We start from the raw sequence: 72,089 nt of genomic DNA, 5'->3' as shown, positions 1-72,089 counted from the left end.
TGTGACTATTCATATTCACTGAATCGCTTATTTTTGCTAAGTTCAAATATGCCCTTAAATCCCAAGGCTGTACATTGAATTTCAAGTTCTGTGTTTGTGAGGAATTTCCACATGCAGATCTCATGTCTGTAAGGAAGGTTGGCTGATTAATTCCCTCTATATCAGTTTTCCTTCCATGAAATCTGTGTCCACAAAGGCCTGAGAAAAGGATGGGCAAGAAGAGGTAAAGGCTTCTACTGAGATTGTCTGGAAAAGGATAGATCCCCAAAGTCAGACGTCTGCCAAAAAGCAACTGCAGTTACATGCGTTGACCTCTGCAGATTGCACCAAGAGAGGGTAGAGCATGAGTTTCTCAGGTGCTGATGGCACGGCACTTCAGCGTATCAGGCATCACAGATTTAAAAATTAAATAGAACATGGTAGATCCAGTAGGTTATAATTTTGTCTGAGTTGTTAACAATCCTTTACATTTTAATTGCCCATAATTTCCTTAAAAGTCCTGCAAAAAGAACATTTAAAACTTTGAGTTATTGAAGAAAGTATCTAAATGGAAAGTAAACTTTCAGCCAAAGATGTTTTTGGCAAAAGATCAGAACTATTGACCTTTTCCATAAGTTAAATGATTTATTTAATAATAAAACATTTTAACAAAAAACTGTGTAGCAAAACTCGACATCAAATTCTATTCTGATTTTCAGCACCATCATGAACCTCCATCTAAGTATTCATGGTGACTGGGTTGCTTATGGGTAAAAAATTGAGAATAAACTGATTCTCTCTTGTTACCGAAATGGAAGTTGATATCAGGTGAGGTGTTAGCACCTGTGTGCATGTGCCTGAGACAGAGAGGGAGAGAAAGAAGTTCACATTCGGTAGTTTTATGGAAAGTCCCAAGGAATAAACCAAGAAATATTTCACAATCTGCCACAGTAGATCAGAGATCTTGTCAAGACTTGAACAAAATCATCCCCTAGCTCACTTCTGGAAGATATTTAATCATTGTGAGTAGCAGGGTGGCAAAGGTAGCGTTTCTTTTTTACCACCACATCCTCTGACTCAGCTCAGAGCAGGACACACTGCTTGGCAGTCGCTACCTGTCCACCAGCCCGCACAGCAGCTTTGTGACAATCAGACGTGTGTCAGCTTGTCTCACCCACTTTCTCTTCTCTCCCCAAAAGAATCAGTCTCAGTTGATTTGACTTGATTTCTTTGTCACTAGAAAAAAAAAAAAAAAGCAGTGTGTACGCTCAGGTGAGAGTGCGAGGCTGGTGCAGCAACATCCAAGTGCGATGGTGAGGAACACTTAATCCCACTCCCAACAGCGCCGCCTCCCTCATGCTGCACCCCTCTGCCCCCGTAACGCTACAGTTACTGTACCTTGGGCAGCTCTGACGAATGAAGGATTTAATTACAGTCATCTGAAGGGGCAGTGGAGGTGAAAGGCGTGGGAGGTGAGGAGATGTGGGGATTTGCACCCATGTGATGCTCGGTGGGCTGTTGGCCCTGAGGCTGAAGGACAAGCCATTGACAGTGCTGGGATGCTGGTGCCACATGTGGGGAGGATCGTACCCCAAAGAATAAATGCCTTAATGATAAATGGTTTTCTGGATGTGCGGAGAATGTTTTTGGCTTGAAATGTCTTCCCAACAGAAAGCGTTTTGGCATGAAATTTCATGCAATGCAAAGCTGCTCTTGAAGTCCTGCAGCACACACAGGTCCATCGGAGCAAATCCAGGTTTGCTCCCTTTCCAAGACGGGTTTTCCAGCCCCAGCAATTCAGCATATTGTACAAATAAGAATTTTATTTACGTGGAAATAAAAAAACATATTTTAAACAATCTCTATCTGTCACAACAGGAAACGTTGAATTTCACGTCTTGCGGGCAGAGAGGTGACACACAACACACCTGGTCTCTGACTCATTTAATTTCTTACTGTTACTTTGTGGTTTATGCTGGAATTGCTTAGCCACGAAGCCTTCAAATTCACTGAGGATCATCTGTGGATTTTCTAAGACTATGTCTGCATTAGCAAGTAGGACGGACTAAGAGGAGCAGAGCCATGGACCAGGAGAATTTTTGCTGAGGACTTGACATCCACAGTAAATGCATTGCATGGATGGAGCGTTTTGGTTTGGGTTTTGGTTTGGGTTTTTTTCTCTTTTTAATTCTTGCCATCCACAGTTTGGCCCTAGGGATTGATTTCCCAGTAGTGCCTGGAATGGATTAGGGGAACATGAATTCCAGATGTTTCCTCCAAAGGGACACTAATTCAAGCATCCTTAAGATGGCACCACAGCGCAAAGCAGTCTACTTCCAAAGTGAGCTTCTGAACTGAAACACACATTTAGGTCTTCGCAATGGTTTTAATTAATGAATCTGTAATCTCCATTCAGATTTAGGAAGAAAATCACAGTTAGCAGTGCTAAGAGGGAAAAAAAAAAAGACTCGGTATTCCTTGAGTATTTGTATTCTCTCAGCTCACACCAGATGAGGCATTAATGTTACTAAGGATATCAGACAAATAGGGAATAAATAAGGTTTGCTCTGCCTTGATCTCCAATGGTGTTGATTTATGAGGTTTATCAACCCTCTAGTCGCATATAAAGCTAATGTAAGAAACTTCCTATCTTGTTGAGAAAGGGATGGGCCTATTTCTCTTTCTGTGAATCTCACCTGAACTCGGAGGGAGTGGAAGAAAAGGAGTGAGGGGGAGGACTAAGAAAAGAAAAATAAACAAGAAATTAAGCATGGGATAAGATCAGCACTACTATTCATTTGTCCTAAGTGTGTGAGATAAATTAAAGAATAGAGATTTCTATCTGGGCAAAATGTGCATCCAGTACCCTTCTTCCCCTCCACTGAAGTAGGAAATATGTAGTTTATGACCAGCTGGGACAATCTCTACTGAATGGCTTTGAGGCAATAAATCACAGAAGCTGGTTTGTCCACATTTCTTTCTTTTCTTCGGACTGTTTGGCTAAATCTCCCACGGAGAAAGTTACGCCATGCAGGGGATTCAGCAAAATGCATGAAAAATGTACTCAGGTCACCTACAAATTCTTCAGCTCTGGCCAAGGTCCAGTTGTGGCTTTAATACAAGACAATGTCTTACTGCTCTCCTTCCCCAAATCCTATGAGGGCAGCTGTTTAAACATTTATCATTAAATGTTTCAAAGAGCTCACTGTAGTACAATGATGCCATTTGAGCCCTCAGTTTTGTTTCCGGGACATACAGAACACATGCGGGTTTGGGTGGGGTCACCCCATAGTCTGCTTGATTTGCTCACATCCATGCTAAATACCTCACTAATATGTCTTTTTCCATATGTTCCCGATTCTTCCCAAACTGGTAGAGCAAATCCAAAGCTGTGGCAAAGACTCAGCATATTGGGAAAAGGCCTCCGTACAGCTGCATCAAGGAGAACAAGAGCCAGAAGAGAGCTGGCTTGCTTTCTCATGGTGCTTCCAACTGTTTCTCGTGTCCTCTCTCCAGTTCATTTCCCAGTTTCATTCAGCCTGTCCCCATCTAAGGATGCTATGGATGCTACAAGCCTATGAGACTGAGGAGGACAGAGAAACTTCCTGAAAGAGAAATGCATTGAGTTACTAAAGACAGAGAAACTACTCCTGTCTCCGGCAGTCCCTAAGCAGCAAATAGTTGGATTTGGAAGAGTCATATGTCCTTGCCAAGTTCTTATGTTTTCCTGTGGATTGCTTTTGTCATTTCTAGAGTCAGCACACCAGGATAGATGGACCTTTGGGCTGAGGTGGTACGGCCATCCTTGCGTTCACAGGAGACCACTTATGTGAGGAACCACGGTCCTTCTCCTGTGTATAGACAGGCTCCAAAAGGGATAACAGTCAGCTCATTTCACAGCAGGATACCAACAGCCACTGTTTGAATGACCTTCCAGCCTGAACCAGGCATGAGTCAATGAACTAAAAATGTAAAACTCGGATTGACACTTTCAGAGGTCCACTGGGGCTGTGGATCTCCTCTGTGTTCTGGAAATTTGGTTTCAGGAAAGGTTTGATCCCCCCTGAGAAGGTGGATTACTGAATGCCAGCGTGGGTTTCATGGCGTGTGTTTGAAGGCTCCCAGGTTGCCTGTGCTGTGCTGTTCCAGGGCAACAGGACACAACAGCACGGCCAGCCAGTCTGCACCCAGCGCTAATCTGTGCCTCTGTTTGCCTTTCAACAGCCAAATTTCTTCAGCCTGGGTGGCTGAAATGAAGCAGCAAATGCTATACTTAATGACCTATTTAATGGCCCATTTTCCAGAAGTGAGGAGAATTTACAATTATCCCCGAGATCAGTATGAGCTTAGCAATCAAAAAGTCCAGACTAAGCAGTCAGATGCTTCATTTTAAATGGGTAAAAGTAAAAAAAAAAAATGCAGTGTTAGACCCTTGTCCTTCCTGCAGTGAGGTCAAATGTAGATACAATCAAAATAAAATACATCCTCCCATTGACTTTCGTGGGACTCTCAGTATGAGCTGGGAGAGTGGATCTTTCCTAAGAGCAGAGTAGCTCCAGCTAGCAGCTCAGGAGCTGCTGTATGCTCTGGCCCCGCTCTGCATCGTGTAGGCTGCCCAGAGATAGTCCATCAGTCTCTGCTGAGAGTGCAAATTTGAGCTAGGTGCCTGCTGGTGCAAATCCACGGTCCCGTTGACTGGCAAGTCCTGGCCTTTCTGACCTCCTCTGGGTTACCATAGACCTCCCTGACCATTACGTGCACCCTTCAGGGATTTCAAGGTAATAAAAGATCTCAGTTAAACAGCTCTAGGTGGGACATTTGCACAACTCAAAAAAGCAATTATCATTTCTGCGCAGCAAAGAGTTGGGTGCGCTGACTTGCCTGAGGTGCTATTTATAAGCTGAATCTCCATCTCAGGGTAAAGCCCTATGGACTGAAAAGTCTTTCCCGTGCAGGAAAATATATGCTGGCACTCTGGAAAGGGAAACCCTGTGCCTCATATGAGATCCCTTGTCAGCCCAGTGCAGCCCCTTTCCATCTGAAGCTCAATCCACCTCTGTGGCACCATGTACACCTGCCAACAGCCAAACCATTTCTGTCACGTAAATTGGCCCATAGTGACCTCCATTCCCCATGTGAGTAGGACTTAGCAAGTGGCAGATAGATTATGGGTTGATGGAGACTGACTGCAGACATTCATTTGAATCCTGGTGCTCAAAAATTTCTAGCAGAGTTGGTTGAAAAATGGGTTTTCAGGTCTGTGAAGGACAGTAGACTTTAAGTGCTTCACCCAACATTAAACACTTCAAATTTAAAGTTTCTTTTGGTCAGCAGATCTTGAAGTCCACCATTTATTTTGAAAACATTGAAAATTTCTGCTCTTAGTTTTGGGAGCCTTAATATTCACAAAGATTTTGATGATCGGGAAGTTCAGCAGCACAGCTCTCAGGTTTAGAGAGTCAGGGCTTCTTGCTGCCTAAGCGCATTTTCACGCACATGTGAAAATAGCTTAATTTTAGGACAGTATCAACCAAATATACTCCTACACGTGTGATACTTAAAGTTTCAGTGGCATCTTTTATTATCCTGGCTTAGGTGGGTTCTCAATATGTTGAAGACACAACCATGCCAAGAAAAATATTGTATTGCCCTGGAGTTGTCATCTCCGGGTTTCACTCTCCCAGTATCCTCCTCTGCCGTTTCAGTCGACTTTTCCCTGGTTAGCTTCACGCTAACTTCAAGGGGTGGTTCCTGATCTGCCATGCAGGATTAATGACTTAGAGAATGTCCAAACCACTGCATACATTAAGGATTTTTGTCCCAGAAAAGAAACAAATAGGTGAGAACATGGCAGAGCTACTTTAACTCAGAAAGGGCTTGCTGAGGTTGAGAAGGTGGCTTCAGCCTGCTGCCTCTAATATCAACACAGGGGTAACTCGGTGTAAAGCAACCAGGCAGCATCTTCAAGAGAGATAAAAGGAGGTACTTTTTTTCCCCCCACACAGTGCCCAGGTAAACTCTGGACCTTCTGTGCAAGAGCCCTGTAGATCCCTAGGGGCTACTGGGAGGCAAAGAGCAATCAGAGAAATTAAAAAAAAAAACAAACCAACAACAAACTAACATGTTTTCTACAAAGGTCCCAGCTCTGCCTCTTGAATTATCTGAGCTGCAGGCCACAGTTGGCAGGGAGGATATTCTGGGGAAAACAGCTCAGTGTATTTTTCCCCTTGGCATCTCCTATTAGTGACCAGATGTAGGGCTGGATGGTCACTGGGCTACAAGGACCCTTGCCCTGACCTTATAAGATGCTCTTATATCAGCAAAACAGGAACAAAGATGCCAAAACTCTGTTCCAATACCAGAAATACACAAGAATTGCTGTCACTGGGCAAATTTGACTACGTCCCAAATCAGGTAAACCTCAGACAACCCAGTAGTTCCCCGAGCCAAGTTCAGCAGTCAGGCTGGGACTGTCTAGCTCTGTCCCTGCAGACAGGACCCCACACCAGAACCTCACCAGCCAAAGGCAAGAGCCAGAAAACCTCCCTTTGGGCTGCAGGATTGCCTTACAGAGACCTGCTTTGCCCTCTAGCGACTATTAAGCATAAAACAGGGAATCTTGCACTATCTATTCCGATTAATAAAAGAGTCAGGTCCTGCTACATCTGCTGGCTGGTAGACAAGCAGTGGGGTTGTTCTGACTTTCTTTGGCCTAATTGATACTATCCCTCTCCCAAGGCAGCCTGGTCACCCTTCTGTCTGGGAGACATGAGGGATGGAGCAAGGGAAAGAGATGCTATTCTAAAAAGTTGAGAACAGACACCCTAAATTGGGGAATGAATGTCCGAGTGAATAGTAAAGGAAAATCCTCCGGGGCTGATGCTATTTCTAGTCCGCACACGCCTTGGAACTCAAAAGAGGCTATTTGGGGGAAAAAGGAATGGATGAATAATGGAAGCAAAAATAGTCACTCCACATTCCTTTCCAAACCCTTGTTGCCTACAAACCCTTTGGAAACAACTGACGATTCATCAGAACATGAGCTCATATTTTGTGATCTATGGGGCCATAGACTTTGTGAACTATGGTCTGTGTAAGTGGCTATTAAAAGAGCTCTTAGTTGGAAAAATAATAACACTGATCTTTGTTTAAACAGCAGCAAGGGAAGAGAGGGACTCGAGTAGATATCTACATAGCTGTGGTAGCTGAGCTGTAGGGAAAGCAAGCTCTTTGAAAACACTGTCTAGAAACAAACTCTTTTCCTTTAAACATAAGAATAAATACTACTGGTTGAGATTTTGAAAGTGCTAGACCGTCTTTGCTTTTTTGGATTATCTGTAGCAAAAGTCTCTCTAAATTAGCAGATGTAGTTAGATTCCTTAGTATCACGGAAATGGAAAGAAATCAAGTTTCCATTTGGAAAACTTCATAAGAATTCTCGTGATCAGAAAATAGGGTTAGGATCATGTGATGAAAAAAATACTTTTTTGTGTGGTTTTATATATAAATTAGCAATTTTACAGAAACTTATACTCAATCTAGAGGCTTTGTTCAGTAATTATTGGTATTTTCTCAAATACTCAGACAAGAACATTTAAAAAGGCACTTCGAATACTAACATTCTCTAAACGAAAAACCCCTTGGTTTAGTGGCCATAAACGCTTTTTAATGGAAAACTTAAGCCCAGAAATAGTCATGAATTTTGTACAAAGATTAACAGGGATATTCCAGGCAGGCTAGAAGCCATTCTCTCACACCACTCACTAGATTCAGTAAAAAATCGAAGTCTATTTCCACTAATTAATGGATAAAAGAAGAGAGGCTGCATTAGATTACTTGCTCAGCTGTCTATTTCAAAGCATATTTTTCATTTGAGTATTACAGCACCTAAAATTGCACTTAAAAACTTGGTCTTAATTAGGATTTTCTGCAAATCAGTGTCATCCACTGTGATACTGTTGGTAGAGAAGTGTGTGGCTCTGCTTGTCAAATCCCTGAGACCTACTGCAGAAGGATTTGGAAGAAATCAGGAAAGATTCACACAAAGTCTATAACCGTGTTTGAAACTGCGGTCTGGCTGTCGGCTCCGTATCCATGCTGGATACCCAGAACCTCACATCAGCATCTGTTTTTTTAAGTGTGCTCCTTTTCTGTGATTTTCTAGCCAGAATTTACTTTCACAGATTGTTTCCTTCTGGGCTTTTCAAGGCTACAGCTGGCCAAACTCTGCTGAGCGATGTTTGTGCTGGGCTCTGCCACAGATTCGGTGGCTTGATTGATGCCAGATAAGGAGCAGGCTCATCTGATTTTTAACTGTATGACTCCAAGAATAATTATTATTTGCAGTGCTCACTTCCAAAAATGGGTTGTTTCTACAAAGTTTGTTCTCTTGTCTAAGAGCTCCTGGCCCCCAGCAGCCACTGGATGGCATTAAGTGAGGCGAGTCAGCAGGGGCTCAGTCTGAGCACGGCCCTGCTCTTGCTAAGGTAGTTTTAAAAAACAGGTGACTACACCCAGAAGTTATCTGCATGACATGGGCTGCTCTTAGATGGGCTAATTCTTTTTACCTGCATTCACTGTCAACTACAATGCACGCAGATGCCTATCCAGGCTTGGCTTTACCATTCCCAAGGACTATAAACTAATGCAGACAGTACTTCAGAAAAAAAAAAAAAAAAAAAAAAAAAAAAATCAGATCAGCCTGTCAGCCTGAAAATACTGATTGGCTAAAACAATTATTCTGAGGCTTTTAAAAATTTGTTCCTGTTTTTGACCCTTTAGAGACATCAGAGTGACTGTTCTGTAACCCATAACCAAGTGTTCAAGATCTTGCTTCTGATAATAACCAAGTGCTTCACAGGAAGGAAAACCACAACAGCAGATGTTTGATAGTCTCTTGCACGTTAGTTTGTTATTGCACATTAGTTTGCTACTGACCTTAATAGCTCATAACTGATTTAGAACTGGAAAACTAGAACCGAATCACTTGATTTTCCATGGATCGTGTTCCTTTAGCTCTTCTTGACAGCTGCAAGAGGTAGAAAAGCATCAGGAAAAGAAATTTGGTGTTCTTTTCTGAACAGCGGCAGCCAATAAACATCCCACAAAACAACTCAGGAATGCCAGGAAATGACAGAATGGGTTAATCAGATGCAGTTCTTCTCTGAGTTTTCATATATATATCTAAATGAACCGTTTTCATGCCCATTTCATGTAGTGATGTGCCCTCAGTGGCAAACACATGGGTATTGCTGGGCAGTTCCAGCTCTGCAGAGCAGGCTTGGACACACCTAAGACAGCACGAGGCTTCTCTGGCTCCTTGGTGGGAACCCTGAGGATGCCATTCTCCTCAACCTGGGGAACACAAATAACACACAGACACAGGTTTGGTTAAACACTGGTCAAATCTACCCAAGGCAGATCCAACCAGCACTGAAATTAGCAAACATATGAGAGGGCACAAAGTCCCTCCAGAGTTGTCCACCTGCACCCAAGTGCTGATGATAAAGTCCCACAGTCCCTTGAAGTTTTTTCCAAGAGCAGACAGGCATTATCAGCACGTACATTCCAAGTGATTCTTCATCTCTAAAGGTTTCTTTGTGTCTCTTTTCCTATGAAGAGTCCTGAGAAAGCAGGACTTTGGCCTGGCCATCTACAAGAAGGGAGGTGGAGGTGCAAGGGAAAGAGGAAAAGGCTGTGACAAAAGTTGCTACCGGCCCATTACTTAGTGGGGAAAAATGCGTGCCAAAGCTGAAGTACTCAAAATTGATCTTGTTGTATTTTTCACAAACAAGTAAATTCTAACCAAGCAATTAAGATGGTTAATTGTATTAAGGGAACAGGTTACTCTGAAGAAGCACAATGAAAGAATGATTTAGAGAAATATTCAGACTTAAAAAAAAACCCCAATCCATGTACTCAAGCTGGCAAGGGCTGGTGAAATTCCCCCTAGAATGCTTAAAGAATTAGCTGAACTGAACCTCTGAACCATTAGCGATTGTGTTTGAGGAGGCAAAGATGACAGCAGAGGTCCCAAAGGAGTGGAAAAGGGCAAGTGCAATACTTATCTCAAAGAGAGGGCAGAGAGGGGCTCCGGGGACTAGCGTTTCCAGAAGCCAGGACATGCAAGTGATTACTGAGTCATTAGTACCAAATGGATAATGAAGTGATAAGGACCTGCCTCCAGGGATTTGATGAGAACAAGTGCGTCAAACCAATCTGAATTCCTTGAGAAGGTGAGTGACCTGATGGAGAAAGGGAAAACAGATGTGTGCAATCCTGGCTTGAGAGCAGCGAGGATGTCAATGCTCTTCCCTCTGCCACCTCATAGCTGACTGAGGAATTATGCTCCAACCACCGCTGACTCACGGGCACCGGTACTGAGCAGCTGGGCAGGGAAGTGCTAATACTCCTGCCATTCCTCTAATATATTTGCATCCCACCAGTGTCATTATATCAAGAGTATTCTTCTCCTTTCTCACCTGCATAAGCTCACTTCTCATGTTCTCACCATAACAGGTGAGGCTGGAAGTTTTAGTACAGACCTTTAAAGATGAGCACCTGTGAGGCCACTGCAGACCATAAATGTAATCAGAAGAGCTATATGAAGGTTGAGTTAGGCCAGAACAAAAGGATGGGTCTCCCTTGCACTGAATTTTGAGTCATTTTTGTTCTTCAAACCTAGACATAGATAAAAAAACCACGTTTTATAAAATCCCCATAGCTTTACTAGGGTTTGAGCCAAAAAGCCACCTAGGCTAGATACACATTCTAGTAGTGAAGTGCGTTGTGAGCCAGATCCGATTTCTGTGCCCAGTGTCAGCCGAGGGGTAAGTCTCCTTCCCCTCCCATAGGCTATGGTGATGTTTTCTACAACACGTAGAGAGAGAAAATAATTGTCATCATCTTGAACTACATTCCATCCGGGGAGATCTTCTTTGCCTATCCCCAATTTTTTCAGGGAAAGGTACCATGCCTCAGAGTGGTGCAGCATTTTCTGATCCTCTTTACCAGAGCTCTCTTTGAATCGGGAGGCATTAGAAAGCAGCTTGGTAGAGCCTGCTTGACAAGATTTGACATCTAAATTGAATGTCCAGGCCTCAGATTCCTAGGATTTGATTGAAAAGCCGGTAGGATTGCCTCTTGGTAACTTGCGAGCTGTAAAACTGGCTGTGTGCTCCTCCAGATAAGGGCTTCTTTGTGCGGCGTTGTGTAACGGCTGCCACAGGGTTGATGTGGGCCAGGCCATAAATAACTTCTGCATAAATATTTTTAGCAAATACTTTCTGCTCTCTTGAGATACACTGGACAGCTTGAAGTGTGTGTATCTGCGTGTGAAGTAGGTGGGGGGAAGCTCGAAGAGCTCCCATCCTGAGCACAGAGCAAATATCACAGCACTCCTGATACGCACGTTAACGCAATAGGAGCTGACGTCTCCATCCAGGAGTGTCCAGAGCAAGCAAGACATCTCAAAAGAGCTGCCTTATCAGAGTGGCAAGGTGTGTAGTCCTGTGGTAGAAACGGGAATGAACCCAGTGCCCGTGAGAGGTGGATGCCAGCAGAAGTGCTCCAAGGAAGATGATCCACAGCCAAACCCCGCGTTTTGGCCCTCTGTAGGCCCCCTGCCAGCCATCTACTGACCTTTGTGGTGTCTGCTTAATGCAGAGGGAAGTGCAAACTGCTGGTTGCCTTTCGTATGAGAATAACCTGCCTTTTAGGCTGTGCCTGAAGGCCGCCGTCTGACTCCATCTACAGAAAACACCATTAATCTCCGCAGATGATTGTCCAGCCCTGGAAACTTAGCAAGGGTTAACAGGGAAACGCAGTTGCTAGAAGGCTCCAGTTACAAGGAAAAAAGTGAACCCTTCACCCTTGTATATGAAGCCATATACTAGGAGCCCAAACACCTCTAAAAAAAAAAAAAAAATACAGAGCAGGACAAACTAAACTACTCGCGTTCCCCGCTCCCCCCTCCACAGGCACCTCAAGAAGGTGTGACAACTCCCAGTGTGTTCCTCAGCCTGTCCGAGCTACAGCCCATGGCACAGTGGGAGAGGTACAAACTAGTTACGGATTTCAGTTGTATTTATCATTGCTGATTATCTGACTACTGTGCAGACCAAGTCATGAGCACAGTGTCAGGCTTTTTCAAGATTCTACGCATGCCTCTTCAAAACTTAATGGGCCAGCAGAGAAAGAGCAGTAAATAGTTAGGGGAGAAAAATCAGGTAGAAGAAATGTGCTTTGGGTTGATCCAGACTGACGTGCCCAGAATAGGCTGTGCATTGCAACAGCTGTCTAGAGGAGCTTTGTGAAAAGGGCTAACTTCACAAAAACACAAAGAGGGAGAGAGTACTAAAGGCTATTAAGCTCACTAGTTAAAACATCCCTTTGGCATGTAATGGAACATGAGGATACACAGGAGAGAGCAGTCTTGTCTGGTCAGCTCTAGAAGTACTGGGAATCTGGGCCCCCAAAACCCAAAGGGGCTCATTTTGAAAGCAGCAGGGAAGCACCAGCACACTTGCCTTCAGTTTTTCCATAAAGACAATGCAGAAGCTGTATTTCAACAGAACAAGCTAAGCTTCACAGATGCAAAATTTACCTCTCTGCTCTACAGCAGAGTCTCTGTGTAACCAGGAACAATTATGTAGAGTAAGGTATCTGGAAGTACTCAGATATCCACCAAGTGTTTTTTCTTAAGGGAGATAATAAGTCATACTTTACCACTGTAATCTGTAGGAAAAGGAATCTCTGGTGACCTTCACTTCCACCTCCTGCTTCCAAAGCCAGCACACGGTGATATACCTCAACCCAGCCCTGCTTCTCAGGCATTTTTGTGAGGGCTTGCTTGCCTAGCTATATCCCTCAGACACAGCTGATGCAATTAATAAGCATTGACTGATTAATTAACAGGGTAACCCCTAAGGGAGTTGCTGGTGGCAGTAAAGGAGTTCCTGCAGGTGGAACTTGTGGCAAGGATTCTCCCTGCCACCTGCTAACAATGTCACTTAATTATTTGATCCTTTCTGTCTTTCAAAAATGAAGGAAAATATTAGGGTAACTACCGTCTAGTGTTAATCCTGTCTGCTCAGCTTTTGCAGCCAGGGATGAGAGGTAGCAAGAGCTTCTAGCTATCCCTGGTTATAAGGGGAGGGAGGTTACAGCATAAGGTATTTAAAAAGAAAGGCCAAATGCCAACCTGAGAGGAAAGCAATGAAAATCAAATAATGCAGCAGTTACTCCAATTGAGCTATAAAGGTGACAGCAGCTAATGGGGAGCACTGCTAAGGTGCCAGCCAGGCAGCCGTGAATTCCCAACAATAGCCCTAGAGCTTGCTTTTGGGCAAGTTGCTCTTCTTATTCTAGTGTTTCTGTAAAAGGATTGGCTAAACAGAGAATAATGAAGGTTACCTTTAGTCTGTGAAGTGAGTGGCCACAGTTTCACTTTGTAGTGCTATAATGGAGAGCTGCTACTTGCCTGCCAAATGCTGTATTTAAAAAACCCCACACCTAACTCTACCATAAATAAAAGTACAACTGAAAACGCCAGGATGAATACATTTTTTTAATTGGAATGATGTGATCTATTTTCTCTGCCATATCTTTCCTTGTTCCATCTCCTTTCATAACATCACCTACTAGAGACTAAATATAAGCTACCCACCAAACCGAAACAGCCGGTGACAGGAGGTGACACCCTGCAGGCTGCTCGGATCTGGCTGCTCCGGCATTGCGCTGGTAACTGGCAGACAGACGTCTGCACGCAGATTTGGAACACGTTTGCTGATGAAGTCACTGCTCAAAAGCATCTGTTGTGTTGACCTCTTTGCTGTACGCGGGGCCAAACCGGGAAGAGTTAGTGTACCTTCAGGAAGTTTACTGTCAGGCTACGTATGCCAGCTGGGGCTGCACAAAATGAGCGTAGAACGTCTTTAGAGCAGAAGGTGTCTCCTGACATCTGTGTAGCACCTGGCACACGCTTCCTTACCTGTGGAGGATGGAGAGAAAGACCGTGCTAGAGACTGAATTGTCCAGCTACTGCTGTAGCAGCGGTACAAGGGCAGGAGGCAAGCTGCTATATTTCAGTGAGGAAGAAGTGAGAGAAAGAAAGCGAGCAGGTAGGCTGGAGTACAGCCAGACAGTGCATCCCACCCACCTGCTAAGCCTGTCTCCCTCTAATAGTCAGGCTGGTGCGCAACAGCAGCTGGAAATATTTGGACGCTGCTTGTGTGCATGGCAATGCTTATCAGGAAGCTTCAGATACAGACAGGCGAGAAAGACGGGTAGGTCTTCCCACCGAGGAGGGTGGGAAGCTAAATCATCCTGATCTAGTTTACAAAGCCTCGGGTCACCCCCGGGCATAAAATCCATGTAAGAGGAGTTGCAAGCAGTTGAGCCGGACTGAGCAAAGTGTTAGATTTGGAGTGAGCTCTGGGCACCTTCCCAGGGATGTCTGTGAGCAGGAGCTTAGCAGGAGTGAGAGGGGACGTGTGGGAGAGGCCTGGCTCGCTGGGAAGGACAACGCAAGACGGTGGTGCAAAGTGTCCCCAGGGAAAAGGGTAACGCAGCCCGGTTACTTTTCTGGTGTCTATTTCCATGCGCCCCAAAAGAACCGATAATAAAATACTTAAAATTAGAGTGATATGAGTGGATTCTGCTGACACTATCAGCATTTATTAAACTGTGTCCTTGAAGACCTCAAGGGAAGAGGGAGCCAGGCAAGCAGAAAACTAACACAGTGGGGCTAGAGCCCACATGGGGTCTGACGGTTATTTGAGAAGCTGGGTAGTAGGTGTTGATGTAGCCCAGATGCCCTCACCTTTCTCCATTCAGGTCCGGCTTTGTGCCAAATGCTGGGCAAAAGTAGACCAACTGAGCATTTACCGTTGCTTTGGGGGAACCAGGACTGGCAGGAATGTGCTGCTAGAGTGCATGAAACCAGCCAAAATAGACACAAATATTAGGGGACAATAGCAAGATTTTCATGTGCGCAACTCTGAAAGCTATATAGACAGCTTGAAATGCTGTCTGACTCCATCAGGATGTTAAATACAGGTAAATGAACATGTGCCAGTGAAGCTGGTACCGAACGGGAGCAAGCAGCTGCTCTCTCGTGCGTCGCCACATGCGGAGGAGATGCTCCTGAGGCAGAGATGTGAAACAAAATGATAGAAGTTACTCTTGCCTGCCTCCAGAAAGGAGCATGCAATTAAAATGTAAGCATGAATGGATCAGAATTTTCTTTCACTGACAACAGTGTGCATTGAAAGAGCGCGAACAGAGCAGAAGGCATGGATTACTGTCTTCAGAGACATCTCCATTTGCATTGGCAATATATAGGAGAAAAGAGGTACTAAGGCATCCACAGCCAAGTTCTTGGACCTGATACACAAACATGAGTGAGATTTGAGGAGCTGATACGATCTGGTATGCAAACATGTTGATTTTTTTCAGCTAGCTGTAAGGATACAGTTGGAGGCTTTTCAATTGCTAGAGGGTTGGTTGAGGAGCTCATGGCATCATTGACTTAATTCTTTAATGAATCTTAGAAGACTGGGAAACTGCAAATACTAAAAACTGAGAATTCTGGGCCAATACGCAGAAAAGAGCAAGTTTGATAACCAATGCCAATCTGATGCTGTGTTTATAATGGAAGGTGGTTTTCAAAGGAAAATGCTGTTTTCATTTAAGTTGAAATGTTTTAAAAGGGACTAGTCTTAACAAAACATGCTGTAAGCAAAACAGAATTGAAATACCGACATGTTTTTGACACTCTTGGTATAGCACATTTTGAGCTTTATTTAAAAAACTTTTCAAAACATGTTTATTTTAAGGAAAATAGAAATTAAAATGGGAATCAAATATTTTCTGTTTGTTATAGATACAGATAGCTAAGAAAATTTCATGGAAAATTTTGATGTCATCTTGTGCTGTTTGTGCTCTGTTTGATGACAGCAGACGAGACAAAAAAAAAAAAATCAAACCCAAAACAATGTGATTTCCTGTGAACGGGAAACTCAAGTTCTTTGTGAATCTGTGTGGGTCACTGCAGGCTCATTCCCAGACTAGTCAATATGGAATCACCCACATATGGAATCTCAAGGTGTGAGTGTAATTAATTAGTAGCAAATGATGATGGCTTTATGGGAGCAGATATTCCCAAATGACCTTTTTCCATCACTAGTGTTCCCAGCTTGGCTGGTAACTGTGGGTACATAGGTGTGGTAGTGTTTTGTAAGCATCACCCCGTGCACATTAACAGCAGGTTTTTGGTTCTTCATCCATTAACCTATAGATCTCAAAAGATGAGAACTTGTTGTCATTGAGCATGTTTCTAATGGGAGTCAGTGTCCTCATGGCTGATCTGGAGATAAATAAAATATTATTTGCTAATAACCGTGGCAGATGGCACAAAGATTGCCTGTCATCACTATTTCCCGCTTCACCAAGCATGCAACGTGAGCTGGATTGCCTGATGAACTGGCCCCAAGCAGATACAGTGCAGCATAACAAAAAATTCAGCTAAGATTGTGCCAGTGGAGTGCTGGGGGGCACTTCAGCCATAGCACCTCCATGGAAAAGGTGTTGGAGCGGATGAGGAATGAAGTCTGGTTTCCCACTGAGATGTGGTGGCATGAAGGAAAGAGTCAGTGGGAAGCAGTGAATAACCGTGGGTCAGGGACTTCACCTCCTCGCCCAGCCCAGGCAACGGGAGAGACCTCTCTGCCACCGGCGGTCTGAAAATGACTAAACAACAGCGAAAAGGAAGAAAACCTTTTGGAAAACTTGAGAACAAAACTATCACGGGCAATGGATTGCCAGATGACTTAGCAAGAGTGTGCAAACACCCCCAAACACAGAAAAATCCCTGAGAATTCTCTTTGCCGCAGCAGGGGAAGGTAGAAGAAGCAGCAGCCTGCCTGGAAGCAAACACCAGGCGCAACAACAATCAGGCATGATATTAAGGGTGAGGCTGATTATTCACTTGAACAAATACTGATGAGTTGGAAAACTCTTTGATGTTTTCAAGCCAAATGACTTTGTGGCAGATATGTTTTAGTAAAGTAAAAATCATTAGCCCGGTTACAGGCATATCAGCGTAAATGTTGTGTCCCCTGTGACCGGCCGTTACCGTGACTGGTATTATGAAGTATTAAAGTCATATTCTTCTACAAACCATTCTGCAACATTTATGTGTCTCATTAACATCTTTACAAAAGGGGCCTGAGTGGTGCATTTATTATCTCTTTTTAAGCCGCAGCCTCTCCACAGCATGACCAGTAATGGTAGGTAGCATTGTATCTTGTTGACACCCACGTCAACAAGAGGCAAACCTTGCTGCTTTCACAGGGATTTGGGCAGGCAGCTATGGGGTCATTCATTAGTGTTTCTCCCCACTCTTTCCAGGGTGTTTTAACTCATGCATTTCCAGAACAGCACCATATGTTCCTGGGTGCCAGATGGGGCCGAGCACCTGGGTGGTGAGCAGGGAGCACCTACGTCCCCCAGGCTGCAGCTCTGTGCTACCCCTCTTGTGTACCCCCGTACGGTCTCCCCTCGCCTGCTTGATGTGGCTCTGGGTTATACCCTTACACTGGTATGTCACACTGGGAAGACACCACCCCAGAGGTGGTGCTGCCCTTGACAGAGATTTGTGGTAGACCAACAGTAGGAGAAAAAAAAAAATAAATATAGAGCAAGGATTAAGGGTTTGAAGCATTTTTTCCCTATTTCTGGCATCTGTCAGTTCCTTTATGGTCTTGTCATCATTTGGGAAAAATGTCTGCTATAAATACACTTAGATCAGATGCTCTGAGATCAGCATCTAGCGTAATAAATGAGAACAAAATTCTTGTTGATGTTAAAAGAATTTGTATAAGTTATTGCAGATTAGTGATTCAACCAACATTTCAGAGGGAAGGAACAGCCCATTATTGACATGTCCAGAGGAACTTGCCAGGGACAGACCTCCTGGGTACCAGAGCTTTGCAGTCACCGAAGTGAAGACAGGTTGATGTTGAGATGGCCTAAGTGGCTTTTTTCCAGATTAAAAACCTCTATGTAACAGCAGAAACATTGAACTAATGGCTCTGCACATTCTGACCTGGTAGCGTTCCACCACTGCATGCCACTAGTAGGATAAACAAGGTTATATGAATGTTTTTATATTAGGATATGGTGGAAATTCTTCATATATACTAACTCTACTCCCCTCTGAATAGTTCTCTTGAGAGGACTGGGTGGGTGAAGGGGATGGTAATATTGTGCTGACTGTTAACTTTGGAGATGATTCTTGTATACAACTGACAAATACATGTGTACCAGAGCAGAGAGTAGTGACTACAGTCCATCTGTACCAGTCAGTGTCAGATAGGACATAAATCGGTTTTAACTGATTTTCAGAGAGCAGAATTCAAACCCTGTGCAAAGAATTGGATCTGGTCTTAAAGCAGGACCTTGTGCTGATGCTTGGGGCTATTTCCAAGCAACATGCTTAGGATGTTGCTTGGAAATACCCCCAAATACAACTGAAATTGGTTCTAGGGTTCAGTCCCTGTGACCTTGCTGAGACACCCCATCCAGCACATCATGCCTTAGGCTCTGGGAGCCTGGGCGCGGGGGACAAAGGCTCTGCACACATGGAAATCCACCATGTCTCAATATTTGTTACAAGAGCAACCAAAACCCTAGGTCAGTGTGGTGGGTAGTAAAATGGCACTAGCTCTGTGGAAGCAACAGAAGAAGCAATGGTCCTTACCAATTTGCATTTGTTTTTTTCATGAAGAGATGACAGTTTGCCCAAAAAGGCTGGACTTGGCCATTTTGTATGTCTGCTACCAGCTCCAGCTGTTGCTTCCTGCAGCTTTGGATTGCTGCAGTCGACCGAGACAACACCATGGTCAAATAAGGGCAAAGTCTGTAAATAAAAGCTGTTTAAATGCCAACAAATAACAAATATGCTGACTCTGGAGGTCGACTGATTGCAAATTATTTGTATTTTGTTGCTTGTGTTTTCAGCTGTATGGAACTCATTGACAGTACCGTCCCACATCTGGCTGTAAGCAACTGGAACCGTTTAACCATTTAATGGCATTTTGATTGCTTCTCACAAAGCATTCTGCAATTTATCAGCTTGCTCTCCAAATATCTCATTCCTGCTCCTCCTCTTTGATCACTTAAAATGGCCATGTACGGACAAAACTTTTCTGAGCCATTTGCAATGCGTCTGCTTGGAATCACAGAGAAATTTACGCCTGGAGAGTTCTCTAGAGTCTGAATTTCTAATTCCTATGAGCTGGTGGGGTTTTTTTTCCCCTTATTTTATTTAGTTTAGCTCAGCACCATGTGTTTTGGTTTCTAGTTTCTGGGTCTGTTGCAGCAGGGCTGTTGGGATTCAGCTCACAGAGACCTGTAACGGGAGAGCCATCAGCTGTGCTTGATCTCGGAAGGGAAGGATTGAAAAAGTGGGGGCAATACCAGGGAAGAGGGGCGGCTGAGGCAAAGAAAGCGACGTGTGAATTATAACTGGGCTTCAGCACTGTTAAAATGGGCGAGACGTGGCCCTTTCCTCCCTCCCAGGCTGCACCTGAGGACATGAGGTACGGGTCTGTCCTGGGGGCCACTGACCCTGTACCCCAAGGGCTTAGTTCATATTTCCAAGGCAGAAGAAAAATAATTAATTGCCGACCTGAGAGGCAACAATTAGACTGACCAGAGTGGTAAAGCACCAGTGGGTTGGGTTTTTTTTGTCTCAGGGAAAAAAACCCAAATGCAGTGTACTACCCGGTCTGGCGTGTCTCAGCTGAAAGCGAGCGGCCAAGTCCCAGGATTAGCGCCCTTCCTCGGTGGGGAGAGAAGTCGTTAGGCGAAACGAAATGAGGCAAATGAAGTTTTCATTGTAGATGAAGAGTGGGAAACACTGCTGACAGCCGGCTCAACGGGCTGATGAAACAGCAGCCCCAGGGAGACCGTTCAGAGGCTCTTTTGGTTATTTAATGAAGTGTGGTTGAGTTTTGACCCCTCAGCTTCGGCGCCTGAGGTTTTCTGTGAGGGTTTTAGGTCTTGCTGCTATCCCCGAGCGCATTGAGTACTCGGAGAATTTTTTTAATCATATTTCCCTCGATTTGTAATCATTTTCTTTCTTGCTGCGCCAAAGGCCGTGCAACTGACAGAACAAATTCATCATATGGTGCAGCTGGGAGAGGGACCAAGCCCGGGAGCCCACTGGAAGCACTGGGAACAGGAGGGGATCTCAGCCAGCTTGGGCAAACCACGTCCCCAGGCACTGCCTGGTGAACAAGGCTCCAGCATTTACTAGTTCCCACGGCACTTGTAACAACAGCAGGTTAAAGAAATCAGTTTTATTTAGAGAGAAGGGACTTGTCTTAAAACTTTTGACCAAGTTCTTTTAAACCACAGTGGATAACGCACCGCACCGTACTGCACGGCGCATTCCTGCACCGGCGGGGGCTCCCATTGCCCTTGTTAGCAAAGTTTTATCCTTTGCAAAATGCAGGCTTGCTTCCCCTTCTCCAGAGGTTCCTACCAGGAGCACGGCTTCTCCCCCCTCCCGCCCTCCCTCCCGGCCCCCGGCTGGGGATTTGCCCTCCCGCACCCAACCCCAGCAGCAGCCCTGCGGCAAACCACCACAACTGGGGGAAAGCAATGCCAGAGAAACACATTTTCGGCTCCACTTTGCAATTTAAATTAAGGAGAAGGAGCCGGGCAGACATCCCTCCAAGCCGCTGCTCTGTGCGCATGGCTGCAGGTCCCTGGCTCACACCACCGGCACCGGCGGTACCGCCGCAGTCCTCCGCGATGGCCTGGGACCGGTGGTGAACGACACAGTGCCAGCCTGCGATATGATAAAAATATCTTAGCTGAGGCTGCAGCGGGTCTGTATTGTCGGCCCAGCACCTGCGGTGCCGTCAGCCTCTTGGCTAGAGGGCGTAGAAGTCGTTGTTGTTCGACAGGTCGCTGTAATGGCAGAGGGCGAGAGCGGGAGCCTGTGCCGGCGGGGGCTCGGCTCGACTTCTGCCCTGAGCCCCCTGCGCTGCGAGCCTGCCCGAGCCCGGCTTGCAGAGGTGAGCGTCCCACCTGGGCTCAGGCACAGCCCGATGCTTGCGCTTGAGTCTGCTGCCGCCATTGCAATAGGTCCCACAACACCGGCACGTCAAGAAGTGCTTGGCGCGGTGTTTGGCCTTTGACTCGGGGGCCGGGGCCGTCCCTCCAGGAGCGAGAGTCCCCGCCGCGGCGCCCCGTGGGTCGGGCTGCCCTTTCAATCGGCTCCTTCTCCTCTGGACAGGGTCCAGGCTGATGTCCGACTGGGAGGAGCAGCTCTCGTTCCAGCCGGAGCCGGCGCTCAGGCTGCGCAGCGGCAGGGCGAGCCGCAACGCTTTCCAGAACTGGGAGCTGGCGCGCTTGGACTTCTCCCCCTTCCAGGTGACAAAGGAGACGGACTTCTTCAGCTGGAGGATGCTGGGGTGGGTGCACTGCAGCGGCCTGTACTCCACCACGATGAGCTTGGTGGCAATGGCGTTCTGGCACATGATGCCCAGCTTGAACTCCAGGAGGCTGATGCTCTTCTCCGTCAAGTAGTCGGGACTCAGGACCACAATCATCCTGCGGCTCCTCTGGATGAAGTCAAACACGGCTTCAGTGGTATCTAAGAGTGCAAGAGCAGAGGAATTGGGGTGCACAAGGGAGAGAAAAGCTGAAGGAAGCGGTTTGGTGGCATACCGGCACAGATCCCCCCTGCCCGCAGAGGGAAACCTGGCACAAGCCTTCCACTTGCCCATGCTCCTGCTGGCAGGGACTGCAGGAGCAATAGCAGCATTTTTGCTTTGCAGTGGGTTTTTGAGAAGGCTGAAGTGGTAACCGAGAAGCCAGGATGGCAGGATAAACCAGGACCATACCCTGTCTTCTGCACTGCACGGCATCACTCCTGCCCAGGGAACTGCAGGCATTGATAAAGGGCAGGTCTTGTTCGGGAACCACCGGCCCACAGCTCTGGCAGCCCTTCGCATGGGGGGAACGAAGTGAAGCAATCGCATCGTGCCGTAGCTCCCACTGCCGAGGCCAAGACCCACCTCCCTCCCTCTCATGCTCTCTCATCTAGAAATGGAAGCCTCCAAACCTAGAAAGCAAAAACATCAGCCTTAAACCTCTCCATCAGTTCCTCTAGCCACGATGGGGGGTGAAAAGACTGCCCTTCAAAGCATTTCTTGGGATTAATTGCACTTTGTAAGGCTCAGCAAGATGCTCAGCTGGAACGGTGCCAGGCAAGGGCAGCATCTCTTTTATTATTAATGCTGAAAAGCAGCAAACCTGAAGGGTGTCCTTGAACTTCTATCTGTGGCTTGGGATGCAGTAAGCATATTGAAGGTGTCATGGCTAATGGGTGAGCAGTGGAAAGGATGGGAAATAATAGGGTTGTGGCACTTAGCAAATTAACCCAAGCTGATTAATAGAACTGTAAAAACTTTTAAAAAAACCCCACCCGCTTACTGAGTCCTGGTGCCTGAGATGGGAGGACGGACCTGAGGACAAGGCGGTGTTCAAGCAGGACAGGGAGCATTGGAGTAAGAGCTCTTGCACCCTCAGAGACAAAAACCTCTCTGTAGGTACGTCTTGTAAAGAGCTGTTCTGGGGAGAAGAGCTACCTGCTGCTTCCATTGCCTTTCACACTGCTAAAGCCTTGATTCCTCAGGCTGAAGACTCCCCTGCCTCCCTGCCAGTGGAACCATGGTCTTTTATATAAATAAATATACTGTACCTTCCCTGCAATGGCAACGCCCCTTATTCTTCCAGCACTTGACTGTCTCTTTCCTTATCTCACAGCAGAAGGCGCACCATGTTGCACCTGGGTGCACCTTATTTTAATATTGTACAGAGCAATACCTTTTTTTTTTTTTTTTTTTTTTTCACAAAGATACATGACTAGCTGTAAAACTCATTGTGACTAGATTATTTGGAGACCAAGAACTTGCAATAGGAAAATGGATTGAACAATAATATCCTAATGGAGAAAGTAAGGCACTGTTTGGTTCTTTAACATAATACTGGAATTTAAATCAAAGTATTTGCGGTATTTTTTTCTTGTGTACAAGGTTTGGGGGGAATTTTCCCCCATGACACACACTGAATCATTGAAACCAAAAGTAGATGATAAAGTCAGTTCTGTCAGAATTGCCACTTAATGCCATGAAAAGTTCTTACCACCCTGTTTCAAAGGCACAAAGAATTGGCAGCAATCTCCCAATTTACAGAGTCCAGACCTCATTCAAACCTTTCTATTACTGATCGAGATCTATTTTGAAATCAGCCAAGCTTCAACATTTTGTGTAAGAAAAAGCTCCTTTGCTGGTTTGAAAGGTCTTTCTTTTTGAAACTGGAATCACAGCATCACAGCGAAACGTAGGCAGGAGCAGCCCCTGGGAGGTCACCTATTCTACCTGCCTGCTCAAAAAGCACAGGTTCAATTAACGCGAGTGATTCCAATACTGCTGAAATGAAATGTTTTGATTGAGCTGACAGTGACAGTTTTCTTTTACCGATTTTAATTTACAACACTTTTTTGAGACTCGACATTTTTTTGGCAGGGAAAAAGCTCAAATTCCCAAAGACAGATTTTATTTCTGAGAATGGAACGCATTTAGACTTGGCCATCCAGGATATCTTGGGATGTTCAGCTTACAATGTAATCCCAGGGCACGAAAAATCCTGAGTGGCCACTTCACAGGATGGTCCGTCCCAGTGACAACAGCACAGGATGGGACAGGCAGCAATAACGCTGTGAGGGTTTGGGTACCACCGCAGCTGGGAATTTGATGCTCTTGGATATCTGCTTTATACTAAAAAAACTTCCATCTCTACTACATGGTTACAAAGGACCCTGCATATTTTTGCTGGTTTACTTGTGTCTCCCCTAATGCACCTTAGAGCTGTAACAGAGCATTACAAGAGCCATACATTTGTCTCAGCCCAATAAAAGCGGGGGAGGGAGGCATAGATCCCATACCCCGTAGACCCTAAATCCATAGATGGTCACAAGTATTCCTTTTGCTGGTGGTCTGGAAGCGCTAGGCTCTCTCCCAACTTACCTGCTAGCATACAACCAAGGGGCAAAGCCAAGAAAGTGGCTTGGATGAGAGAATAGGAAGCTGAATGAACCTTTTCTACCCAACTATCTGGAAGGTGATGGGCAAAGCAGCCCAACACCGAGTTTGATATCTGTGGTTAGGGCAGATTTCCAAGATTTCTGTTCAACATTCTGGCTTGGTCTCTCAACCAAAGGGATGTTGGTTCCTTCCCATCTTTTTATCTTGTGATTGCCAAGTAAGCACTCTTCGGGTCAGAGACTTTTTGTGTGTACATGTCCACTGCTGAGTGACACGTGAATGCTGTGCGTCACTGTGTTTCTGCTTCCTTGGCCCTGGTACCTCAGGATCTCTGCAGGAACACCATGAAACAGCCAGGAAAATACCCCCCTCTAAGGAGGTATCCCCAAATGATCTCGATGCTTGGACTACACACAATCATCTTTCTTTAACGGCCTTTAGCAGACATAATGGGGAGGAAAATGATACTTATGAGAAATGCACAAGGACTGAAATGCAAAAGTGAAAATGTTTTATTGAAAAGCAAAATAAAATAATACTGACACTTCAGAGACCAAAGAACACAAAGGTAAAAACATACAGAAAAGAGAAGGGAAAACTCTGGAACAGCCGTACAACATCAAACGGCACAGGGTGGAGGGAAGATATTTTTTTCCAATTTGTGCCACGCTGTTTCCCCATGAAATAACAACGAGGAACTCTGTATGAGCTGCATATTGATAAATGTTAGGTTAGAACACAGAAACTCAAACGAACCAACTGAACTAGACAGATGCTGTGACAGAACCCCATAACAGAAACCACACGAGGCGGAGGATGAAAGGGCAGGCGCATTTGAGGTGCTTTGCAGATCTGCATTACAGCTGGAACTGGGGTTATCCCCTGGCTGGGCAGCTCCCAGCAAAGCCCAGGGGAAAGTTCCTGGGGGAGCAGAGCCTTCTCCAGCGCTATTCCTTCCACACCGCTCCCTCTGGACGTCTCGGGCCCCTTCAGACCATCGCACCTTTTGCCTTGCGGGTGCTATGCTGAAGTCTCTCAGCAATCCTGTTCTGGGGTTGCACTGCCACCAAGGGCCACTGCAATGTATGCCAGAGAAAGTGCGGGGGTCCGGTGTTTATTTGGAAAACTCTTTGAATAAAATCAGCAAAACAAATGAGGTGGATTTAACTTCATAAAAATAATCAGACTAGCTGAAACATCAGCAGAAGTTCCCTTGGTACTTCAGCCGAAAGTGAGACGTGATGTGGTAAGGTCTGGGATGTTAATTGAATTTATGCGTATTTTTGAGTCAATTTTTTAAAAATTAAATTGGAATCTAACACAGCTCTGCTTTGGCTTCAGGGCCTTCCCTCTGTCTGCAGATCTGGCAGCCGATTACAGGGATGCTGAAAACAAACAAAAGGTGAAGCTGGGCAAAATGACACGGTTGCAATGGCTTCACAAAGCTGAGCGTGGTTTTGGGTGCTATCTCACACAAATGAGGCTTTCTGGAGCGTGGGAAGCGACTCTGCTCCTCCACAGACAACCACAGTAGAAGAGCTCGCAACACCAAAGCTTTTAAGCTCCTCTGAGCAGATGAGGAGCTCCACCGCCTTCAGTGAAGCTGACTGCAATTGTACCTGCCGAAAGCAGAGCTTAGTCGGGGCAGGGGGTGGAGGATGAAGAGGAAGGTGAGAAAGAAGCTCTCTTTGTTCCATGTTTGTACAGTACCTGCCCAATGGCATGGGTGCCTGCAGCTCCCCGCTGCCCTGGAATAACATTATTAATCATAAGATGCTGAGAGCAAGGGGCTTTGCCGACGCCAGGATCCAGCCCCACGCCTCTAAGGCTGAGCTGTTTACTGGGATGCCCTGGAATCTCCCTGCTCAGCCGGGTCAATAGTGCCTAGACTCCAAATTGTAGTGCTTTTTTAATGCCATGATGAATGGCTACGCTTCACCCGCTGGACACCAACCGAGTGAAAGCATGAGTCAGACCTGACTCAGGAGCAACCATTATCCACAAAAAAATAAGCGTGCACTTAGTGTACGTAATACTGAATTTCACAATTAAGTGGGCAGGCCCTTGCATTGGGAGCTACAGGAGTACGGAGACACCCCCACAGCCCCCAGTTTTATGTGAAAACACTGTGAACGACAGTACCAGTCAATGCCTGGGTCCTACTGTGCTTTGGTCTGTCCTACAAGGGAAGGGACACTCCCCTCCATGGTCTGAAAAGCCTGCCCGCCCGGGGCCAACTCACCGCCTCCTCTCCTATGCCTCCTCCCTCCCGTTGAAGCAAGGACTGGTACGCAGTGGGTTTTTTTGTATTTCCATTTTGTGCAAAGGTTGCAGAAGCTGAGATACATCCTCTGTTCTGCAACTCCAGGCTGAAACACGGCAGGTGGAGACTTGCTTTGTAAAGCCAAGGGTAGTTTAAACCTGAGCCCTGCATTAGGAATGGTGATGATGTTCATACCCAGGCAGAGAACACCAAGTCTTCACAGAATCATGGAATAGTTTGGGTTGGAAGGGACCTTTAAAGGCCACCTAGTCCAACCCCCCTGCAATGAGCAGGGACATCTTCAACTAGATCAGGTTGCACAGAGCCCTGTTCAACCTGATCTTGAATGTTTCCAGGGATGGGGCATCTACCACCTCTCTGGGCAACCTGGGCCAGTGTTTCACCACCCTCATCATAAAAAAATTTCTCCCTTTAATCTAGTCTGAATCTACCCTCTTTTAGTTTAAAACCATTACCCATTGTCTTATTGCAGCAGGCACTACTAAAAAGTCCGTCCCCGTCTTTCTTATAAGCCCCCTTTAAGCATTGAAAGGCCACAATAAGGTATCCCCAGAGCCTTCTCTTCTCCAGGCTGAACAATCCCAACTCTCACAGCCTGTCCTCGTAGTCTTACCCACCTGGACAGAGCTAAGAGCTTTTAATACGTACAAGTTAGTTTGTAGGGTCTCCTGGGGAGTTGGACATATACCCAGTGTCATCCCAGAGGTCTCGGCAGCACCTTGCACGATGCTTTCCCCCAGCCAGCAACACAGACACAGTAGGTGGGTTCAGCAGTAAATTGGGGTTCCTTGCAGTGCTTGTGAAGTCCCTGAGTTTACTCAACAAAGAAGCATCTCTCAGACATGCTCCGTGGCCTGTACTAATGAGAGATTTCCCCTGGCTTATGAGCATTACAGCCCTGAAGGATCTGGGTTACTTGGGAGACTACAGAGTTCCAGGCACTGACCACTTATTAATTAGTAGAAATGCTACAATACAATATCACCTAGCAGAACTTTCTTCCTAAAAAAAAAAAAAAAAAAGAAAAAAAAAAAAAAGCTTTTGTAACAGCCATTTCACATTGCCAAGCCATCTGAATACACTTGCTCCAACAGAAATGTGGGGAGCATAGATGAGCATGACCTCAAGAGTCTACGCTCCCCCCACTGAAGCAGAAATCTGTGATCCCACAGTGATCAGGACTATATAGCTGGGACACATATGAAAGGCTCTATACTGGAGTCACGTTTCAAACTTCTCCCCAGCTTCTGCAACAGGGACCAATGACCAGGAAGAAGAAAGGTGCTTTAGAGAGGAAAGAAGCTCTGTCCTGGATGCTAATGAATGTCCCATAGGAACTGGATCTAGGAGTACTGGCCTATACAAATATCATGCTATCACCAGGTGCTGGCTGCATCCCACCTGAATAGCCCAAATTTAGACCTTGAGCCCAGGGCTTGTGTGGTTGGTAACAAGGACGTGCATTTGCAGAGAGGAGGTGTATGCATCTTTGGTCTCTCTACTGCCAGGGCAGCAGAAAAGCTGCAGGGAGGCACGACTGAAATGCTTGGGACACAGTCCTTCACGGCAAAAACTCCGAGTTCCTTCCCACTCCCTGGCCTAACATGTGGATTTTCGTGGTTTGTTTTGTTTTGTTTTCTGATGGTATCAAGCATTTTTCAGGAATACGTATGAGCCCATCAAGGCTCAAACTCCTGCTGATTTTTTTCACTGGCATTTCCACCTGTAGCTGCTTCCAGAACCTGCCCTTTGGGAACTTGGATTTCTCGCCTTTCCATTTAATGACGGTCAAGGCCGCCTTGGCCTGCTTCAGCTCCTTCACTTTGCTCTTCTTGATGGCTTTGTACTGCACTAGAATGACTTTGATGTTGCCCTTGGAGGCCATATTCTCTAGACCAGCCTTGAGCTCCAGCAGGGCCTGTGTTCCCTGCAAGACGTAGTTAGGGCTCAGGACAACAAGTAGACGTCGGCTTTTCTGGATGAAGCTCAGGGTTTCATCTGTGACAACTGGGAGAAAGAAACATCGAGGTGGTTAGTGATGGCTGAGAACATGCTGCTGAGCTGGTAGCGTGACACCAGGTGTCTCTTGAAGGGGACAATCAAAACCCTTGGAGGTCCTCTCTAGAGACTATACGGGCGCTTCCCAACCCTGCAAGCAATTCCAGGTAGGGCCTCCTACACCATGCCTGGTACCCACTGCCCCATACAGTGACATCTTCTACTCCCAGCCCCAGGCTGCCTGCAGATGTGTTTCCTCCTCCCCACACTATGTGGAGATGCCTGAGGTAGCTACATCCAAAAGGAACTGTACTACGTGGCAGCAACACCACCCAATGCTATGAGGATGCCATGTGGCCAAGAGGGCTGCTCTGGGAGGCTCAGATTTAGCTTCCTTCTACTGAGAGCAGAAAAAGAGGCTCTCTGGAGCAAAGCAGGAAAACTGCCAGCTGGACAGCACATGACCTCAAGGAAAAGACCCAGCCTGAGGAGGCGTGGGGAACCCCGAATGCCTACGCTTACATCCTTCTCCGGCAGATGTCCAGATTGACTCTGGGTAATCCCTTCACTCCTCTTGCCTCAGTTTCCCCACACCAAACACACACAGTGAATATCTACACCCTCATGGAGTGTCCTCATGGATTCATCTGCTTTGGAAATACTACCATCCTAACTCCTGTTACTCATCCAGCTGTTCCTGTCATCGATGAAAGCGGATTTGAGCATTTCTAGAAGTGACAAGTAAACTGCTCTGAGGACTTTTAATGAAGTGTCCCAAAAGTGACACCCTTTGAGCTGGAGACATGTCATAGTAACTGTGGAACCTCTTTGATTTTCTAACATCTGCAGGTAGACTGTCCTTAGGCACCTTTCTGTAATTAATGTGAAAATTCCTTATAAGTGTGAATCCCAGTGCTTGCACTCTCTGCTGCAGGATCTCCCATACTTCATTGACAAGGGAACGCTCTTGACTGGTCAGAAAATACAACGGAGAATAAAATAACGCTGACAGGCAACTTCATTTAGCTGTCAAGCACGTTTGATTAGTTTCTGTCAGAAAACTCGCCGGATAATCCATCTCCCGCTGCTTCTTCATCAAGGACAACGTAACTCTCTACCAGTGACACAGATGCACGCTCTGGAGGCATGACACCAGCTGCCAAAAAGCTATTGCCTGGCCTGCCGCACTTCCCCAAGAAGGAGATTAGTCAAATCCCAGCTAAGAAGCAACAGGGACGTGCAACGAGGCAGTGCAACGAGGAGCCACCCCAGCAGCGCTCCAGAGGGCTGGCGCTGGATTGAGGCCGGTACCGACTGCCACGGTGAGCAGGGATAGGAGCGCTCCGCGGGTGAGGGCCAAGGGCAGGGAGCCCAGGAGAGCTGCGCTGGGAGGAAAATGAGACCCTCCAAAGGGAAAAGGGCAAGGATGGCAAGAAGCGGCAGAGGGAAGAGGAGCGAGACGCACATCTTGAGGAACAACTGGTGAGAACAGCTCAGAGCAAACCTACTCTGAGCCTGGCACTGGCATCAAGCAAATAGAGCCTTCAGGGTGCCCTGCAGTGTCATCCAGGCTCTCTCTAGAAGGAACAGCACCAGGATTGCAGCTGTCACCCTGTCCCCTCAGGCACACGTATTTATTTGCCCTCAAACTTAGAGGTGCTGTGGCCTGGCAACGATCTAGGAGATGAAGATGACAGATCCCAGACTAATTCTGCTCCCTCTGTCACGCAGCGGAGCTGGGACTCCAGCAGTCCCTCCTGTCCTACCCAAAAGGGACCCCAATGGACAGGCTCTGTCATCAGTGGGGTCCTGACCCAAACCCCATGAATTCAAAGCAGGGCAGTCTGCACCGGCAAAAGTTCAGGCTTTGAACTTTTAGTAGGCATCAGGGATTGTACAGCCAACTCGGCCCCCAGGAGACTGGAAATTGAGAGTAGTGGCTAATTTGTGCCCTTCCTGTGGCACCTGTGTGACTATGCATATCTGGAGAGTTTCACAAACTCCCATTCTTGGTGATTCCCTGCATCCTTCCAGCAAACACTGTGTCCAGAATCTAGTATGATTTAGCTTGAAACTTTGAAAAAACTCTACATCTTGGTGAAGAGATGAGTCTCACTACCTGCAACAAAGTACTCTTAATCATAGCAACTTAATTGTATGCCATGTTAGACGCAGACTCTCTAATTAATGAGGGTGAGTGCAAGGCCTTCTGGGAGGGCACATTATCTGCTCACTGATGTTGGCATGGTGGTCTCCACACCTCTCTGAAGCAGACACTCCTGGATTTTACAGGCACTCACCATTACCTTCTGTGAGCCACCAGTCTGGTCCAGTATCACACTCCCCCTGCCTCTTTTCTTTCTAGCCTTGATTTTATCCCACCCCCCCCCCCCTTTTTTTTTTTTTTTTTAAGGTAGCTCAGAGGGTTTGCATGAAGGTCAGCAGTCTGGTTCCCCCACGCTGACAGATGAGTCACTCCTTCACATCACTCCTGGGGAGGGCAACTGAAAGGACCAACCAACACCACTTGCCCACAGCAGCTGCTTTGGTGGCCTGGAGCATCTGTGACATTGTCACACGAAGCAAAAACATAAGATACCAACAAGAGATTATTAATGGAGATAGGGAAAAAGCCCAAAGGATTAAAGTTAATCTGGATAGGCCAGTACCTACCCTACTCAAAGAACAACAAAGAGAGGACGCGTGGGGAGCACAGCCCCCAGTGAAATACTCACTTCCCCCAGGGAGGCTGTCTCTGTCGAAAATACACAGCTTGTACCCAAACTCATTCTCCAGGACTCCCCGCAGCGTCAGCAGCACAAATTCCTCCTCCTCCGCATTGCGCGCGTAGGACACGTACACATCGTACTCCTTCCCGTCTGCGCATTGGGAGCACAGAGAAACACAAATGGCAGAAGAGACGCTCGTGATACTGCACATGCTGAGCCTTTGATTTGCTTCCCGGGAAAAGCAGCAGCGAAGGCTTGCTTTGAGCCCAGGCACCGCAGGTTAAGGACACATCCATTTCCATAGTTACAGGACAGCAGCGCTGCCTCTTTGACTACTCAGCCTGAACGTGAAGGTACTCAGACACTGCCGGGTTGCTGAAGGCACGAGACCACAGCAAGATGGCCAACCCGTTCTGTCTAGGGTCCTTTTGTCTTTTGACATCTCTGACATCGTTTCCTCTCATTGCTGTCTATCTCCATGAGCGGTCCCCACCAGACAGAGACTTGCACCCTGCCTACGCCCTCCGAGAGCCGCCGCACCCCCGTGGCAGGTTCACACCACAAGCTGCGAGGGCTCAAACACCCTCCTCATCCTACAGAGGGAGAAATCGCAGCTCAAAGTCCCCAGAGATGAACTCCGAGTAACACAAGGAAGCTGTGGAAGAACAGAGGACAGAAGGGCGATTTCCAGATCCATCCTTTTGGATGCCTTCCCGCATTTTAAAGCGAATCACCCTGGATTTGTGAATCCTTATATAAAAACTCCTATAAGAAAATGAAGGGTCTGGCCTGTAGCAGGATACAATAAATACAAGCCCTTTAACTCCTTACCTAGAATGGTTTCATCTGTTCCAAAATGAGCTCGATAGAAGAGGACCATTTCAAGCCAATAAACATGATAGACGATGATCAGCACCACAACGAGCAGGATGGTTGCTCCCAGTCCACAGGCCAGCTCCACAGTGTACTTCGGTGCTACAACTGGGTTCAAAAAGAAAGAGGAGGTCTGGTTTACAGAACAGGTTGGGCCTTCAGCTAAGCAGGAATAAGCTTGTGTCAAACACCACAGAGGAACAGCCAAGAGCCAAGACGGCCTTTCAGAGGACAGTGACCAAGCCAAGGCTCTTCTGGCAGGACTGGCCACCCTGGATTCCTCATTCTGGGTTACTAGGTCTGGTTGGGCTGGCAGCACAAGACAAAGCACAGGCTGGACTTCTGTCTCTGAGCAAGACCCTGGGAGTAGCCAGATGGCAGAATGACTTGCTGATGGAAACCACCTGCACAATCCAAAGCCAGCTCATGAACATGACTCAGGATCGTGGGTTTGTGCCCCACAGCCCAAATTACAACACATCAGTATATGCAAACTCTTGAGGCAACACAACAGGACGCACTCCTACTAGAGCCAGCCAAAGCTCACCTGCAAAATAAAGGCAATGGCCACCATTTTCCCTCCCCATCAAACATACACAGTTCTTGTGGCTTGTCCCAGACTAATGGCAAGGATAGAACTAGGCATTGTTTTCTGATTGTCTTCTACCAGCAAAGAAGAATCAGAGTTCATTACAGAAAAGCTGAAATGCTTGCAAACAAATAGGACAACCTGTGGACACCAAGCCAGAACATCACAGGCCCCCCTCCGACTCATACAGTGTCTGTCACATCACTGCTGCTTCTTTGTACTAAGGACAGAAAATAACACTTTTAACTGTATCCCTGGGCAACTCAGTTATTATGGCGATTCAGGTGGCAGCTGACACGCACACTGGCAAACTGCACGATAAAAGAACAGCAGTGAGTGGAAAGATCACCAGTTTCCAAGTTTTAATAAGTTTCTAATAAAACTGAATTACAAAAAAGAATGGAAGGAATTTAACAACTTTCATTAAGTGATGAGCAGCAGAAGTACATGAGGATAGGGAAACCATCCAGAAGAAGCAGGAAACATATATAGCCTAATGTAATGAAAGAGTTGGAGCCAACATACATAGCTACTGGCTAAAAACTGGAAGACAAGTGCTGAGGGGTCAGGTTCCAGCATCCTTGATGTTCCTATGCGCAGTGAGATGGTCTGCAGCGAGCCTAGCTTAAGGCTGCTCTGCCAGCAGTGGTTGGGGATGGTTCTTGGATTTCGCAGCAGAGCAGAGCAGAAAGGAGGGGTGGTGAGTAACCAGCTCTGCTCAGAGCAAACCCACTCAACTGCCCAGGAGCAGACAGGGGAGGAAGAATGAGGATAGGACAGGTCCATCCACTAGAAAACAGCATTTAGGCACCGCTGGCTGTATAGAGAAAGAATCTGAAGGTTTTAAATTCACCTCTGCTACACTTACACACATTATCATCCCAGGAGAATTACTTATGTAGGATGAACACACTGGCAGATGGTCGCAGCCTTCCTCGCTTGTGTGTTTGGTCTATCGTTCCTTCCTAATGATCCAGAAAAGGTTCATCTCAAAGGAATGGGAGTAAAAGGAAGGAGGACAAGTACCAAGAAGGAAGAGAAAGAGCTTTTCCAGTAAAGACTTCTGTGAGCCATGCTAATAGGACAGAGCGGGGAGAAGGAGGTGTCTGGAATGAGCTACACAAAGCAGGGCAGCATCCCTGATGGGAAAGGGCAAGTCTGACCTACAGCAAGCAGGTGTGGAAGCTCTAGATGAGGTTGATAAGGAGGCGGAAATATACAGCTTAACCAGGAAACCTCAGATACCTATAGTGAATGCTCAGTTCTTACTACTGAGAAGTGAATCTGGCAAACAAGAACAAAATCTTTGACGAAAGACAGATGTAGGGAAAAGATCCCCACTGAACAGAGCTGGATCAGCCCATACCATCCACGCTGAGATGGCTGTGTCTAGACTGGAGCATCGTCACAGCAAGGAGCAAAACCACAGAGTCGTGGTCAGACTGCCTCACCCCCTGAGCAATGTCAGCGAGTGCACTCTGCCTTCTGAAGGATGCCAACTGATAGCTGTTGCGTCACACAAAACCCTCACGCAATCAAGTAACCCGAAATCATTTCAAGCAGCCTGTCCTCTCAGGTCTGCCTCAATTGTGCTACATGGATGGGATGAGAACAACAGGTCTACCCACCCCTCTCTCCCTCCCCCCCCCCCAAGCACTTGACCGTGGTAGGGTATGTGTGACACACGTCCTTTGCTCCCTGCTTCCAAGAAGTGTTGCAGTATGACAGCAATAATACAGCAGTGCGTACAGAACAGCATGTGTTGGGGAAAAAGGTCTGATGGAATTATTTGTTCCCCTACTGCTTTGCAGGGCAAGGCTCAAGGCAGGACCGACAGTCCCTCTCTGAGCATGCCTCATTTCTCACCCATGCTCTGCAAGTATTTTACCTTTCATGCGCACTATGGCCTGGCTATGGTCCTCGCCTTTGGTGTTTCTGGCATAGCAAGTGTAATTCCGTTTCAAGTCCTCTGGTGTGGCTTTCGCAACTGTTAGAGTCCTTATGACAGTTTTGTCTTCAAAATCTCTAATAATTTCACTGTAAGAGAAAAAATAGAGCATTACATATGTGAAACTCCACCAAGTTGTTACTGACAAATATTCCTTTCCCTGATATAACCCAATCGTTTTCCTAAAAAAAAAAAAAAAAAAAAAAGAACAAAATACCTAAACTGATACTTATAAATTGGTACACACTTCAGTTTTTAATACAGCTGCAGCTGTTCCTTTATCTGATTTTCCTTAATATTTATTTTGCCACTGATAATTTTCTCATTGCAGCTGTGTCACATTGTATTTTAGAGACAAAGAAAGTTCTTGCCTACAAAGCAACAAGATCTCATGAACTCAGGATTCAGAGCCCACGTCACACACGTCACATTCCCTGTGCAATCCTGGATGAGTCACTTTGTCTCTCTGTGCCCAAATTGATCATCTGCAAAACAGGGATAATAGTATTTCCTTTTGTCTTTCCTTTTTCTACGTAGGTTTGCAAACCGATTGGGACAGTGACTGCCTTCCACATGTAATTCATCACCGAGCAAACGGGACTCTGAACCTCATTTGGGTTCTTCGTGTAACTGAATCTCTATTCCTCCTAATCAATACAACGTATAATACTACGTTTCCATTTTCAGCCTCTGTTTTTTGGAACATTTTTATCACTTACGCTATTTAGGAACATTCCTCTAAATAAAATTGTGTTTGCCCTTGTTTCACAAGTCCCACAATACCACCAGCTGTTGGCACCACTACCAGGACCTGAACAAGTGATGATGTGAGCTAATAAACAAAGCTCCCTCAAATCCTTCTCTAAGATGAGATACTGTCCAGGTCTGGAGACCTCCTCCCTGGAGCTCCTGGTGCTCATCACAACACGGTGCAAACACAGGGCTTTCTGATTAACAGGGCAGTGGGGGACTCCACACTCCCTTGCAAGGGAAAACGGGGATGTCGCATGTCCGTACCCACACCCCCCTGCAGGACCCAAGAGAAGGTTAGATACAAATGAAGGTTCACGTTACTATGTTACCTTTGTGTGACTTTTATCTTGGGGTCCATGACATCGTCTGTGTTTTTCCCATCTATGGTCCACCACACCTCAGTCCGGGAGTCCTTCAGGAACGTGAAGAAGACCTCACAGGGCAGAATAAGGTCGTCTCCTGGGAAGAAAGGACCACGGTGAGGTATTGCAAAGCAGGAACAGCATCACCCTGACTTCTGTGTTTTCCAGCGATCCCACCAGCCTGACCTCTGCCTCCCTTTGGGAGGGGATGAGGCCGGCATCTATCTTCAGACATCTGATAACACCCCGGACAAGCTGATTTATGACAGAAAAATAAACAGGAAAAAATATCCCGCCTTCTCAAATGTGTTACAAACTCCTTGGCTGCACCAAGAGACCACCCAGAAGGAGATGCTCCCTACCAACCGCTTTCTCGGAAAGCCGGACGGTGTTAATCATCCCCACTGCACAGGGGACAGATGCCATAAAGCAAAGGATCCAGTTCCACAAAAGCATTTTGGTGTGGGAACACTTGTTCAGGCATTTAACTTCCTTCAAGATCAGACTCGGGAGCATGAATATCGTTGTGATCAGCCCATAAGTGATTTTATCTTATAGAGTGACTATGGAAGAAGCCTGACCTTCTGAGCCAAAAAAGCTGTGCTTTAAAGTGAAGACTCTGCTGCTAATCATCATCATTGGCATCACATTTATTACAGCACTGTAATGGGACGTGATCCATTCAATATAGAGAATTGCTCCAAGGAGCCATCAGTCTAAACAGATGGGGTGGGGGAAGGAGTGTGGTACCCCATTACACAATGCTGTGAGGCCAGCAAAAGGAGAGCTGTCATTAATTAGGAAGTAATCAGCCAAAAAGGGAGAGGAGATGAGCAAGAAGTGGCCGGAAGGCTGAAGCCACAGAAAGGCTGAATGAGGGAGGGTTGGAGCAAACCTCAGCCAGGGACAGGGCTGGGATAAGGTCCTACAGGAATTTCTCTAAGCACCTGAGGGTCCCCGTTTCATCTGCTTCTGCAGCTTCAGTCCTGCATCTCCGTGCCCGAACACTTATCTTTATTTTTGCTTGCAAAAATTAACTTTCAGAGCTGTGCTCTCCCATTCTGGCATGGAGAAGTGGCACCCCGCGCCGTCTGCCAGGCGACCTGTGGCAGCTCGTGTGCTCTGCGAGGGAAAGCACCGGGGACGCAGTGGAAGGGGAGAGCTCCTGTGCCTGGCTGGGTCTCCCCGTCCCGGCAGGAGGGCTGCCAGGGCAGCGAGCCGTGCGATTTACCTGCTTCCACTTCATAGACCACTTTCTCATTTGGAGAGGTGAACTGTGGCGGCAAGGCCTTGTTTGGAGATCCTGCAGGAGAGAACAGAGAGGCCCCCACGGGGACCCGGACTTCATGAGAACCTGGGGTCCTTGCAGCCTCGCTTATGATGCGCTCATGCCCCGCTGCACACGCCCCAGTATAACTGGGGATACAATCCTGCTGCAGAGTCCTGTACAAATAGAAATCTAATCCCAGTCCCCAAACTCAGGGCCAGATCCAGATTTTGAGGCTCCTCCAAAGTTTAGGTAAATACAGATACGAGTTTTTTGGCCTCTCGCATCAGGAGAGGTCCACCTCCCTCATCTCCTCAACATCTCCCACAAGGCACAACCTGTACCAGTTTCTTTTTATTGCTGCTTCTAAAAAAAAAAAAAAAACAAAAAAAAAAAACAAAATAAAACATAACTTTCTGTCGCAAGCATTTAATTCAGCTCTTAAAGCAGCAGTTGCCATGGGACTCAGCATGTGCTCGACTGTTCACTAGGCTTTTAAGCTCTGTCCAGAATTCCCTGCCAGGTAGGCTGAGCCCTTGTGCCTGGGACGGACCAGTCCAAGCACTGGGCTGGGTAACTTGAGACTGTCAATCGGCCAGGCAGGGCTCCACCTCAGCCCACAAGGTTTTGAGATTGCAGGAAGACCGAGGCAAGTCGGCTATAATGGGACAATCCTACAAATAATGACAAGCAAAAGGCACTGGAGACAAAAACGAGCAAGAGTGCCCGGGTTATGCATTCACATGCCAGCAGAGGGTACCCCCGGCCATCTCATGGGCTGTACCTCACCAGCCTAATGCTGGTCAGCCTTGCGTTGTTTGGGGCATTTGGCGCGGTGGTGGGTGGGACCTCCAGCTCAACATGTCCTGGGTGGTGACACGAGGCTGACCCCGGCAAGCAAAAATATAGCAGGTCAGTTGGGTAATGCCGATTGAGCACAACCACAAACGGATCCTGCAACAGTCTTTTCTAGCTGTTTTCACCACTTCTGCAGATATGCACCTGCATTTTACACAATTTTAAAGTCATTCTTACCCACCACCTTCATCTTTATGGTTCTGGTGAGATTATAGGTTCTTCCGTGGTCCGTGAATGTCACAATACAAGTGTAATTCCCTTTATACGCACTGCGGACAATGCCGATGACAAGCCTGGTCCCTTGGGGGCATCGCTCACAGAAGCCACTGATCAAGTTGCAGTCCTGGAGTCAGGCAGAACAACACTTGAGTTTTGTGATTCAAAAGTAAAGATATTGGTTTAAATGCTACATCACAGACCTGTTTTTCAACTATGAACATGATACTTCAGACGGTGATGTAGGTCAGACTTAACTACCATGAACTTTGAGCACGCTGGAATACAAACTGGTATGTTCACCTTGAAAATAAGGTGATGAAGCAGACGACCCTAATAGTTTTATCCCACCTTAAATACAGACAATTTTATATAAGAGAGATCTCTGACCCAGAAGTACATTTGCAATCAAAGTGAGCACCTCAGCAGAATGAAGAATTAAAGTAAAAAGAGACAGGAAGAAAACGATGATGTAGTCACAAATGGATACTAAGACTAAAGGACGTCCCCTGTTGATGTCAGTGTGTCTAACTCTTTTGGGACTAATCAAGGTACCCTGACTGACTTCAGCTGAGGATGGGGCCCCACAATTGGCAACTGGCAAATGAGAATCTGTAGTACAGAACCCTTAATAACTCTTCTCTTTCTGTCAGGCAAGGCAGGAAACCTCTGCCAAGTACCAAGCTAGAGATCTCTTTTCAGAAAGGGGTTATGCAGATGACATCTTGATTGTCATAAAACCCAGAGATGTGCACATTTTCTAAGAGATTGTTTCTGAATGGTGCGTTTCCAAATCAGATGCATCCTAATGGGGCAGTTTAAGACAGGGGTCATATACCATTTTTAATGATTTTTACGAGGCACGGGATGACTTGCTGCCTGAAAAATTACTTCCATGGGGCTTTTTGTTTCATTCTGCTAATTGATTGTTGAGATGTGAATTTCAATGAATGGTACAAGTAAAGCATTTCAACTCCTGGAGTGAAACTGTTCCTCTTGGATACAAAAGTAAGTTTTTCCTGAAGGGTTTTAGAGTTGTTTTTTTTTCTTTTGGGGTGGGTTTTTTATTTATTTATTAATTTTTAAATCAGCAGATATATTTGTTGCCAGCTTCCTTTAATAAATTCACTCATACAGAACCTTCTATCTAGAAATCCAAAAGCACTTTATAAGCAGTTAGAGAATTCAGCCCCATAACCCTCTGGCTGCACATCCCCTGAGAATTCTTATTCTCTCTTGACTAAAGGCATCCACATAGAGAAAAACATTTAGGTCAACATTTAATAAAATTGAGCAGCAACTCTGTAGGCAAGAGCCTGAGGATGGCTGGAGACAGCCTAATTATCAGAGCAGTATGGAGGGTGGGGTAGGGATGACTCCATCTTCAGAAAAGAGGTTTGCTGAATTGTGTCAAAGAGGGCACCCATGGCTCCTGCAGAGCTCTGATGTACAACTTCATTTCTTGACCTCAAAGGATTTTGGAAAGGATGCTATTATCATTAGCAGGTGGTTTGTTTTTTGGTTGGTGTGGGGGTTTTTTTGTTGTTTTTTTTTTTTTGTTTCGTTTTGGGTTTTTTTTGTTCTTTTTTTCCTTTACAGGGACAGTGACTGGCTCCCACAGCAGGTGAAGTATACTGCCTGCAGCTGAACTGAGGTTCCTAAATCCCTGCTAGAGCATTCTCCACTTGTGCATGCTGGTCAAAAAAGTTCCAGCATTAGCTCTCAATTCCCGTCCAAGAGTATTTTTGCCCTTGAACTCAATGGAAACAAAGCTCTTAAAATTAGTACAGCTTCATTAACAGCTTCATCACTGGGGAGTGACTGAAACATAGCTCCATGATTCTCATATCAACCACTGCTTTTTCAGATATGACACCACATTCCCCCGACTGCCCAAATAAGTCCTTCTTACCAAGTACCACTTGACAGTTGGTGTTACGCTAGCAGGGTAAAACCCATCAATATCTGGACATACGATCTTCTCATTGGTGTGCTCCAAGTAGAACATCTCTTCAGTGGGTTTTATTGAATGGCTCACACAAGAGTGTTGGTCTTTTGGAACAACCTCCAAGGGAAATGCAACTTTGCTGCAGTAGGTCGTATTTCTAAGGACACAGGAGGATAGAGCTGATTAGTTGAAACTTGTTTACTCCTATAGCAGTGGAATGAAATAAAAGTCACATCTGTAATAATAAGCATCATAGTGCTGATGAGGTATATACAGCATTAGTTGACTCGTTTATAAATGGGAAGGAAAACACCATCAGAGATGGCCACGTTAGCTCAGAAAAGCCTATAAAGATGACTAAGAAGCAACATCCACTCCCCTGCTGGTAAAGTAGATAATAGGGTCAAAGACACGGTGAACAAGAGACAACATGAGGAAGATCAAAGAGAGCGCTTGTGCTCAGCGCATAACAGATGCTATGTTCATTTTGTACCACACTTAGAGACACTTCTAATTTCCTAGAAGTCTGAATCTCATGAATCTTTGCCAAATTAGCATGCAGTCAAAACATTACCCCTGCATCTGAAGCTATTTTTACTCTAGACGCACAGATCACTTCTTAATGGTGAGTGCCTGTGGATTTTGCCATGGGCTCAGCAATAATATTTTCCACGGACACTTGCAGCTAGAAAGTAGAGGCATGTTCGTTAATGTTTGCAAGGCTCCAAGCATTATTACGATGTAAATTGGCTCAGCACTGAGCGGTCTTATAATTGTAACATTCTTTTCCCATTAATGCTTATGTAAATGGTCTTTTCCCTACAGAAAGATCTGGTGCTAACAGCATAATTTTCCCGCTTCCATGAAAGGCCTTCAACTGCACTGAAGACATACAGAAGCTTCGCAGCACAACCTACCTGAGCATGCATGTATAATTCCCAGTGTCATTGAGAAGAGCAGGCCAGAACCAAAGGGTGTCTTTCTCCTTACTGATGTGATTGTCTGGGAGACGAAAATTAATGGGCTCCTCCAGATCCCGATCCTGCCCAATCCTGTACCAGATCAAGGTTAAGCCAGCAGAATGGGCTGTGCTGTAGTTGTACTTCAAGAAGGTCTCGAAAAGTGGGCATTTGATCTTGGCAGGCTCCCCATCGTAAATCTGGATCTGCTTCATGGTGTCCACACCCCAGTCATCGCAGCGTTCTGCCGCCAGGAAGAACAGACATACCTTAGCTTGCAACTCTATGGCAGAAAGACAGTTCTGCCCATGTTCCCCACAGCCCTTGGTCCTGTCCCCAGTAAAATAAGAGGCAAAACCCAGTGTTTTCAGTGGAAGCAAACTGGGCTTTTATAGGGCAGAGCATAAATACCATATTCACTTCTAGAGAACCTGCAAACCTCTACTTTCATTTGTACACCTCCTTCCAAGCTATTTACCCCCCATCAGGCCAATACGATAGGATAACATACTCCTGCATAACACCAGGCTTCTTAGAGAGCTCCAAGAAAATTCAACCCTAAAAATAACCAGTGTGGGAAGACAAAAATTTGGACGAAAACAATGCTAGAGGTGTGTGGGCATCCATGCACAGCGGTAAGGAGGATGGAAATAGAGGTGTTGGAAGAAGAGAAGAAAAAACAAACCCAACACTGCAAACATCAACCCTCCCTCAGAGCTACGCGCCATCGTCCCTGCCAGAAGCAGCTGGACCGTGGGCTCCAGGAACAAGGAGCGTCCTTCCTGTGCTGCATTCACACAACGCCTGTGTGTGCTATGATACCACAGAGTACAAATGACATGTAGCGACTGTTTATAGTGAAGTTTGGGAAGGGAGGCTGAGGGGCAGAAGAGAGAGCATGGAGGAGGTGGCAGCAGGTTCTCGTGGGGATCCCCAGGCAGCCCTCGGTTGCCTTCCCCAGGCACAGCTCAGCATGGCTCACTGCAGGCTCAGGCTGACACAGAACCCGGGCAGCAACAGAAAAAGCTTTCCAGTGCCTTTTTATTTTATTTTTTTAATTTATTCTTGTCATTCATGACTACTTTCAGGACAAACACCACAGTCAAAACTCACTTCTCTTCCGAGAGCTCCTTTCCACTCCATTCCTCCCACCCGTCAGGATGCCCCGTCACGAAGGGGCTCGGTGCGAGCGAAGCAGGGTACCAGGGTGTCAGCAAACCCGAGAGCAACGCTGCTGTCACCACATCTCCTGCCTCCCCGCGCTGACGAGGCAGAGAGTGGCGCGGCGCGGCACGGCACGCTTTCCAGCGCATCTCCTGTAGCTGCCGGGAGGCATCAGCTAGGGCAGCCTGACTTCTGCGAGCCCAAAATGAGTCGGAGAGGAGAGGGGTGCGCTGCCTGCAGCGGTCCCCGGAATCGGCATATCACAGGCACACCAGAGACGACGCTGCAAAGCCTCTCCGGTCTGCAGATATTAGAAGAACTCAGACCCAGAGGAAAAAACAGAATACAATATGCTCTTTGAGCCCAATTCTTCTGAACTGACTTCACAGGCCCAGAACAGGATTTCTGGCATTTTATCTTCCTTAAATAGACACTGGGATGAAGCTTGGCCCCAAATTCGTACTTAATTAAAAAAAAGCAAAGAGATAAACCTTGGAGAAGATGGACCCACAGTGCTTAAAGGCAGCAATGCTAACTGCTGCGGCTCAGCAAGGGTTAGTCACAGTGGGGAGGAATCTGGGCCAGGAAGAATAGAAATGTTTTCTGGTGGGTTTACGCATAAACGTAAATGCAAACTGCACTGATCCTCCTGGGGTATGCCAAACACATGCCTGTGGTATGAAAGAGTGCTACTTTTGGAGGAAGAGAGGTAATTGGGACAGGAAGAGGTGGTGAAGCTACTCAGAGTACAAGTCTTTGCTGGTAGGAACCCCAAATGGCTGGAGAGTGCCATCGTTCATCATCTAAGAAACATATAGATATTTCTTTCAAAACCGGACAGCATCACCCAGTACAGCGGCTACCACAACCAACGCCACGGCTCGTTTTGTAAGACCAAACCACTATGGGAAGGCTTATGGTATAAGGCAGCGCATAGTCACCACCATGGTCAAGGCCAACTGGAACCAGTACACTGCTTTATGCTGGTGGGGGTCAAGCTACAGGATTAGCAGGATTAGACACAGTCAAGTTTCCATAGAGTGTTAAATGAGACAAATGAGCCTGCCAGAGCCTGCCTGTTAATTCCGTGATAAAACGCTGATTACTATGGGGGGGGGGCGGGGGGGGGGGGGAGGAGGGGGTGAATTTGTTTTTCTAAAGAAAGGCTTTCCCTCTGGAAGGAGCAGACCTGGGTCTGTAAACCAGGACACCCAGGTTCTCTTCCCAGCACCTGACTTCATTGTCTCCTCTTGGGCTGCACAAAGGCAAATTGACCTTATGACTTCAAATGGCAGGACTGGAGAGGAAGAAAACTATATAAAACATTACAGTCCTGAAATTCTTGGAGTCTAAAATCAATGAAATTTGCAATCATGAACAGCTCTCGCATTTGCAACAGCTCATAAATCAGCATTGTAAAACCACTTAGCTGCTCCACCTGAATGAGTTATTGAAAATAAATACAACTATTATTTTTTTTTTTTTTTCCTTCCTAGATTACTCAAAAGCAACGTACATGCCTTGTCTTCTTGGCTGGGGAAGAGGTGACTTACTGTTCTTTAGTATAAGAGCTGTAGCTGGAGATTTTGTCTCAGAGCTGGCTAATTTGCGTGACTTCAGGAGCACTGTCACCCCAAACAGTGAGCCCTAAGGTTCCCCACGCACGTCCTGCCTTGGGGCGCCGTCGGCTCCAAGCTGAACCCCGAACGCAGGGCACCACCGCGCTGGTAACGAGCGGCTCCACCACAGACCACAGGAGCGGCCGCACAGCTCGAGATTGCAGGCTGTGCTTGCCACCCCGCTGGCAAGGACGGCTCCTGGCCACCAGGACACAGCCAGCCCAGCACGGCTCCGGGAGCAAAGCCGTGACCCATCGCTCACGGCAGAAACACCACGGGCCAGAGCGAGACCTCCTCCAGGCATAAAACACTGAGGACAGAAGTTGCGGCGCTTCACACAACTTCCCTCCTCCCCACGCCGTGTTGACGGTAGTACTGCTATTTTGACTCTTTGGGAGTGTTTTATGCCTGAGATAGGTGGGGTCTTCCTGACGTGGCACACAAGGGGGCTGCAGGGCATCCCTCACACCTTCGTGAGCATCCTCCTCCTCAGCTGTGAGGTGGCTCTTCTCCCTGTGCCAACGACATCCCTTGCCATGGCGGCACTTCTGCAGCAGACCCCAGTGGAGGGGTCCAGCCCAGACAGCCGGCTGCGCTCCCCATGCACGTGCAAAGCGGAGGGGATGCTCGCATTATTATGGCTACGATTTCATTTGCATCCAACAGCCCCCTGCAACGTTATGTGTCCCTTCTGCTACTTTAACCTTTATTGGATATTCAGAGCCTATTTGCTGCTAGTACCGGTGTGCAGCTACTTGGGTGTTGGTCTGAACTGGAGACAGCCTGAAAAAACGGCATGACTTCACACTGAACCTCACTGCCATTACGCAGCTCCCACTATGAAAAAAAAAAAAAAAAAAAGATATATATAGATATATATATATACACACACCCCCCCACATATTGATATATCCTGACTCCAGTAACAATATTTGAGGGGGCCATTGCAGAAAGAAGATGCAAGAACCCAGTTCTAATTGTGAGAAACAGCACTAACTTCCACGGTGCTGTGCCCACTTGCAGCAACTCACGCTTGCTCTCGCTGGCTAAGCCTAGGAAATTAGTTTCCTCTCTCTTGAAACGTTTCCTGCACAAAACAGCCGTTGGAGCTCAGAGCAGCTCCTGATTAAATCGAGTGGGATCAGAATTCACGCTCTGGCTTCAGAGGTTCACCGACAAATGGAAACCAGTGAAGAGATGGGGGAGCTACATGCAACTCCATGGTCCCTTCCACACTGCAGGAAATGGGGCACTACACACGTAACTGAGGGACACAATAAAACTCTCTAAAAATCCACCAGCCCACAAACGCACCTTCCTTGAAACGCCTCTGCAAAACACTTCTGAAAGAAGCCATCTTTTTTCTCATTACCGATGAGGTGTACTGCAGATGCCTCAGCTGACCCCTCTTCCTGCTGGGCGCTCCGCAATCACACAGCAGGCGCTCTGTCACCCATAATACCTACCTGTGGCAGACAACGCAGGGGTGTTAAAAAAAAAAAAAAAAGGCAAAAAATGGTCCTGTTTCCACAGCCCTGCTTGGGAAAAAAAGATGAGGATTACGCAGGCTGGAGGGAGGCTGCATGGTAGAAGGAAACACCCACCTCCAGCACTGGAAGACAGGAAGGTCAGGGTGAGGATGCTCATGTGATTCATGTGCCTTAAGATAAAGATAAGAGCAAGCTGCTGCGCTACTGCTCCTCCTTGACGCGTGCTGGGAACTTGGTGAACTGGCAAAGTTAACTCCAACCGCCTTCCTTGCTTGGACTGTATGTTGCAGTCGGTGTTCATAGGGGTATCGACTACTGATACAAGGGACAGAAACCTCTTCTGTTACAGAAAGAGTCAGATCTGTCCCATCTCTGAATCTGAATCCACAACATCCTTAAACACCGGGTATCCCAAAACAGACTCCTCCTCAGAAGCCAAACAAAGCTGAGGAAAGTGGCTTCTCCAGATGCAAAGTAGAAAATGAAAGGAGAGGAAAAAAAAACCATAGTGATGTTGCTCAGCTGCATGAAGGTGAAAACAGACATTTCTGGAAACCTTTCCCAACCTTTCACTTATTGCACTGATTTACCCCCTTGGGAACAGAGCTCTGAATGCACATACCTGAAATGCTCTTGAGATGCATCTGCAGCCCCCTTTACAAACACCCACACAGTCAAAACAGAAGTTAAATTGGTGCAATTATTCGGATTTTTCAAGAAGAGACGACCTGCTTAACCCAGGGATCAAAAAAGAAAACCAGAACAAGGCCACATCAAGAAACGCTGTCCCATTTTGTCCACAGTTTGGCATTTCTATGCGGTCCATTAAAAAAAAAAAAAAAAACAAACCAAAAACCAAAAAACACAACTCTCAGCTGCCAAAACTCTACCAGCTCCGCTCTGCCTCCACCCCTGCCTTCCCCTGGGGCTACAAACCAAGGCTTCCCCTAGTTAAAATTTCCATGAAGAAATAATAAAAAGCCATCCTTATGAGAGGCCATCTATCACGCCAGCACAAATCACACCATCATTTGCCAAACGGACATGCCCTTCTTGATCATCTCTAATTTTGGGAAGGGGCCTGCCTTGCCTGCGGACTGGGACGGTGCAGCGGCCGCAGGACACGAAGCCATGAGAGCTGCCGGCTGGATGACACGGCAGACCCCTCTTCCCCACGCCATTTCAGCAGCGTCAGACGTGGCTGCACTATCTCAACCGCCTCCTCCTTTCTTCGGCCGCCCCTGCTGCCTGAGCTCAAAGCAAAGCTGACATGAGTCAGCCTCCACCTGGGGAGCGCTGCCAGGCCAGCAGGTAGGTCGATGCAAAAAATCACCGCCAATAAGGCACAAAAAGCTGGTCACGCAAAGTGATTAAGTGAGAATTAATTATTGCTACCTTAAAAAAAAAAAAAAAAATTCCCCACCCTCTTTCAAGCTCGCATCAGCCAGCGAGAAGGATGCAGATGAAGCCGGGCTGGATGGAGGAGTGGGGCTGCGAGCGCGGGGGGTACCAGCTGTGGCCAGCAGCCACCCGTGGGTGCGCTTCCCATTTACGCCGGTGCCAGGAGGGCCCACTCTTCCTTTCATACACGCATCCTGTGCGAGACCACCCCGCGCTCCCCGGCCACGTACTCCGCTCAGCAGCTGAGCAACGCCGCAGCGCGGCAGGGCAGTGTTCCCCAAGCTGTCTGTATGCCATCTGACCGTGCATCACAGCAGAGGGAGGGTAGCACGGAACAAAACAAATGAGAACATCGTCCCTGGACTGAGAGAAGAGGCACAAACCCAAACACACTGAAATCGGTGGGAATGACAGAGAACGTGGGTTAGCCTTAGCCAAAATCAGCTAACTCTCACCATTTCTTCCCACTATCTCCGCAGCAGTGATAGTGGTCAGAGAATGCCTAAAAACCAGTCGTAGCTCAACGCTGCCTTGAAGACCCAGCCTGGAAGCTGCACAAACTCTGCAGGAATTTATAATCTGAATTCCAGCGGAAACATATCAAAAAGAGCCTGTCCTAACCTCACTGCCTTCCTCCCACAGCCTCTCCGACAGAACGGGTAAGTGGAAGTGGTCCCGGCACAAACCTCCCCGCGACCAGCGCCGATGCACAGCACGCAGCCCAGCCCCAGCCGCGCGGTTCTGCTGCGATGGCACCGGCAACGCGGTTTTTACGCTTCTCCCAAGTTTCACCATATTCATCCTACGTTGCCACTGGGCTGCAGTGCCCCCATGGAAACAGCTCCACTGAATGCTCCACATGAGGATGGAGCCTCTCTCTCCCCCCAACTGCTTTTATCATTTATATAGATAGGACAGCCAAGAAAGGAAGAAGAAAAAGGACTTTCTGTTGCAGAAGAACTCATCATTTCCAAAAGCACGTCTACATTGTGGCTGTTTAACACTAGATCCTGAAAGTCTAGTTTAAACAGGTGTGACGGTCTGCCTCTGCCAAAGTCACGAAAAATAAGCTGACTGTGTAAACTTCTGTTGATTTCAGATGAAGCAGCGAAGGCACAACATCCAAAAAACCAATGATTCTGTAATGGAGCCCATAGTTCCTGACTCAGAGTTTCCTCACCTAACCAAGCACAGCCCGTAACATGGGGAGGGGTACTCGTTGTTTGTGTCTTTTAAAACTCCTCCACAGTGAGCTCCATGCCTTCACTCTCCATCTCTGCTTAAAGCTGTGTTTACAGTACTTGGCAAAGAGTATTTTGGTTACCTCCAGCAACTGGGCCAAAAAAAAAAAAAAAAAAAAAAAAAAAATACACACACAAACCAAAAAAACAACCCCCCAAAAAAACATATTCTGTTTTCTCTAGCAAGCTTGACATGTTTTCCTGGAGGCTTTTTTTAAAATTGAGATCAAAACGATAAAGGTAGGGGTATGGACTGCTTCAGAGCCTGAAGGAGAAAAGGAGCAAACAGCTACTTTCCATCCCACTTCATTGAGGAAATCGCCGCGTGAAGCGGAGCAGAGCAGCGCGGGAGGAGGAGAGACAGAGAGAGGAAACGGAACGGCCCTGCGCAAAATCATCCGCAGGAGAGGCAGCACGCAAAGGAGGTTTACCCCATTAGCAGCACCGCAGAGCTGTGCTCGAGCTGGCAGAGGCTCTTCTGCCTACCTGGGACACCAGACTGCCACCGGCTTGCTCAGCTAAGCCCATGCAGCCTGGTTATTGCATGCAGCCTGGTTATTGCATGCAGCCTGGTTATTGCATGCAGCCTGGTTATTGCATGCAGCCTGGGTCTCTGTTGCCTGCTTTAAAATACAGTCAACAATTCTGCACTGCCCAGCGGACATCCACAGGGATGTCTGCATTAAAAAAAAAAAAAAAAAAAAAAAAAAAAAAAATAACACAACATGTTGCAGCAGTTGTCCTCGGATGAGGATGGGAACTGAAAAAAAAAAAAAAAAAAAAAAAAAAAAAAAAAAAAAAACAGACAGCAGGCAGCAAAATGCACCGTGAGGATCTACGAGCCTGGCACTCGGGTGCAATAAAGCTCAAGAGACTGAGCACACAACTGTGTGGCTGCAACAGGGGGACATGATGGATAAGTAGGGTAGGAGACAGGTCCCCGACATCCCTTGATACCCTGTTTGATACACACAGAGGAGCAGAGGTGATGGTCCAGTATCACATCGGCAACACACCCAAAATGGGCTGCTCTCCTCCGCACGTCTCTGCGCTTCAATGCCGACGGGTCCCATCACATTGACGCCTGCACAAAACTCACTCCTCACAACCTCTTTCCTCAGCTGACAAGAGGCAGACGTGACGTCTTGTCTCCTCGGCGGCAGCGACGACTCTGGCTGGTGCAGAGGGAGGCTGGCAGCGGCCGTTACACGTCTGCACCCAGGCCAGCGCTGCTCCGCGGGTCTTACCTCCGGCCACCTCAGGGCTACGCACCTTTCAACACCCTCAGCGTTGAATAACTTCATGCCCCCGAGCGCCATAAACTTCTACAACCACAGTAACTCACAGATGGGTACGGACGGTTATAAAATCGCATCCTAAATTAGGACAACAAGAAGCTGAGATTGGAAGAGTAGGAGGAAATGGGGAAATCCCAGGAGAAGATGATGGGGGAGGGATTTAGCCTCTTTAGAAAACTACAATGCAGTTTAATCTATTTTTCTTTTGACTTTACACACTAAAATAAGCTTCTCATCTTCTGGGGCTGTCTCAAATCATAAGGAAAATAAGGCCACTGGAACCCCATCAGTAGAATAAGAGCTATATAGTAATAATCCCGAGGAGCCGCGCAGGGCTTTCCATCTTCAAAGTGTGTTACAGACAGTAATTTATTAATCTGCAAATTTCCCCTGGCCATAAGTAACTACTCTGCCTCTCTGCTAAGCGCGAGAGAGACACGCAGCGCAGATCAGCACTCGGGAGAGATGGTGGAGGCGGCAGCTCTGACCTCCCGAGCCAGACCTCGGGTTCTGGCTCGCTGCGGTCAGAACTTCACTGCCCCAGTCACCACCTGAATCCAGAAGCACCGGTGATGTCTGGCGCTCTGGAGCCAACTTCAGAGGGGACAAAACCGGTGCCCGAGAGCCTCCGGTATGGGAGAGTGTAAGAGACATGCTCACAATTCAGCAAATAACAGCAAAGCCCAAAATAAAACTCCCAGGACAGAGGCTCCTGGCTGCCTTACAGCCACTGCCTGCCATGCTGGGGGGTCACCCTGGGCAGAAGCTGGTCCCAGTCCTGGGCTCACCCTACCACTCAGCCGGCCCGACAGCCCCCTAGCAGAGCTGTCGGAGGAGTTTCCTATGCAAACACGAGGATTCCTCCCACCAAAGGACTATTGATGCACAGCAGTTACCTCTTCACACTAGGTGGGTCTTTCAGATCATCAGCATGAGGCTGCTCCTCCTCCCCTGGCAACAATATTCTTCTGCTTTTCTAATTCCCCAAGACAACACTCCTAACCCTGAGCCTCTCCCCAGCCCTCGTCCTGTGAAAACTGGGAGCTCGTGGAGAACGAGAGCGCAGCCTGGTTAGCACAGAGAGAAAAATGGAATAAGGAGGACAACTACAGCTATATCTTCTAAATAAATCAGTATCTACCATAGGGCAGCTTTGTTTGGAAACAAGAAAACATTATTCTGTATTCACACTGGTTGTTACGTTCTCTGTCCGCCCGGGTTTTCATCTCTTTTCAGCCAGTGTATATTTATATGACTTCAGCAGTGCTGAGGAAATCATTGTAAGACCAAAACTGAGTTCATTGGGTTTTGCTATCCTTCTCTGGATATCAGAGCATCCGGGTTCATTAAGCATCCCACAACACAAGCGCAGAGATCTAAGGATGGCTTGGCTGAGAAAGCAGAAGACCCCGAGTACCGTTGCAAACAACATTCCAAAGGTCGGGAGTAAGGAATTCAAAGCCAGGCACTGCAGATCATGTGTATTCTCAAGACCAGAGGAGATTTGCCCACGCATACAGCACGAGTGAGCGGCAGACTCGGGCATAAATTCGGTCTCAGCCTCCAAGTCTTTTACTCTACACTACTCAGATCGCGTTTCTTTCCTCTTCCAGTTTGTGGCTGCCTTTCAGCAAACTCTTTTGTCTCAGCATCAGCCTCCATACACAGCAGGAACGGCAGAGCCCAAAGAATAGATGTTTAGAGCCATGCTGCTGTTGGCAAAATTTGGGCGGGGGGGGATAAAGCTTGGGGATTCGTCTCTCCAGTAAGACACTGGGCGAAGTACAACACCGAAGCTTTGTGACACACTGCCAGGGAGACTGTCAGCCCTACTGGCTGAACTGGATGGAAAGGCCGTCTGCATTATAGCCGGAGCAGTGCTGGTGTTTTACAGCTCAAATTTAGTAAGTGTTGGCTGCTCATCCCCTCTGGAAGCTCAGAGAGCTCAGGACTCGGCCGAGCCGGTACCCCTGGCTCGGGCAGTCCCCGGTCAGCGTTGCTGACCACGCTGCTCCCCCGGGAAGGGCGCAGAGGCAGGAAAAGTGGCAGCAAACCACAACAGGACTCCTGCCTCTGCCTCCAGCCTTCCCCAGCATCCTACCAGCCTGGGCCGGAGAGAGCGCTGGTGCCGACGATACAGCGTTACACGAGTATTATGGCAGAGCACAGAAAAAGATCCAGCTGAAATGACATCCCTACCAAGTTACACATCTTAAATACCCCAGAACCTGTGTTCCCCCGGGAGAGGTACCCATCTCCATGGCCTCGCTTGGTGTTAGGAGACCACTGCGTCCACTCCGGATAATTGCTCTCCCCACCGACACCCCCCGCTCCAAGAGGAAAAAAAAAAAAAAAAACAATCCCAAATGCTGTAACATTATCAGCGCTCTCCCACACTGCTCTGTATTTACGACTTTGCAAGGGTGAAACGAGCTCCAGTTGCATTTTGGTGCCAGTCCCAGGAAACCCCACAGTGCAACAGAGGGCTGCACAGACGGCTGCCCCTCCGTCCAAGTACAACCAGCCATCCAAGCCCGTCATGAATAACAAAAGACATTTTGACAGTCCAAAGCGGTTTATGATGTCCCTGGAACAAAAAGGGAGCTCTGAACTCAAGAGTGGGTCTGTCGCCCATGGACCTGCAGAAAATTAAATGCATGTACCACAGTGGATTTGCAGAAATGTATTTTAACTGATCGCATGTCCCACGCATCACCCTTTGACACTTATGTTCTTGAAGCACTCTACAAGGGCTCCAGCCAACCTGTACAGAAAATCTCTGCTAAAGGAGGAATATTTAAAAAGCACTAAATACCTCGCAGAAATGCACAGAGGGTTCTGCCAGATCCATTGGCAGGCGCCTGTGTGGCCCAAATGCCAGGGTGCTCGTTTCACGGCTCCCAGCCGGCAGCCCCAGCTTTTGGAGTTGCTTTAACATTTCCCGGGCAACCCTGATTCAACCGCACCTCCCTCCTATTTCTGGAGGAAAAAAAACCACCAAAAAAAAAAAACACCCACCAGAAAAAAACCCAGGATGAGTGCACGTGGGGTGTCGTAACGCTGCCTCAGCAGGAGGAGGATATTGCGTTGGAGGAGAGCAGAACAGCACGTCCAGAAGCGCAGGCAAAGCAGGGATTTTCCCAGCGAGCGGCAGCAACCCGCACCGCTGGGTCCCTCCTCCCCCCGGCACTCCTACCACCCGGCGCTTAGCGGAGGAGACCTGGGCCATATACTCTCCTTCGCTGCTTCCCCGTTGCTCACCACTTCCACCAGGTCACCGTTAGCCAAGATGGGACATCCCCTACTGAAGACGACACCCTCCTGCGAATGCCCGCAGCCCTCGGGCAAGCCAAGGAGAAAAGCCTCCCGAGCCTTCCGCCGCTGCCATGAGCCCGGCACCGAGGTGAACCTCGCCGAGGTGCGTGCTGTGAACCTGGCGCCGATAAACCCGCATGGTCCAAGAGGCGATACGAGGGCTGTTCATCCGCTCAGGGTATTATAACCGCCAGTTTGCCAGCGCTGCAGAGGGGCAAGGGCACAGGGCAGGGCTTGCTCCATCCCCCCCCCACTATCGCTGAACATTTCCCCCCCCCCCCATCCAGCCAGCGCCTGTTCTTGCCTCCCTCCCCCTTTCCACTCGCCTCCTGCAAATCATGCTGCCTCCTTCCACCCCCAAATAGGAAGTCCGGAGCCGAGACGCACACAATCTGCCTCTTCACCAGAGCCGGGCTGAACGCGTGCCAGCGGAGCTGCGAGCGTGACAACATATTTCCTGTCAGGAAAGTGACTCAGTGAGACGGGTATGAGAGAGCTCCTCTTACTCGAGAAGTTCCCCTCTCCCCTCGCGTTGCCCAGGCGTGAGTCAGAATCCCAGCGCCGGAATTTCGACCCCCTCCGCATCCAAGCGGGAATACGCAGAGCTGAGGTTCCAGCCCAGGTCCCGCGCGCAACTCGGCGCCAAGTCAGCGCCACGCGCCGAGTCCCGGCCTCACCCCTCGCGGAAGGGGAATAACAATGCCGACCGGAGCGGGCAGCTGGAATTTGCAAAGCACTTTTTGCTTTTATATATGTAAGCTTTTATATAGCGTATCGCTATTTGCTTACGCGCCCCTTTGCGCCACGCTGGTAGCCTCTACACACGAGCGTTATGCAATACCCGCCCAGAACTGACACTGCGTCGGTGCATTTTGCTAAAGTATTTTACACAGGGCTATCTCATCCAGGGATGCTGTAAATGCTGAAAAATCCCTGCAGCCAGTTTGCTTTCTCCCGGCTTCAGACCAGCTCTCCCCGTGATAAGCGGGCAGACCCGTCGCGTGCCGCGTCCTTACCAGAGCCGCTGCCGCGGGTGACCATGCACAGCCAGAGCGTACCCAGCAGGGCACCCACCACCATCTTCATCCTGCCGAGACAAAGCACACACAGACCTTCTGGTTATTTTGCAATATTTCATCACTGCAGGCATTTTTTTTTTTAACTCTGAGTACACGTGTTTATTCCTCTGCCCACCCAATGATCCTTTAAATCTGGTGCTTTTTTTTTTTTTTTTTTTTTAATATTATTATTTCGTTAAGATTCCTTCAGAAAAGCATCTGTGTGGCAGCATTGTCCTGCCTGCGGGCAGCTGCACGAGCTCTCCCAGCCTGGGAGGCGATGGCTCAGAAGACGACAGCCGAGCTCATTGACTTGAGTCACTGGAACAGTCTATGTCCATGAGCACAAGGGGTAAGGTAGACGCTTGCAGGCTAGAAATCCCAAGCTTTGACCCCAAAACACTAAGGTCCTTTGCCAAGACCTCATTCTGCCAGCACACATGCTCGTTTCTAAGAAGGAGCGCAGAAAGCACTTGCGATGGCGAGCGGTGGCTGAAGCACATTTGCACCGAACGCACGTCTGACAATTCAGCGTGACAACCATGCTGGTGCAGCCCAAATTTGCGAGGTTTGCCTGCTGGTGACCTCTGCAGGGGCCGGCTGCCAGTCCGGACTGCGTCACCCCATTCCTGCAGGCGGGACGAGGCAGGACAAGGCTCCAGCTTTCTCCAGTCAAACCCTCCTTGGAAGGGCCGCCTCACAGGGGTAAACAAGTGCCAGGCTCGTACACTTTTCGGAAATGATCTGAACAAAGGTTTATACTTTCAAAGCAGCACTGATAGGCAGAAAACAATCCCAGACTTCTCCATTCCTGCTCCAGAGCACAATTTCCTGTAATTTGAGATAAATGTACACCGCCAGAGTTTCAACTTGCTGCCCACACCCGTATCTGGCATTCGGCTCTCAGAGCTGCTCACGCACTAGAATTAAATTTCCCTGTGTTTCTCGGTTTTCCAGGATGCAACTTATAAGCTGGTAGTCACGAAAGCTGACATTTACTAGATGCTCTCATTAACGGGGCGAAGGTTGCATTTGATATTCCCGGGTGCTGTCAGATCACAAAGGGGGAAGAGATGGTTAAAAGGCTGAAACTTCATCAAAGCGTCTCAGCTCCGCCGGGCAGATGCGGTAATGAGCACAGCGATACTGTCAGGAGCGCGCTCGTGAGATGACAGGGAAACCTGCTCCATCGGGGTGGGCTAACAGGCCGGGGAGAGAAGCCACAGACCTCCCTTAAACATGTCCCTGATAAACCCGTCCATAATATAGGCGTTATGCTGAAGGGCATTGAGCATAAGCAGAGAGCGCCTAAGACTGTGCAGATCGCAGAGATTAACAAGAACGGGACGTGCGAACTGTACTACTCAAAATCCAGCAGCGGATATTGAATCCTTCCTTTTCAATGCTTGCATCTGAAAAGCCTTTGTGCGATGCTTTCCCTCGGCCGGGCTCATCTCGAAAAGACAAAGGAAATCCGGCGCAAGCCTGCTCTTCCCCGCGCGGTCCGTGCAAAGGGCTGCAGGCTGCCTCGGAAGCCATAAGGCCTTCAGAAACGGGCAAGAAGCTGGGAAGAAGGAGAGGTTTCTTCCCCGGGGTCCAGCTGAGATCGCTGGTCGTCCCCTACCTCCTTCACCCAAACCGCAACGCCAGCCGCCAACCAAATCCTTCTCTGCTGCCATCTACAACCAGCTCCCAATGTCACTTAAGACGACTCCATAGGGAGGGAACAAAATTAAGTACTCCTACCCTCTGGAAATGCTGAGGAAAGATAAAACATCTTTACGCCATCAGACTGGACAGACGGAACCAACATGCTGCACTTTTGGGGGGAAATTAGGAACTTTGGGGAATTCAGATGCGGGAAGAGAGGGAGTGTAAACAGTAGGGGGATCGTTCCCATTATAAAGGTCCCTCGTGGTTCCCTCTCCATTTGTCATTAGATAAACACACAGCGTGTCCTAACTCACCCTTATTTTCCAGTGATTCTCTCCTGCATTTTGCACAAATCAGACTGAGTTCAGCCCTGAAGCGAGCAGGAACAACTACTGACTTTGGATGAGTTTCCCTCGTTTAGAGCAAGGCCATTTATGTGGCCCGAGGCCAAAATAAACTACGAGGTTTCACCCAGTGATACGTGAACTCGGCAGCGAGCTAATATTTACATCCATTAACTATGCTCAGAGGAACATGCTCCTTTCAACTGTCTCAAAGAGCCACCAGGTCCCTGTTCCCACAAGCCAGGTATCCAAGATTTCCATGCTCTGCCTTCTAGTAGGAAAATTCTGATTTTATAGCTGGGTAGCGCGAGAAACGAGATGCCCTGCACAGCGTGATGTACTCCTGGTTCATTCCGGGCTCTCCAGAGATCTTATCGGCGGAGACAGACGGACACAGAACCTGTCAGATTACAGCAATTTCTCCATTATGGGAACGGGGCTCTGTTGACCACTGTCCTGGCTGCTCTCACAAAATACAAGGGGCCGCGGAAGGTATGCGTGTGGAATCAAGGGCTGGTCGACGGGAGTCATCACAACCTCCTGGATGCCCCGACCTCGTCAGCATTCGACAGCTGAGATGAAGAGAGAGGATTCCGCCCCTTTGGTAAAGGAATGGAGAGCTCACACACACAATGAAGACGACAAAGAGGACTGTAGGGCAGGATGGCATCTGCAGTCCAGCTCCATTCCTGTGGCATATGATTATTCCAAAAAAAAAAAAAAAAAAAAAAAAAAAATCAATTAATGTCACAGGATCTGATGGTTTGTCCCACTAACACAGCACACGGACCAATTCTTGTGCACTAGCGCTGCTAGCACTGCGATGCTTTGCTTTAAATGGCTGGAAATCTACGACATACCCCAAAAAGAGAGAGGTCATTCCCACAACAGTCCTGTGGTCACACAATGTCGTCACCTCCCCCCATTTTGGGGAGGATAACGTGATTCTGCCAGTGACACCAGGAAAAGAGCATTGCACCCAGTCTGTCGCAGAGACAGAGGATGGGTTTTGCAATGCTGTAAGAACCTGGTGCCGCAGGGACAACAACCCAGCCCGGTCTTGCCAGGCACGGAAGAGGTTTCTCAGCCTTTTCCAGCAACCTGCTGCTTTGGTCCGTGACATCAGAGAGCATGGTGCCATTTTGCCCGTATATGATACACTTCCAGTGGTGTCTGATCACCTCCTTGCACAACCTGGTAGCGCCGCAGTGAAACACCAGCATCTCTGGCCGCAGCCGAAGGAGCCAGAGCTCAGCGAGGGCAAACCCGGGGCTGCAGCGGAGGTGTTCACCCAACTGCGTCCAGACCTCACCTTTAGTACACGGGCAAATAAAATAAAAAGCAAACACTAAAGGGAGCCAGCAGTAAAACCCGTGAGCAGAAGAGCATACCAGTTCAGAAGTCACACCACAGAGCAATCGGAGCAGCCAGGAGAAGGCTGGAGAGCTCTGATACATCCTCACTGCTCCAGAAACTTCTCACGAGACCAATATACTCTGAGGTCTTCTTAATGTCTCCATAAGTTAACATTGTAATAATAATAATTCATAGAGCAGTTCACTGTGTTGCTTGAATTCTTTTTTTTTTTTTTTAAAGAAACTTACTTGAAATGTTCATTTTGTTTCAAAAAGTGTTTTCTTTTCATTCCTGAGCATTTTCTTCTTCAAACTTTCACCTTCTGTCTACTGGGGAGCAAAGAAAAGCAGGCTGAGGGGAACACCGTCATGGAGGTGTCTCCTGTTCTTAAAAGCAGAGGTGGTGGAAAGGTTTGGTTTTTCATTTGGCGCTGGCCAGAAGTGACCTCTATGTCAGCAAAACACATTAATATTTTCACATAAAACACCTTTTAATAAAACACCCTTCCCAAACAGACCTAAGCAAGGAATCGTTCACTCCTGCCTTTAGCAGCGTGGACCCCGCAAAGCCCACGCGCTCTCCAAACGACTATGAAACCCAAGACAGATGTCAAATAATTAACGAAGAGAGCTGCGCTCAAAGGAACTACTGTACACCTATTCTCAAAGACGTTGTACCAATTCTACAGAACAATGCTGCATTTTCCAAGAAAACGCCTTTGTCCCTCCTAACCACAGACACCCAGGGAGAGCTGACAGGTTTTTTTTTGCTTTCCACCGAGAAGTCATATTACAGCACACAGAACAAAAGGACCCTTCAAAACTTTGCCACTAAGTGCTCTGGCTGAAAGGGCATTTAAAATAAAGCGGTTTCAGAAAGAAGGAAAAAATAACACCGGCCAGAGCAGGTTTTACATATTATTCTCTTTCTGTAATTCTGTCCTCAGCCTCTCCGAGTCAAAAGCCATTTGACCGCGCAGGACTGGCCCCGGGAAAAGGGATGCAGATACAGGAAGGCTAGCAAAAACCAGGGGGGGGCTAGCTGAGGAAACACTTTGCTTCAACGCCTGGTGGAACCTGGGGCTGCCGGGGCTGCTGAGCAGGGCTGGCGCTCGGCAGAGGGGCACAGCTCCTCTGCTCCCACCCCGCCGGGTGCCCGCACCATCACGCAATGCAGCGGCACCGCAGAAGGCTGCTCCATGAGTTTGCGGGGTTTTCTGACGGGGGAAAAAAAAAAATAGATGTACAGTCCGAGTAAATTCAAAGAATCCAAAAGGCAGACAAAGGGCAGCCTGCAAAAGCAGCTGCAGAAAAGTAATGGCAGAAACACTAATGGAAAGTGGGAAAAGGCCCTTCAGCCCTCCAGGAAAACGCTTTTGCTTTTCAGTATGTGCAGGAGTAAGTCAGACAAAGGGGAGAATTACTGTAGCATAAACCATCTGGGTGCCACTTAGCCGGGCTTTGCGCAGCGTCTCTCCGACCCTGCCTCTCCTCCGCAGGCCATTCGGGTACCGCGCGGCACCGCCCTTTGCTGCGGCATCGCCGCGTCCACCGGTGTCCCTGCCCCAAGCGGAGCCACCCCACAGCAAGCTGGCCGCTCCCACGGACAGCCCTCTTAAGCAACCCGACGTTACACCAGAGACATGGACAACAAGACAGGTGACAGCTTTCGGAAGTCCAACCTTTTCTCCCCAGGAGGAATTAGCAGGTTCGTTAAAATTTTCCTTCCCAGACAGCTTCCAGGGACAGAACAGGGGAGGAAACCAGCAGCAATTTGATGATGAACGCCATAAGCAGCTCAGAGCATCTTCCCCGCTCCCGTGCATGCTACGCCACGCTCATCACTTCAGACGCCGGCACACTGACCAACGCTGTCCTCGGAAAAAACATTCGCACCTCTCCTCAGGGCAGGGAGCCCAATTTCTCCTGGCAGCAGCTCCCTAACAGCCAGGCACGTTTCAGCGGGATTGAGCCAGGGCTGAAGCCTGGCCGGCGGTCAGGGATACCGCGGAGCGGTCAGCGCGACCCCATCAGCACATCTAACGGTGACATCCCTTGCAGGGACCTGCGAGACCGATGCTGAAGTCCCACTTTTCCTGGGGTAGCTGCGCTCACCAGGCTACGGCGTGCCTGACAACAGAGTGGGCTGAAAGGATTTTGTTCTGAAATGTTTCTGGTCCTGATGATATAAATTGCTTTTATAACAAAGGAAACATTTAGATTTGATCAGACTGAAATTTTTTCACCAGCTAGAATCACAGCAAATATTAAACACTTGTTTCTGCAGAGGGGGGCGGATAAAAAAACCAAAACAACAACAAAAAAAACCCCACAAACTAACGGTTGTCATATGGGAAGCTGTCCCAGTGAGAGGTCTTGTGCGTCACTAGCACAAAGCATATTCTGTCTTCCTTGGCCAGAGCTGGCCACCATCACACAGGACCTGGACCTGAAAGCACTGGGTCTTGGCGCTGGGGAGCTACAGTGCTCACAGACAGCTCTCCACCCATATCTACCAAGTACCTAGAAGAGGAGAGGAAAAAAAAAAAATAAAGAAAAATCTGGAAACAATCTTGTCGGTCAGTGGCCCAGCCAGCCCTTCGCCAGCTGAGGACACGACACCAGGCATCCAAGGTGGCTCCATTGCCCGTCACCCACCGCTGCCTCTCCCCGACCTCCCGCACTGCACTGCGCATCCAGGCCAAGGGCTGCAGTCTGCTGGCTTTTTAATAATTACTTTTTACTAAATCCCCCACATGGGGATGACCAAACCCGGCAGCGTGTCACCCCGGGAGGTGGTCCCCAGCCAGTTCTCCTTGAACACAGCAGCACAAGCGGCAGGAGCAGGGCTGACCTTCAAAGAGCACCAAGAGCTGCCGTGGGCAGAGCAGGCGGCAGCCCCGGCTCCAGCTCCGAGGCTCGGGGAAAAACGGGGAGACGTTCATTAGCAGTGAGTCATTTCTGGGCGCTTCCTTGGTAGTGCAAGATTTGCCTCCGCCAGCGCCCATGGGAGGCGGAGGCGATTGCCAGGCAGGGAATGCGTGATCCGCTATTGGCATTTAGATACCATCTCCTGGCGTCCTTTTGGCTCAACAGATTTAACACTAATAATCAGAATTCAGAGGAAGAAGCTATTTCTCCCCCTCTCAAGAGAAAAAAAAAAAAAAAAAAAAAAGTGCAATCTAGACACATGGAGAGATGGGGAGCGCTTGAAAATATACCTGAAGAAAGTCAGCATCCCCTCTTTCCCTTTCCAGTCCTCCTGGGGTCCTCTCAGGGCTTGGCAAAGCACAAACGCTACAGATCTTGCACGCTGCTCTGCTGGAGCCCAGGGTGCCACTGATTATACTCCGGCAGCTGTTTAGCAGGCAGAGCACGCTGCGTTTCATACATTTAAAATAAACTAGCTCAATAATCCGTCACCTCTCCAAAATATATGCACACCTGGACAAGACAAATAAACAGCTGGGACTACCACCGAGAGATGTGTGGAGTGGAGCTGAAGAGGGGCAGGTAGAGCCACAGCTCTGAAATCAAACAGCATGGATTACAAATGCATACACGCTGGCCACCGAGCAGTTCAAACACCAATCTACAAGAGCACTTCTGTGCTCAAGCAAAAGGTATCCAGCCAAGATAGTCTATTTTTTAAGTCTGAATAGCCAGGGAATGAAAAGCTTCCAACAGAGCTTCAAAGAGAGCTGAGACCTTCCATGAAGCCAGACACAATGCTTCTATTTTGGACGGTGATGTTATAGTGAAAGGAGAGCTCTGAGAAATACCCACGTATCGCGCTACTGGAAAATAAACTGACAAACTAATCTTTGCACAGGAAAAAAAAAAAAAAAGGGGAAAAAAGAAATCCGCAACCAACATGGCACAAAGACCTGAGGAGACTTAAGGAATCTTGAGTGAGGTTCCTCCCTCGCTGGAAGAGCCCTGATTAGCTCTCATGGAGCACCTGGAGACATCTGAGAACGAGCATTTAATTTATACATTCTGCCTCCTGACCTTTTTAATGGCTCCACTGCCTTCCCTAAGAGGTTATTCCCCCGTCCCTGTGGACGTAGCAGCACATCCACATTGTGCAACAGACTGCACAGCAGCAACCCCAGGGTAGCTCAGCCCAAGTCTCCAAACCCGGAGAACACGATGCAGACTTGAGCAGGTTTATCAGCTCGGCTTACTGCCTTTCACGGGACCCGCCTGGGACTCCTGAACCCCAGAGCAGCTTTCCCAGGAGAGGCATCTCCTCGCAAGCCCAGCCGGGCATAGCCAGTGCTCTGCAGCCCCACGGCACATCCCCACCGCCATAACAGGGGCTGCACCCAGCACGGCTCAGCACCAGCTGCAACGGGCTCTCGGTCTCAAAAAACGCTCCAAGAGCTTCTTTTCTTAAGTTCAAGCCCTTGCTGCCAGCTACATACCTGCTCTTTCGCTTCACCTCCTCTCCTCATAGCCCTCTGCTCGCAGACCAGATTCCCAGGATGGCTGCTCTACGTTCAGCCAACATCTTCCCCTTCTTGTTCCCCCCAGAGAGGGAGAGCAGGCAGAAAGCCGCCGAGCACCAGCATGCTCCAGAGCACAACATCACTGTGTTTCACTCGCCTTTCCAAGGATCTCTTTCACTGTGCCATAGCCACAAAATCCCCCGGCAGACCGCAATGTCTCCAGCACCGCTGGCAGGTTGACCCATGCTGCCGCCGGTGGTGAAGACCTGATCTCCAACCCTCCCTGGGGTAGAAGAGGAGGATTTCCTCAGGTGACTCCAGGTATCCTGGAACGAGCAACATATTCGAGGGTAAAAGCAAGTCGGCTGAGTTTTTCTTTGTCAGGTTTGGGCCAGGCAGTGTTTCCACACCTGGCGCTTAGATTAATCACGTTAATTCCATTGCATTTAGCCTTATAAGCAAAAAAGCAAACAAGAATAAGATGTGAAGATGCTTCATTCCCTCTCCCCCAGCTCGGACAGGCTGCTCTGTATGTGTGCTACACGCATCAATCCATGGCGGAATCTAAAGCAATAGAAAAAGGAATGGCAAAGCCCAGGAGCCATCTGCCTCTCCCAGGGCAACACCCCACTTCCAGGCAGTTCTCCAGAGTTCCTTCCAGCTCTTCCACGGGCCTCCACTTCCCCATCCCACCCACCTGGTCTTCCTGGTGGGGACCACAGCAACTTTCTTCTGCGTGCGTGCCCCTCCCCGGTCAGCACGCTCCAGCTTCACCCTGCAAAGGGGACTAGGAAAAGCTGGGTACCGACAGAAACAAAGGAGGAAAAGAGAAACAGAACGAGACAATCCTTCCCATGCCACGTGCATCACATTTGCCCCCCGTGTCTCTAACATTTCCTTCTGCAAATATGAGGTTGCGCCATCACAGGGAACGTGCTCGGGCTCTGCCTGCGCTGACCCCGCCAGCGCAGCTCTAAATTCAACCTTCAAACAACGGCACCCTGAATGTTCAAGTCCAGGAGCCTCCTACGAGAAGGTCTGCTCTGTGACCCAGAGCACCTGCACAGTGGGAAGGCTGCGAGGGAGCTGCAGGCAGCAGTACGCTCTGATTGTCATCAATATTAATTATTTGGGGAGAATATGATTGATCTCACGAGGGCAATGGATTCATTTCTCCCGCTGAATGACAAACAAAAGGCAATATATGCGCTGCTGACATTTCCAAAGGCTACAAGGAGCAGCGACTGGAGGAAATACCGCTATGTGTTAAAACCCTGACGCAAAGGGCCAAAAAATCTGATAAGTCTCCCAAATTTTAATTTCCGAGCACCTTCAATGCCAGGAAGTGGATGCCTTCGTGTTCCCAAATGCGCGGTGCCCCTCGCCCCGGGCTGGCTCACCTCCTTGCACAGAGAGGAAGCAATCGCTGAGCATCTTTGGAAACTTGGGTTGAGGTTCCCTCCTGCTCTTTTGACATTTCTTGTCAACAACTACAGCGACACTGCACCCGGCAGACAAGGCTGGGGGGGGGGGGGGGGGGGTAAGCTTAGAAAGGGGAAAAGGTTGCCTTCCTGGGTAGCCACAACCCAGGGCTGTTCAGCAGGGCTGAAATGCCAAGGGGCAGCTGCCCTGGGCAATGGGAGGAGGACACGGTAAACCCGGAGAAAAGCATTTCCACCTCGCCGTGGCCTCAAGTTAGGGGTGTCTGGCTGCGTGCAACCTCCCAAGAAGCCGGAATTAAACAAAAAGTCTCCCTAAAGTCCACATAGCAACACGAGAGAGAACGAGGAAGGTGGAGAAAGGTAAACGCACTGAGGCTGCGGCTATTTTTGCAGGCAAATGGTTGAGGGGGAAAGACAACCCCGTCCACGGGGATGTTACTCCAGTGGGGTCCGAGTTTTGCCGTGTCTTTCAAAAGTCACCCCATCACATCAGCCCTGTCCAGCTCAACAATTTGCTAGAGCAACACGTTTTGGGATCCAGCAGCACATCTGCGCTCAATCAAAGACGTTGGGTGCCCTACAAGCCCTTCACAGCCTGCCAGCGTTATCACGCTGGGCAGCAACACACACATCCTCCTCCCATTATCCGGATCCCTCCTTATAAACAAGGGCTGGGAGTTGTCTATGCTTGAAGCAAGAGGGGGGAGGCAGCTATTTCTCAACAGAACAAATCCAATTATTTGTATTAGAGCGAATTTGTACAGCTCTTACTGTCAGAATAAGTATTTTCTACAGATCCCTGAGCTTTGAATCAACAGATTGCCGATAGATTTATGTAGGTGGGGCCCTGGATGTTACTACGGTGGGATGGAGGTGAGGTCGTTTTACTTTTGGTTCCTCGTGAGATTTGCTTTTTGCAATAGGCTAAGCTCGGAAAAAAAAAAAAAAAAAACTAGGAATTTGGGCTCCTGCCACTGCTGTTTACTATGCTCCTGCAAGGCTCCAAGATTGAAGATTTTAAAACAGTCAACTAGTTTCAGGTAGCAATAGGAGTTTCTGGGTAATCTACGCGAAACCTACAGAGGCATCACCAGTTGTAGCACATGAAAAATCGTAGTGCCTCCCTGGTAATCGGGCACCAGAGAGCTTATAAAGGGCTGTCCCCCAAACTGAGCGCATTTGTAGAGGTTTCTGAAATCCGTGCCTCCGTTTCCCCAGCCGCTTTTAGAGCCGCCTCTCCCCACCTCACGCCACAGCTGTGCATCTCAATGTCTCTAAAGTGCTCAGAGATGCTGAGATGAAAGATACCGTATGAGTGCAAAGTATAGATTAATTCCCTGAGCTCAGCAGTCACTGGAGCTGATGGGGCTAAATGTACCACGTACCCACCATGGAAAACTTGGGTTTTGAGCCTGTCTTAAATAGTAACTACTTAAAAAGCAGTTCCCTTGGAACAAGTCATTTTGGGGCTGATTGGCTGGGCACGTGAAGCCCCAGCAGGCAGGAAACACAGAAACGCAATACACTACTATGAAAAATAGATGCTTTTCCAGAATAAGGTCTCAAACCCGTTCCTATAGAATTTGGTAGCGGGATTTCAACTCATTTCAGTAGGAATATGACTGAGCTGTTCAGGTTTTAGCAACCAGCAAATTAAGAACATTGCCAAACATAATTTGAAAAGCTATTTCCCTTTCTGTTTGTTTTTTAAATGATTAAAAATCCAGTTTAAATATTGCAAGGAAAACTTTAAATTGAGCAAGACAAGTTTTGGCTTCCTTCCGAGTAGAAGGCAAACCCCAAAACGCTACTGAAAAATCTAACAGATGGGAGTTATTTTTCACTCTTTAAAGATTTCATTCCCTTGCATTGAGATTAACCGTAATTAGCTCTTTATTTACATCTAGGACAAAAGGTAAAATGATAGAGAAAGGCAACTATAACCACAAATCACAGGCACAAAAAGGAAAAAAAAAAAAGCAAAAAAAGGCAAAAAATCCCTCTGAGAAGAAAATGTCATGTCTTTCTTGCCAAGCAGCATAATTGTTATAAATACATAGTTAAAGAGCTCCAGAGCATCCTGTCAGCACTAAGGATAAACATTTAGGTCACAGTTTTGCAAGCTTGTACACACAAGTTGATCAACTATATAAGAATCATCCTCTGAACATCCAAAAATATCACATCCCTATGAGTGGACAGGATCAGACCTAAGAGAGTCGAGATATTCCGTTACACTTATTCCAGTCATGCAAGGGATTAAGCAAAACTGGGAGAAAAAAAACAAAACACAAAAAAACCCACACAACAGCTTTTCTAGTTAAAGACATAAAGAGGTATTAAAACTTCCTTTTTCTTTTTTAAAGTCCTCTTCTAATTCCAGTAACACCTCGGCTTAGGAAAGCTGAAGAGGCTTCTGAAGTATTTGTGCAAGTGAGTGATTCATGTTGTATCTCTGCCTTTCAGTTGCACAACAAAACCGCCCGAGGAGCCTGACGCCAAGCTCACAATCAGCCTTTTCCCCTGGTACTTCCAGGCTGCAACGCAGAGCTCCCAGCTTGTGCCCGGGGCCCCCGCTCTTGGGGGGGGGACGGGGACGGGACTGCCAAGGTGATGGCTCTCTGGCACCTTCCTGGTGTTCCCAGGAGAAGGAGCCACCTACCATCCTCTGGATTCACGGCAATCTCTTATTCTCTGCTCCAAACAGAGCTTTTAACTGTCTCTTTTTGTTTACACATGTAAATCTAAAAAGACTCCCTAAGAATCAACGTTTTTCATATAAATATTTAGGGAGTTGGCTCCCTTCCAACACGAGATATTCTCTGATTCTATGAAATCTGGAACTGGTACATAACAAAAGAGAGAGAGATAATAGAAGGAAAGAAAGAAGGAAGGAAAGCAAGCAGGTCCAGCCCCGATCCCAGGGATCATGACTGCACTCACCACAAAAGTAAAAGTTAAAATTCTCTGCATTTTACCCACACACGAAAGTGAAGCTCTCGCTCTCTTACTCTTTCCTTCTCTTTTCCAAACACTCTCCAAAACTTCTATCTTTAGCCAGTTATCCTTGCTGTAATTTTCTTAAAATTGTAATTGGATAATCATCCGGACTCAGGAGAAACCTGTGTCAGAGGAATTCCTGGGGATACAGTCCCCATTTGATGAAACAGAGTTGCTAAATTAACAAAGGACTGACTGAAGGTATGATTCTTCACTTGTAGTAGAAATCCTGTTTTACCAGCAAGTATTTTTAAGGAACCCTATAACAAAAGATGCATACTTGTACATTCCTGTTCCTGTATTTTATTTTCTGTCACATAAGACTCTGAATTTATGAATATCATAATCTGTGCGTGTGTCTCCTTGGGACCTCTGAGGTTGAAGGTTGCAAGCGCACTGGCTAAGGTTGAAATTCCCAAGAGCGTAGGCACCATTTGAAATAATTTCCCCAAATCGATTTCCTTTTTGCTCTCTCTCCAAGCGCACATGTGGTTCAGTCGCACGTGAAAGCCCTACACGTAATAAAACTGTGGCTGAGAAACATGAGATTAGCCTTCCGCTTTGCAAAAACACTGGGGGTCGCGGGGGGAGAAATCCTAAAATACCTCCCAAAAGAAGAAGGTGTTTCATACCAGTTCAGAGCGGTGACCAAATCTCAGCCATTCATTCCGCTGATGGCAGAGCGGAACAAAGCGGTTACAAACCGCGGAGGGAAAGAACCCCACCTGAGCGCGGGCCCCCCGAGTCCCACCTAGGCTGCAGAGCTGACGCCAGAGAGGGGGAGTCAGCTCAAGCGTGGCAAACGTGACAGCCAGCTTTGCCTTCCTTCTACTCTGCATCTGGGCCACCTCACGCAGCCGGAGGAGCATCAGCTCTCACCCCCCTCCCGGTACAGAGATGCTGCTGGCCGGGCTGCATCCAGCACAGAGGAGACGGCTCTTGGCTCTGCTTATGGGGGCAGTGACATCCAGCAGCTGTGTCAAAAGAAAGGCAGGGGAGGAACGAGGAGAGCAGGCAACGTCTGAACTGTGAGCTCCACTGCAGAAAGCGTTCCAGTTCCCGGATAACGTGGCGCTGTTCACAGATTTCAGCTTCTATAGGCTTTTCCATATATCTATTTTTATTCCCAAAGCATTCCCTGTTGCTGTATGATGAAAAGAAAGACCGGACAGCATGGATGCTCACAGATCTGCGAACACATTCACGTGCCGGTTATAGTCTTCCTAACTGTCCACCTTGCCGATGCAACCTGTGCTCCAAGAGCCAAGCTGGGACACCTCCTCTCCCACCCCACCAGCCACCAGGGATATCTTCATGGCAAGTTTTCGCAAGTCAGAGTCTTGCTGAAATGGGAGGACATTTGACAACAGTGGGGGACCCAGGACAGATGGGGAAAGGAATACGAATCATATGCCTGCCAAAATAACCAACATAAAAATCCGAACCTAACAATAAGAGAGAAGAAGGAATAAAAGAACATGTTCTGGCCTTATTCTGAAGGACTGAAATGCTGCTTCCCTAGCGCTAGCATCTGGCACACACAGGTCTGGAAGGAATAGAGCTGGGACAAACTCTCTCTGCCTCCTCCTTCCTATATGGGTATTTCAGAGCTTAAAATCGCAGCACCAGGGCCAGCAAGGAGGTATTTCCCGTAACTCCATGTATCCAAACACCATCCAACCTGCTGCCACGCTGCTCTCCCAACCCTCTGAAGTCTCTCTTACCTATGTGCTCCTGCCAGGCGCTTTAGGGTAGTGCTACCTGACCCAGGGTATGAGCCTGCTCAAGCATGGACCAGCGCAGTACACATCCCTGCTGCACACCAGCTAATGCTCAGATGCGGGATACCTGTGCAGATCCCCAGAGGTCTGGAAGGAGAGAGCCCAGAGGTATTAAGACACAAGCTTTACTTCAGAGACTCTGGAGGCACCAGGCATGGGCAGACATGGGCAAGCACAGCTCTTCCTATAAGACACTCTGAACTCAAGCTACACCCAGAGACATGGAAAGAAAGCCACAGTGCTGTGTGCATGCAGACCTGCCCTCTGCCTTGCACGGAGGCATTGCGTTAGAACCATAACCTCTCACCCCACAGCTCCCTGCTCCACCTCCATGCAGCAGCTCCCCCTTTTCCAGCTTAACGTTTCCTGATCATTTCACTGCCCTGCATGCTTCCACCATCCCAAGTCGTCGCAGCCTTACTCTTCACATCCCTCATTATCTGGCATCCTTAACCACTGCTACAGAGAAGGTGTTGCCAGTGATTGCAACAACTCCGTACCTACTTCTAGGGAAGGAGAGTATCTGGGTGTTAGAGCTTCATCCTCTCCACTTGCTCCCCCCCCCCTCCACCACCACCACAGCCAGGCAACGGAGGCAGAAAGCGGGACCCTTCCCGGCACCGAGCCCTCCCACCAGAAAGCCCCTGGGCTGGACCGATGCTCTCCATAAAAACAGGAGAGGCTTTTCCTGCAAGGAACACAAGACAGCAAGTAAATCTTCTGGAGCTGCCAAAAGCAGCCTGTTATATATTGCCCTCTAAGTTATGAGATATGGACTCTCCACAGCACAGTTAATAAATAAAACCCCACAATCCTTCTGCGTGTGGAAGCATAAGTTCAGTGACAGTTCTGCTTACCCAAGAGGGGCCACAGTTAAAAATGGATTGTCAGGAAAATAGTACTTTTTAATTACACAGCAAATAATTTAAAAAAAAAAAAAAAAAAGGTGAGGAGCTTGCTGCAATCTCCCAAATCCAGAAGTAAAAAGCCTTTCCTAGGACAACAAAACTAAACAGATGGTAAAAAAGCCATAATTTTATAGGAAAATAAGATCTGTAAAGAAAAACAGAATTTTACCCAAACATTATAACCAGTTACTTACAAAGCAAAGGTTAGCATGGGACACGGGAAGAGACAGTGTGCATGTGAGAGTGTATTTATAATCATACATCCTAAGGCCCCGAGATCAGGATCCCTTTGTGCCAAGCACCGTATAGACACTCTCTGAGAAAGCAGCCCAGGCTGAGGAACAAGCACTGCCGCTGTAATGAAGGGAAGTGACAGCGGCACAGAAAAGGGCCACCTGAAGCACTGGAGCCCTGACGGTCTCTTCCCCCTTCACCTCTTCTTTTTCAGAAAAGCATTCCCACCATCCAGATACCCCCCCCCAAAACGCTTCGCGTACGGGGGCAGCTCTCCCCAGCAAACCACCCAGGCAAAGGCATCTGGCTGCCAGCATCTAATCGCTTTCAGGCTGTTTGTTTGGACGTGTCTCTTCCACTTTATTTTCCTGCTGCGGCTGAGGTCCGACCCCTTCCTCTGCCCCTTGCATTTCCAAGATCTGTTTGACAGCAGACGGGAACAGGTACCGGAGGCTCACGCGTTTGCAATGCGGATGAAAATTAAAGTTGCGTTCGTCAGTGCCTGTAGCGCCCTAACCAGGGATATCCCCATTTCCCCGGCCCGAAGGGGGGAATTGAAGCAAACCGGATCCCCGTCTCGGGTACCGGCGGCGCGGCCAGCGCGGCTGCGGAGCCACCGGCGAAGCGCATCCGCGGCTCGCCTCGGACCTGCCTTCCCCACACCGGCTGTGTCCTCCACCGAGGAACACCGGAGGGTTTCCCCCGCCTCCGGCAGCACCAGCACAGCCGCCACAGCGCCCGCCCGCCTCCCCCCGGTCCCTCGCTCCCGCTACCCCCCGGCCCGGCGGGGCTGGAGGCGGCCGCCGCACGTTCGCTCTCACCCTGCGGAGGCGGCTCCGTCCGGGGGACGCCGGGCGCCGCTGCTGCCGCCGCTCCTCCGGGCTCTCCCGAGCGGTTCTTCTTTCTTTCCTTTCTCTCCCCGCCGGCCGACCAGCGGGGGCTGCTACCGGCTGTGCGCCGCCACCGCCCGCCTCCCCCCCCGCCCCGCCGGGGCAGGAAACCGCCTCCTCCGCCAGAAACTTTCCCTCCGAGTGCGGGGAAGTTCACGGCCGGGGCGGGCAGGGCAGGGCAGGGCAGGGCAGGGCAGGACCGAACCCCCCCACCCCCGCCTTTCCCCTGCCCCCGCCCCGCGGGGATGCGCCTCCCTCCCCGCCACCCACACCGACAGAGACACGCGTGTACCCCTCGCAGCCGGGCTCACCGGAGGGCGCGCTCAGCCACGTCCTGCGCGACGCGCTCTCCTCCTCTTCCTCCTCCTCGGTCCGCGCCCCCCCGGCTCCGCCCCGACGGCCGCGGGGGGGCGGGGGTGGTGTCACTCCGGGGAACCGGCAGCGGCTGGGGGGCGGAATCCGGGAGGTGCGGGAGCGAAGGTGGGTCTGTACCGTGGGGTCCCCTCCGGCAGGTCGCGGGGTCCCGCTGGGAGGCGGCGGGCCACGGCTCCCTCTCCTGGCCTGAGCTGGCCTGCCGGCTGGGAGCTGCTGCCGGGGGGGGGAGGTTGACAGGCGGTAGGGGGGGGCAGGAGGCTGCCCGAAGTCAGCACCCCATCCCCCGGGTAGCCGAGGGGACATGTAGAGCCTTTGGAGCCAGCCTGCAGCCTGGCTCGGTAACGCGGACTGGCGTGCACAGCCCCAATGCTGCTGCAGCCCCCCCCGGCTCTCTGCAGGTCGCTTGCCCCCCCAGGAAAGCAGTTTGCCCTTCACCACCACCACCACCCCACGGTGTGCTGGGGGGGACAAGTGCATTGGCTAAAGCACTGTGCACACCCTGGGTGCTGCCACATCACTTCGTCCTGGAGAAGCGGCACCTTTTTGCTGTGTCGGTGCCAGGGTCGCAGCCCGCATGAGGCCCAGTTTGGCGATGGATGAAGATCCTGACTCCCAGGAAAAGGATAGGGAGGCTGAGGAGCGGAAGAAGATTCTGCAGAAATTTGGGCTGGCCCCTTCTCCTGGAGAACACGGCCAGCGATAATCAGTGCAGCCCCCAGTGCAGAAGTGCCCTTGCCCTGGTCGGGGGGGAAAGCTCACAGGTTGGCCAGGAGGCTCTTCCATCCTGGCAGTGAGTGACCTGGCCTTATTCACGTTTTTGTCACCTCCTGGCGGCCTGACAGCAAGGCGGTGTGTCTGGACACAAAGCCTTTTGTGCTAAGGAAACTCCTGTCGGTTCAAGGTGCTGCAGCACTTCTTAGCACTACCGGTTACAACCCTTGGACCAAGTTCAGTATTTCAGTCGTTATCCCCAGGAGGTGGCTCCAGGATATCTAGGAGACCAAATTTCACTCCACCCCATGAAGCTCTTCTGCAACAAACCTGTCCTGGAGAGCGGGGCGCCTGGTGCAACCTCTCACAGCCACTGCTAGAGCGCATCTCCCCATCTTCTGTGCGAGGCCATGTGAGGCACCACTGCACACACACTGCTGCTGGGAAAGGGGGTCCTTGCCCTCGTCAGCCCACCCCAGCTCATCAAAGTGGGCACACCTGAAGTTCTCTCCTACCCTGAGGAGGAGCAGCTGTGGCCTGTCTGTGCCACAGGGTGTGAAGGAGCTGCGATGGGAGACCAGCACTGTTCCTGCTGCTCCGGCAGGAATAGCTCTGCCTCCTGCACCTCTCTCCCCTTCCCTTCCCTTCCCAGGGCTCTGGCACAGCAAAATTAGGCAGAAAGTTATTATCTCAGCAGCTTTAATGTCCTGGTGGTGAATGCCCTTGAAAATCTGCCTACTTGGCTTGTTCTTAGAGTCAGCTCTACTCAAGCCATCTCTAACCCAAATCTATCCAAGTATTAAAGCAACGTGTTAAGGCAGAGCTCTGTGTAGACTAATTTACCCCACTCTTAGGGCAGGTTAGTCTGTGTCTTGCTCCATGCTACCTGCACAGCTCCAGGATCCAAGCTCTCTTGTCTGGAGCTACTTTAGGTATCCGTATACTCAGCTGCCTTACTGAATATAGGCAAAACTGGAATAGCAAGGCACATTTTGCGAGCTCTATTTTCCAACATACTTACAAAGAAATATGTGCTTAAAATCTGCTGTTGAAACACGACAGTCCACTTTTCTCCTAGAAGATGAAATAACAAAAGGATTGCGTATTTTAGTCATGATATTTAATGCAGCTGTGGGAGTAGCTCAGCAGCTCTGGTGATTGTTGCAAGAATTAAATAATAATAATAATAATGATACCTTGTTCTACGTAATATCTGCCATCCATAGATACAGATCTGGGATAGGACATGTCATTATTCTTGTTTGGGAGGATCCAGACACTGTTGCAATACTGGTAATGCAGGTTAACAGTCATCGACACATACACCCTGGGAAATTCATACTGTTCCAAAATCCTAGTCTGCCACTGCAAATTAGGGTCTTTAAGCCAGTGTCATTAACTTTCTCTCATTTTGGTGGAAAGCCAGAATTCAACTTTAGACTTCATTGAAAGGCTCATGAATTAACGCTCAAGA

General features: G+C 48.3%; 1 protein-coding gene across 1 annotated transcript; it reads right to left on the bottom strand.

The window, feature by feature from the left end:
* Nucleotides 1–20,921: 20,921 nt before the first annotated feature.
* Nucleotides 20,922–54,218, bottom strand: IL1RAP (interleukin 1 receptor accessory protein; the record flags this gene model as incomplete). The annotated part of the gene is made up of 10 exons (XM_082487374.1): nt 53,430–54,218; nt 40,844–41,129; nt 39,891–40,083; nt 37,940–38,105; nt 36,869–36,940; nt 35,605–35,734; nt 34,463–34,611; nt 31,944–32,093; nt 31,119–31,262; nt 20,922–21,646 (listed from the first exon to the last, which is right to left on the bottom strand). Exons 1-10 carry the CDS (start codon nt 53,497–53,499, stop codon nt 20,922–20,924), a joined length of 2,085 nt encoding a protein of 694 aa, XP_082343500.1. The 5' UTR covers nt 53,500–54,218.
* Between the last annotated feature and the right edge of the window lie 17,871 nt (nt 54,219–72,089).

The sequence above is a fragment of the Vanellus vanellus genome (assembly GCF_965231255.1).
Source record: "Vanellus vanellus genome assembly, chromosome: 8".
NCBI lineage: Eukaryota > Metazoa > Chordata > Aves > Charadriiformes > Charadriidae > Vanellus > Vanellus vanellus.
Note: the sequence above shows the minus strand (reverse complement) of the source record. Positions and strands in the feature narration are given on the sequence as shown.